Source organism: Urocitellus parryii, unplaced genomic scaffold, assembly GCF_045843805.1.
Source record: "Urocitellus parryii isolate mUroPar1 unplaced genomic scaffold, mUroPar1.hap1 Scaffold_45, whole genome shotgun sequence".
Classification (NCBI taxonomy): domain Eukaryota; kingdom Metazoa; phylum Chordata; class Mammalia; order Rodentia; family Sciuridae; genus Urocitellus; species Urocitellus parryii.
In genome coordinates, this window is record NW_027554016.1 from 1,293,136 (window position 1) to 1,351,772 (window position 58,637).

The 58,637-nt window shown below is 44.7% G+C and overlaps 1 long non-coding RNA gene across 1 annotated transcript; it reads left to right on the top strand.

Annotated features, from left to right (window-relative positions):
* Nucleotides 1–623: 623 nt before the first annotated feature.
* Nucleotides 624–56,620, top strand: LOC144252528 (uncharacterized). The gene is made up of 3 exons (XR_013343019.1): nt 624–1,092; nt 54,023–54,127; nt 56,394–56,620. It is a non-coding gene; the product is annotated as an uncharacterized LOC144252528 (long non-coding RNA).
* The last annotated feature ends 2,017 nt before the right edge of the window (nt 56,621–58,637 follow it).

A 58,637-nucleotide genomic window follows, 5' to 3' on the forward strand; every position in this document is an offset into this window, starting at 1 on the left:
TGTAACCAGGGTAACCGGAGGGGAACTCCGGATACTCGCCCGCGTTCTGGGAAGTGCGGCAAGAACGCTCCCAGAGGCTTGGCCCGCCGGCCATGCCATAGACTGCGGTGCACGCCGGGCCTTGGCAACATGGCGTCCTCCTTGATGTGCTGATGAGAGGAGTTTCACTGTAGCTCCAAGCCAGAGGGCAAAACTCCTCTAGCGCAGCAAGCCCAGGTTGCCCGTTCTCTCCGCAGGTCGGTGTCGCCCGCTTCTAGGGACTCGTCCTCCGGCAGGAGAAAGCCACGGGGCCGAAGGCCAGCGCCAGTCAGGCCGCGGGGACCCGGGGCTGAGGAGCCGGCCGCAGGCGAGCACGATGGGCTGGTCCTGGCTCCTGCCGCAGCAGCTCCGGCGAGTGCGGGACCCGCAGGGCTGAGACTGCTCGCGCGAGACCCGAGGCGCGCCGAACCTGTTCCCCTCGGCCGGAGGCCTCCCCGGTTGGCGCAGTCGGCGAACCCGCACCAAGGGCGGGCGGCCTGCCCGTCCCTGTCCTTGGGTCTGCCGAGGTGTTGGAGGCCGAGAGCGGGGTCGTCGCGAGGCCTGGAGGCCCTCGGCCCTTGACAGCTGGGCTCGCAGCGCCTCCGGGAGCTGAGAGCCTCGGACAGCCGGCGCCGCCTGGGACCCCGGTGTGCGTGTGTCTGTGCGGAGCTCCTTGGGCTGCCCCACTTGCCACCGGCTCTTCCCTCCCCACTTCGACTTCCCGCGCAGAGTTAAGAGAAAGGGTCCCGGACTTTTTGCTGAATAAGGATCTCCGCAAACTCTCCATCCATTTCTTTTCCGACCCCTCCTGTTTCTGTATCTTATTTCAGTGATCCTGGTACACACTAGTTTTTAAGGCTGGAGGTTCTCCAGCGCTTGCTGCCAAGGACTCCCCCACCCCCTCCCCCCCTGATGGAGTCCGAGATGCTGCAGTCGCCCCTTCTGGGACTCGGGGAGGAAGACGAGGCCGATCTTACAGATTGGAACCTGCCTCTGGCTTTTATGAAAAAGAGGCACTGCGAGAAAATCGAAGGCTCCAAATCCTTAGCTCAGAGTTGGACGATGAAGGATCAGGTAAGTGGATTCTCACGGCACCCCTTGCACTTGGTAGTTTTTCCAGGGAAGAAAGTTCAGACTTAGAATGAGTGTCCCTGAGAAAGTGTCAGTATTATTCCCCCAGCCCCCCCCCACTCGTGTTGCAAACCAACCAAAGAGCAAAAACTATTTGATTCCAGTTTTTGGTTGAAAATGGGAAAGGCTATTTTGATTAGCTGTTATTCACTGGATGAAAACGAAATTTTAATTCAGACAATAAAAATTAAGCAAATTAAAAAATACAGCTTTGCAAGTATTACATGTTCTTGGATATACTTATTGCTGTTAATACTTAGAAGAAAGATAACTTGGAAAAAAAATTTTCTCACCCATGTAGTGTTAAGTGGGGTGAAGTGCAGAAGTTTGTTACAGTTACGCCAGGAAACTGGGAGACTACTGGAAAAGGTTTAACTGGTAACAAATTAATGCAAACTTCTTTTAAAGTTGCAGTGAGCTTCATCCTAGTCTTCTAAACTTTACTCCCTATATGTGCTTTCTTGTTGCTATAACTTGGACACATTTTCTCCAGTGGAAATTAGGGAGTCTGGGGTGTGGTGGGTTAGCGTTTGGGTCTAGGTCTTAGGAGTTCTCATGGTGTTGGATTGTGGACAGTGATTACAAGTAGGTGGTAGGTAGGAAAGAAACAGTCAATTTTGTTGAATCTGCCTTTCACCAACCCTTACCTATTCCCTTGTCTCCAAAGCAAAAGAGTGCTAATATATCTCACCTATGTACACTTATAATATGTCTTTTTATGGTTTGTTTTCTTTTAAGTTGCTTTTATTTGTGTGAACATTTCAGTGGTATAAAAGGAAAAGCTAGTCTGACAGTGTGTGACTTGCTCTAGGCTTATGTATATTTTTATAGAGGATTTTTTTTTTTTTAGTATATGATGTTGAAAATTTTCAGGGGCACTTGACCACTGAGCCACAACCCCACCCTTATTTTATATTTTATTTAGAGACAGGGTTTCACCGAGTTGCTTAGCACCTTGCTTTTGCTGAGGCTGGTTTTGAACTCGCAATCCTCCTGCCTTCGCCTCCCGAGATGCTGGGATTACAGGTGTGCGCCACTGAGCCTGGCTCAGTCACTCACTGTTAACCAGTGCTTCATTTGTTGTTTTGGCTTACTTTTGAAAGGTTAGGAAAATTTGTTTCATCCAAAAGCAGTTTAAAGAGTAAAGTTGTCATTGTGAAAGGCTGTATAAGTCTATCTTATGGACATCTTTAGTACTAATTATATAGTTAAAAACATTTGTGGTTGCTATGCATAGATGGAAAGAAATTTATTTTAAAGCAACTCTTTAATTTTTTCCTGTTCTACTCAAAGAGCCTTCTTATGTCATTCTTTTGAAATGTTGTTCCTTTTGCTACATTAAACCTATGCTCAAAACTTTTTTCAAAACTGATTAATGGATATATTTTCGATCTTTTAGTTTAAACATTAATTTATAAATGGTCAACATCCCCTCAGAAGCTCTTATTAAGAAAAATAAGGATTCTGTGAATCTTAGTAACTACCAAGATTGCTATTTAGAAAAGAGCAGGTGAGAAGGTTTGCTGTTTGTGACCTTTGCAATGAAGCAGAAAATCAACAGCTAACATTTTTAGCTACGTGAGAGTTTGGTGTCTTAAAGAGTTCTTGTAGTCTCTTTCCTCAGGTAGACCATGAGAACTTTTCAGCATGCCCTGCTAGGACAAAGGTTGCAAATCCAAATGATACTAAGAGTTTGAAGGAAGGTAGCATGAATGAATGAAACAAGCCAGATTTAAGAAGAATAATAGCACAGATTCAAAGGTAAATGGCTGCAGATGTCTGATGTGGTATATGATCATTTTTTGGAAGGTGGGAACATTGCAGCTCTGGAGCTTATGTGTCATAGCTAAAGGGGCAGCTGGGCCTTGGTTAGCCTTTTTTTTTTTAAATAATGTGAAGTTTTCCAGTTTTGAAATCTTAGCTACTAATTCAGATATTATAAAACAAAAGCAGTTGTACACTACAGGCAGAACAAACCCTATTTGTGGGGCAGTTTTTGTCCAGTGGGTTACCCATGTATGACTTCTGCTCTATCATTGCAATGATTAGCAGCTGGTCTAACTCTGGCCGTTGTGAGCAGCCCGCCTCTTGGCCAACCTGTGCTGGGGCTCCTTCAACTTGATGGAGCAGGGCCTTTGTAAAGCAGCACCTGTGGATCTGCTTGTGCTGTATGAGGAGCTGCAGGTACCACTTCCTGGTGACTGTTCACTGCCCTGTGTGCAAGCTCAGTTTCTGCTTCCTGAGACTGATGTGGATTCTATATAGTTTTTATATATGTGTTAGTGCTTAGATACTGTGTCCTGGTTAGTGTCCTTGTTACAGATTCCTAAATTTATAGCTTCACCAAAGTTGACTAATGACCCCAAGAGACTTTCCTGCCCCTCAGCATCTGCCATCCTTCCAGCTATGGCACATGTTCATTCTCAACTAGGATTGCTTGTCTTTGTTTTTAGTCAGTCTGGTTTTCAGATACTTCTATTATCACATTTTAATTGCTAAGTTACTATTAGTTTGATATTGTCATTGTCAAATTAGTTTGTTGTTTGGTTAATTCTGTGTATAGTGAATGATGCATACATGTATTAACAGTGTTTTGGCTTGTAATTTATAAATAACTAGACGTACATAAATTACAGTTCAAAATGAATCATTTATAAACTCGTGGCTAAACAGGTACATAAATATATGTATCTCCCCCATGTGTGTTTTGCTACAGTAATTTATAGTTATTACAGTTTGTTTACCTACTGGAAAGTGGGCATGGGGATAATTGGTTTCAGATGGATCTTGTGCCTGGAAGATGTGGGATGGAATCAGGGAGGCCTGAAAACTGTTGCTCTGAAATAAACCATTGACACACTCTGCATGTGTGTGGGACTGTTGATAAACATGCCCTTTACATGCATGTTGGGCCGTTCACAAATGTGTGTGCATGTGGGCAGGATCACAGGCCCACGTGTTCTGTCTGCATGTGTCTAGGCTCAGGGGCGCTGCTTTGTGGCCATCCTGTGAGCATAAACCTTGCTTGGAGGAGGCAGAGAGGACACATTCAAGAAACAGCAGATGGGCAGTCCCGAGGTAGACCCTCTTCTGAGTGGTATTGCATCTCCCTGCCTCTCTCCTTCGCCCTGCACCCTCCCCTCAGCTGCTCTGGGAGGCTCTGTCGTATGCCCCTGGGACTGCTCTTTATGTGGTCATTGTTTGTTGCTGAATCAAGGTCCCTTTTCTGTCTTTTTAATTTTTTAAAATTTTTTAAAAATATTTATTTTTTAGTTGTAGTTGGACACAATATCTTTATTTCATTTATTTATATGTGGTGCTGAGGATTGAACCCAGAGCCTCACACATGCTAGGTGAGCGCTCTACCACTGAGCCACAATCCCAGCCCCCTTCTCTGTCTTAACCTATGTGACCTCTCAGCAGCCTTCCACGCAGTTGACCACTCTGTCCCTCGTACAGTTCTTTACTCACTTGGTCTCAGTGTCTCCCTGAAACTCTGGATTCTTCCTCAGTTTCCTTTATTGTTTGACACCTAATTGGCTAGTTCTGATGAGTGGCAGCCTCATCAGGCCCGTGATTTCAATGCCATCTGCATGCCCATGATGCTCTGACTCCATCACCATCTCGGATCCCCTTCATAACATGCCACACTGCTATTCATTCAGTTATTCAAGCTGTAAATCTAGAGTTTATCATTGATGCTTTCTCCTCATCACCCTCCATTTTCATTTGTAGATCCTATCACCTTTACCCCCAAAACATATTCCTTCATTTTGTGTCCTTGCTGTGTTCCCAGCCTAAGCTCCACCATCTCTTGTCTGGATGACTGCAGGTACATTCTGATTCTTGCACTGCACATAGTGGTCTTCTAAAGGTTTAAATCAGATTCTTCCTGGTGTTTTCCTGGCTTCCTAAGAGTTTGAGGCAGAGAGCACACTCTTCTCCTGGCTCACAAAGTCTTCCGGTCTGGCGGCAGACTTTGTGTCTGGCGCCTACTTGCCTTTTCTGTTTCCTGGATAGTGACACCTGAGATGCTCTTCCCTCTGGATCTTTGCACACCTGACTCCTCCTCCCTGGTTGCCCCATCTGAAGCAGCTACCCAGACACTTATGGCCATTTGTGATCACTAAATTTCCCTGACATCCTCCATGCTCCTTACTCTGTTAGTCTACAGTACAGTGCTTGGTGCATAGTAGGGATGCAGCAAAAATATACTGAAGGGTCCAGACATGGTGGCCACCCTGTAATCCCAGTGACTCAGGAGATAGAGGCAAGGGTTGCAAGTTTGAGACCAGCCTGGCAACTTAATAAGTTCCTGACTCAAAATAAAAAAATAAAAAGGGATGTGGCTCAGTGATAGAGCCCTTGCCCTGATGTGCGAGGCCCTGGGTTCAATTTCCAGTACTACCAAAAAATAAAAAAGTACTGATGGAAAAGTGAACAGTGTACAAACGACTTCCACACAGATTACATCTCTTAAGGCTCAACATTATTATAGTTAGTTACTTAGGGATCCTGATCTCTGTTACTGATGAGGAAACTAAGGCTTTGATTTAAATGGCTTGCCTAAAGTCACTAGGTTATATGGCTGGCACTGAGAAGAAGCAGAACTTGAGAAACAAAGCCTAGTTGGAAAAAAGCAAAATACAAAATGGTCAAAATCTCTCTTTTTTTTTTTAGTTGTAGATGGACACAATACCTTATTTATTTATTTTTATGTGGTACTGAGGATCTAACCCAGTGCCTCACATATGCGAGGCAAGTGCTCTGCCACTGAGCCACAATCTAACCCCCCAAATGGTTGTAATCTTCAACTAAAAGGCTGAGAGCTTATGGGCTCTCAAACAGGATATATTAGGAGAATAATTTAGGTGGTGAGGGTTACCTGGAAGTAAATGGGAGACCAGTGTTAAGCAGACTGGGAATGATGCTGGAGTCCAAGCTTAGCCCAGTGTACTTGCAGAGTGTTCCCTGTGCTCCCAGGGCTCCTGTGTCAGGACTGTCTCATGGTAACAGAAGACATTATTGGTCTTTACACCCTGCCCATTCTGGCACTGATGGTGCAAAAGTGACAGTGAATCAGACTGTGGTGTCTTAGCACGACTCCAGGCAGCAGTGCAAACTGTAGCCGTGGTTCCTGTCTTCTTTGCCATGCACTCACAGTGAAGAAAATTCTAGTTTCATGTGAGAATATCATTAATAAAGCAGTGAAAATAATTAGTTTTACTGAATCTCGACTCTGGAGCCCACAACCTTTCAATTCTTGGTATAATGACCTTTCTGCTACATGTGAGCCCAGTGGCTGTCTGGAGGAGGAGCCGAGGCTGCAGGCCAGCTCCTGCTTCCCTGGATACCAGGTGCCCCAAAGGAGTGCTGACAGGCCTGCTCTGGACATCAATGTTGGCAGTTGACAGGCACATGTTCAGATATGAGCAAGTGAACTGTCACTTTAAGAAAAACAACTGGCAATATTTGTTGCCAATGAGAAAATTTGAGCTTTCAAATGACAATTAGAGTTTTGGAAAACTTGTATCTCTTCCTGTGAGCCCCCCAACTCCCTGATACTTAAAGACTCTTATGATGACAACATGGTGATATTAATACATGTAACTTTTAAAATATCTTTATTTTCTTTGTTTTTATTTTATTTTTTATGTGGTGCTGAGGATCGAACCCAGTGCCTCACATGTGAGAGGCAAGCACTCTGCCACTGAGCCACAACCCCAGCCCATGCATGTGATTTTTTGACTGGTGTATAATGAATTATGTCTACATTTGAAAACATCTGCATGATTCAGCAAACCAGTATTTCAAAATGACCAATCCATGAAAATGCAAAATCATTCATAGGCAAGTAATCCATTCAAAGTTAGACCAGTGGATTTTACTATTCACTGATAGGCTTTCACATTGATAGATGTTGCAACAAAAGTCTAAGAAACTCTCACTCAGTGTTGATAAAAATCAAAGGAGAATGCTCTTAGTTGTTTGGACACTCTGATACTCTTGCCCTTTCTAACCATGTGTCTTTCTTTGTGAGGTCAGATTTTCTTCCTATACTTCAACCAAAATAGCATATCATAACAAAATGAATGTGGAAACAAATGTTAGAATTCAGTTGTATTTTCTTTCTTTCTTTTAATTTTTTTTTTTTTTAGTTATTGACGGACCTTTATTTAATTTATTTATTTATATGTGGTACTGAGAATTGAACCCAGTGCCTCATACATGCAAGGCAAGTGCTCTACCACTGAGCTACAACCCCAGCCACCCCAGCTGTATTTTCTGAAGTTACATAGTAAAAAGATTTGGAAGAATGTAGCAGTGCCACTTATCTCACTAGCACCAAAAAACCCCCCAAAACAAAAAAACATTGGTGATTGAACCTATAGCCTTGTGTGTGCTAGTCAAGTGTTCTACTGCTGAGCCATGTCCCCAGCCCACACTAGCACTTTCTGAAGATATTTTTTGCATAGAAATATTGTTTGATACATAATGAGTTTATAGAGTTACTTTTAAGTGAATTAATTAATATTTTTTTTTTGTTTTAACCTCTAACATGGAAAATGATGATAAATATTAACTCATGAAAAAAAGGTCTTCAGGGGTCTCCAGAAATATTTTTTTTTTATGTTGATGGATCTTTATTTTATTCAATTATTTGTATGTGGTGCTGAGAATAGATCCTAGTGCCTTGCACATGCTAGGCAAGCACTCTACCACTGAGCCACAACCTCAGCCCCTCCAGGAATCTTTTTTTTTTTTAGAGAGAGAGAGAGAGAGAGAGAGAGAGAGAGAGAGGGGGGGGGAGAATTTTAATATTTTATTTCTTAGTTTTCAGCAGACACAACACCTTTGTTTGTATGTTGTGCTGAGGATCGAACCCAGGCCGCATGCATGCCAGACGGGCGTGCTACCGCTTAAGCCACATCCCCAGACCCCCTCCAGGAATCTTTAAGAGTGTAAAGGGGCCGCTGGCAAAAGTTTGAGAGTTGTAAGCATGGTTAAAAGAGTGGGCATCAGATGTAAACCAAGTGGTAGGGTTTGAGGAGATGAGGTGGTTGGCCAAAATGTCAGACAGTGACTGAAACTGACATTAGATTGGAGCCCAGAAGACCTAATAATTTGCACTCTTTCCATTCTCTCTTTGCCTGTGTAACTGTTGGGGGCTTCAGACTTGGAGCTGGGAGTGCTTTTCCGAAGAGTCAGTGTCTTGGAGAGGCATTGCCTGCCATGTAGCCTTACAGTGCAGGCAGGGCCTCCAGACTTCCACTGTGTCCAAATGGGGTATCACTGCTTGCTACCCAGTAGGATCTTTGAGTGGAGGAGAATCGACCCAATCTGGTGTGGAGGCAGACAGAAGTCTTTACTTCACTTGCAGCATGCTGTGCCCAGGAGGACAGAGACAAGCCAGCAGCTAATTATAGTACACTGATGCATGTGTTGGTTATGATGTCTGCAGGGAGAATGACGCTATTACCAGGAGCACCTTGGTTTTATGTTAAGTAGGAAATCATCTGAGTTGTACTTTTGTGAAACATAAGCTTTCATACTGACCAGTAGTAAACTCAGTAACCAATGACTTAATGTGCTTGTGGTTGGGGAGCTGCTTCTAGGTGTAAGCTGGGGAATGCCAAATATGATTTTTGTCCTCAGGGGCTATGGGTAGAGTGGAGGCTTTGGGGAGAGGTGATCCCAAGAGGAGAGGGAGCTGTGGTGTTCAAGGTGAGAGGTCACTGAACCCGAAAAGAGGCAATCACAGTAAGGCCGGAGGACAGGACATGGAGAAGGTAGAATCACTGGAGTCTGGTCAGAATGTGGGGCTTAAAGAGTGCACAGAGCTTGGGAGCGGGACATTGACCATCTGGTGGTCTTGTCACTCTCTTCATTGTACTTGAAATGTGAACTTTTCTTAGTGTGTCTCGGGTGAGTCTCAGGAGTGAAAGAAAACCATCCACCTAGATTATAAAAAAACCCTGCTTTACGAAAATGTGCCATTTTCCATTTTGAGCAATGTGCTGTAGAAGAGTCCTGAAATGGATATGAATGCTTCCTCCTCATTATCGCCATGTAGGATGCTAAAGCTACAGTCTTAACAAGGTGGTGTGTGGATTACGTGTGGGTGGTGACTCCAGGTTGCTGACTCTCCACCTTTACTCCAAACACACCAGAAGGGTACAGGGGTCTCTCTGTTTCAGCGGAGTGAAGTTTGAACCTTTTTCTTTTAATTAAATACATAGAAAAATGCCATTCTTGGTAAATTATTGGATTATGCATTGATGTCATAACAAGTTGTTAAACCTTGAACTTGTCAGGCACTGGAAGGTGTGACTCTGCAGAGAATTTTTGTACCTTTAGAGGCAGAACAGGAAACAGCTGGTGAGAAGACAGTCATTGATAACAGGTTTTAATTTTACCCAGCCATCATACTTTGTTCAGATGATTTTTGTTCTTGACTAGTACCATTTTGTATTTTTAAATTTTGGTGTAATTTTTAAATTTTTTTTAACATTTATTTTTTAGTTATAGGTGTATACAATATATTTTATTTTTATGTGGTGCTGAGGATCGAACCCTGTGCCTCACGCATGCTAGGCACTTTACCTCTGAGCTACAACCTCAGCAAATTTTGGTGTAATTTTAAGTTTATAGAAAATTTATTGGGCCGGACGCCGTGGTACAGCCTGTAGTCCCAGGAAGCTGAGTCAGCAGGATAGTGAGTTCAAAGCCAGCCTCAGCTACTAAGTGAGGCACTAAGCAAGTCAGTGAGACCTTGTCTCTAAATAAAATACAAAATAGGGCTGTGGGTGTGGCTCAGTGGTTGAGTACCCTGAGTTCAATTTCCAGTACCCCCCCAAAAAAAACAAGTTTGTTGAATAGCATAATGAACTTCCTTATACTCTTTTTTTTTTAAAGAGAGAGGGAGAGAGGGAGAGAGAGAGAGAGAGATTTTTTTTTTGTAATATTTATTTTTCGGTTATCGGCGGACACAACATCTTTGTTTGTATGTGGTGCTGAGGATCGAACCCGGGCCGCACACATGCCAGGCGAGCACGCTACCACTTGAGCCACATCCCCAGCCCTCCTTATACTCTTAAGGCAGATTCACCAGTTGATTACATCTTATCTTGCTTGATTTATGAGTCTCCATTTTCATATGTGAAAACATATTTTTTCCCTGAATCATTGAAGAGTTCGTTGGAGACATTGTCTCTTTTTACTCCTAAATATGGATGTCTCCTAGGAACATGTCATTCTCTTATGTAACCCCAGTGCAGTTATAAAAACCAAGACATTTGTCATTTTTTTAAATTAATATATTTTTTTTAAGTTGAGATGGACACAATATCTTTATTTATTTTTAGGTGGTGCTAAGGATAGAACCCAGTGCCTCACACTTTCAAGGCAAGCACTCTCCACCACTGAGCTCCAGTTCCAGCCCTGTCATTGATATTTTTTAAAAAATAAAAAAATTTTAATTTGTTATATATGACAGCAGAATGCATTACAATTCATATTACACATATAAAGCACAATTTTTCATGTCTCTGGTTGTATATAAAGTATATTCACAGCATTTGTGTCTTTATACATGTTCTTAGGGTAATTATATCCATCTCCTTTCACCATCTTTTTTTACCCCATGCCCCCTACCATCTCTCCCTCCCCTTTGCCCTATCTAGAGTTCATCTGATCCTCCCAATCCCCGCTCCCCACCACAGTATGAATCAGCATCCTTAAATCAGAGAAAACATTTGGCATTTGTTTTTTTTGGGATTGGCTAACTTAACTTAGCATTATATTCTCTAACTCCATCCATGTTCCTGCAAATGCCATGATTTTATTCTCTTTTAATGCTGAATAATATTTCATTGTTTGTATATAACACATTTTCTTTATCGATTCATCTACTGAAGGGCATCTAGGTTGGTTCCACAATTTAGCTATTGTGAATTGTGCTTCTATAAACATTGATGTGGCTATGTCCCTATAGTATGCTGTTTTTAAGTCCTTTGGGTATAGACTGAGGAGAGGGATAGCTGGGTCAAATGGTGGTTCCATTCCCAGTTTTCCAAGGATTCTCCATATTGCTTTCCATATTGGCTGCACCAATTTTCAGTCCCACCAGCAATGTATGAGTGTGCCTTTTCCCCCACATCCTCGCCAGCACTTATTGTTGTTTGTACTCTTAATAGCTGCCCTTCTGACTGAAGTGAAATGAAATCTTAGAGTAGTTTTGATTTGCATTTCTCTAATTGTTAGAGATGAACATTTTTTCATATATTTGTTGGTTGATTGTATATCACCTTCTGAGAAGTATCTGTTCAGTTCCTTGACCCATTTATTGATTGGGTTATTTGTTTTTTTGAGTTCTATATATACACTAGAGATTAGTGCTCTATCTGATGTGCATGTGGTAAAAATTTGCTCCCAAAATGTAAGCTCTGTATTTACCTCACTGATTGTTTCTTTTGCTGAGAAGAAGCTTTTCAGTTTGAATCCATCCCATTTATTAATTCTTGATTTTAATTCTTGTACTATAGGAGTCTTATTAAGGAAGTTGGGGCCTAATCCAATATGATGGAGATTTAGGCCTATTTTTTCTTGTATTAGATGCAGGGTCTCTGGTTTAATTCCTAGGTCCTTGATTCACTTTGAGTTGAGTTTTGTGCATGGTGAGAGATAGGGGTTTAATTTCATTTTGTTGCATATGGATTTCCAGTTTTCCCAGCACCATTTGTTGAAGAGGCTATCTTTTCTCCAGTGTATGTTTTTGGTGCCTTTGTCTAATCAATATGCATTAATGTCATAACAAGTTGTTAAACCTTGAACTTGTCAGGCACTGGAAGGTGTGACTCTGCAGAGAATTTTTGTACCTTTAGAGGCAGAACAGGAAACAGCTGGTGAGGAGACAGTCATTGATAACAGGTTTTAATTTTACCCAGCCATCATACTGTGTCCTCTATTCTGTACCATCGGTCTACCAGTCTATTTTGGTGCCAATACCATGATGTTTTTGTTACTATTGCTCTGTGGTATGGTTTAAATATAGCGATGTTACCTGCTTCACTCTTCTTGCTAAGGATTGCTTTAGCTATTCTGGGTCTCTTATTTTTCCAGTTGAATTTCATGACTGCTTTTTCTATTTCTATGAGGAATGTCAATGGGATTTTGACTGGAATTGCATTAAATCTGTATAGTGCTTTTGGTAGAATGGTCATTTTGACAATATTAATTCTGCCTATCTAGAACAAGGTAGTTCTTTCCATCTTCTAAGGTTTTATTTAATTTCTTTCTTTAGTGTTCTGTAATTTTCGCTGTGGAGGCCTTTCACCTCCTTTGTTAAGTTGATTCCCAGGTATTTTATTTTTTATTTTTTTGAGGCCATTGTAAGTGGGGTAGTTTTCCTTGTTTCCCTTTCCTGTCATTGATATTTAATACTATTAGTAACTTGCAGTTCACGTTAAAATGTTGCTGTTTGACCAATAATGTCCTTTTATTACCAATTCTGTCCTCTTCCAGGCTTAGTCTTAGTATATAGAATCTTTTAAATTGAAATGTAACCTGTTTGAATCTACAGTTTCTTAAAAATTTTCTGACTTTGATTTTCCCTACTGTGGCAAGGGGTGCCATTTAGCTTTTTCTTGTGCAGTTCAGTGTCACTGGGTGCATTCAGGATGCTGTGTGTGGTGGGCCAGCTTTCTGTCCTGTAGTGAACACCTGAGATAATCCAGTCCACAGTCAGCTGGCTCCATGCTTTTACGACTGAGGCAAGGCAGCACACCATGGCTGCAGCCGTCAGAGGAGCAAAGCTGCTTCACCAGAACTGCTGGGCAGTGAAAAGAAGGAGCTGGGGCCCAGTGTCCCTGTTGAGGGCACCCCCCAGTTCAGTGTCACTGGGTGCATTTATGATGCTGGGTGTGGTGGGCCAGCTTTCTGTCCTGTAGTGAACACCTGAGATAATCCAGTCCATCCTTTGGATGTAGAGCATTGTATAGTTACTGTCTCTGGAACTTTCCACCTATAATAAATTCCAGCCCCTTATTCTGTCCTCTCCCATCCTCAGACCCACCGAGGTGCCCTGCTTTTCTTTTCCTCTTCCTTTCCAGATGTGATTTCGCTGTGCTGCCCAGGCTGGTCTCCGACTTTCGTGCTTTAGCAAACCTCCTGCCATTGCCTCTCAAGTAGCTCCCAAGTCTAGGTGTGTGCCAGGCACCTGACTTCACTGCTATACTTTCTGTCTTATGAATTTGTAGACTTTGATGCTTCTAAAGGGTTCATTTTGTAGAATGTCCCCAATTCCTCATCTTCAGATTGAGGTTCGCATTTTGGGTAGCAGTGTGTAGTAGTTTTCAGAGCATTGTACCAGAAAACATGTTGCTTGGTCTCAATAGTCTCTCACCTTTGGTCTTTTGATTCATTACTGTCATTACTGACTTTTCTTGCTTAGTGGGGACCTCCTTTGCCCTTATGTCATGCCAGTGTTGAACACGTACTTACTTCTGCACAGCTGGAAGTTCCAGGCTCACCTTGTGCATTTTCTGCTCAGTCCTGGAATCTGCCTTTTCCCCAAGGAGGCCAGTTCCTGTTAGTGGAGAGTGGAATCTGGCAGCCGTGATCTGGGCGTTGGGTTTGTGCCTTGTTCCTGGCAGGGCGCATTGTTGGCAGAACCTCAGCAGAAGAGGTCTCATGGAGAGGTCTGCGTTTGTGGATGCTCACTCCATGCTGGGAACCTTGACCACAGAGATAGCTTTAGTGCAGCCTTTCCCACAAGGCACGCTCTGCTCTTCCCCTTTTGTGCTTGCCTTGTCCTTCCTTGCCAGTGAGAAGCCACTCTAAGGTCCTCATCTACTCACTTGCTCAAGCTGGCGTGCACAGAAGTCTCTGAATCATAACCCATGCCTCTTGGGAAATGAAACCACTAAGGAGTTGATATTTATTTGTATTGATGTTTGAGGTAAATGTATGTACAGTGAAGTGCACACACCTGTACTATTAGAGGGTGAGGATTGGGGTTTGTCAGTGTTTTGTGGGAAGATCACTTTTTTTAAAATATACATATTTTTAGTTGAGGATGAACCTTTATTTAATAATATTTATTTACTTATATACAGCATTGAGAATTAAACCCAGTCCCTCACACATCGTAGGCAAGTGCTCTCCTACCACTGAGCCACCACCCCAGTCCTAAGATCACTGCTTTTGTGAACATCATAGGACCATTACATATAAAGTCTGGGACAGAACCTGGGGCGGTGTGGGACATAAAAGGATATAAGATATGGTTATGGCCTTGAGGAATTTTTATTAGAGAAAAATCATATCCTTATAAAAAGTCAAGTGGAAGCACAAGGCAGCAATTATCCATAGGCCGTTTATTGACAAGGTGATGATTAAGGAGTTCTGCTTATTGGACTTCATTGGTATCTGTTGTGCACAGGGCACCTGCCTGAGCCCCCTGCTGGTGTAGTGGGTAGTGCATGGTGGGGGAGATGAAAATCTCTGTACTTAGGAGGAGTAACACAGGAAAAGGTCAGTTAATTTTCAAACAATTGACTTGTGGAATTTAGTTTAACTACTATTTATTGAGAACCTGCTGTGTGCCAAGCACCATGGTAGATACATTGGTGAATACTTACTGATTTGTGCGTGTGTGCTAGGATTTGTGTGGATGAGGCACATGCTATACCACTGAGCTGTACCCCCAACCAACAGCTCCTGCTCTTTAGGCAGTACCAGTTTCCTGGGGAAGATGTGGACACACATCAGGAGGCAGGGTGTTAGTGGCCCTGGCAGCTGAGTGTGAGGGTGGACAGAGGAGCTCTGAGGCAGTACGTGGAAGAGAGTAGAATGAACAGAGGCAGGGGGTGAGAGCCAGAGCCAGGCCTCACCTTCTCTCCCAAGGCCTCCTAGGAGATGCTGCTTCTGGCGCTTCTCTTCTCCCACAGCTCCTGTTACTGTGTGGCTTGACCTGGCTTTGTTTCTTATCATCAGCACTGCTACCACCCCAGCACTCAGTTATGTATTCCATATAACAAATGGATGTTGTTAGAGAACCAGGACTTTCCACTCCCCAAGATCAGGGTCATACTGTGTGGGCAATTTTGAATGTAGTTGGATCATGGGGGATTGATTCCAGGACCACCCCCTGCTGTGTGGGTACCAAACTCTAAGGAAGCTCAGTCTACATAGAATGGTGTAGTATTTGCAAATCACCCACACATATACTCCCGTGTACTTCGAATCACCTCTGTGTTACTTATGATGCTTAATACAATGTAAGGGCTATGTAAATAATTATTCAGCTGCATTGTTTAGGGTATAATGATTGGAGAAATGTCTGTACATGTTCAGTAGAGATGTTTCTTTTGAATATATTCTTTTTTCTTTTTTTTGTGGTGCTGGGGATTGAACCCAGGCCCTTGAGCGTGGAAGGCAAGCACTCTACCAACTGAGCTATATCCCCAGCCCTCTTTTGAATATTTTGATCCTGGAAGGTTGAGTCTATGGATGCAGAATTTTAGGATATGAAAAGTTGACTGTATATATTTTTAGTAGTTTCTTCTTTGTTTTTTGGGTACTGTGGATTGAATCAAGGGGTGTTTAACCACTGAGCCCATCCAGCCCTTTTTTATTTTTTATTTTGAGACAGGTTCTTGCTAAGTTGCTAGTCTGGCTTTGAACTTGTGATCCTCCTGCCTCAGCTTCCTGAATTGCCAGGATTATAGGTGTGTACCTCTGTGCCTGGCTTCCTTTTTCTTCTTTTGTGGTGCTAAGGATTAAATCCAGTGCCTTGGGTATATTAGGCAAATACTGCACACTAGGCAAATATTCTACCACTGAACTACATCCCTAGACCTTTTTCTTTTCTTTTTTTTGTGTGGGCTATGGGAGATTGAACTCAGGGGCACTCGACCACCGAGCCACATCCCCAGCCCTATTTTGTATTTTATTTAGTGACAGGGTCTCAGTGAGTTGCTTAGTGACTCTCTTTTGCTAAGGCTGGCTTTGATCCTCCTGCCTCAGCCTCCCCAGCTGCTAGGATTACAGGCGTGCGCCACCTCGCCTGGCTTCCGTTTTCTTTTGAGACAGAGTTTTATTGCTAAGTAGTTGAGTCTGGCCTGGACCTTGCCATCCTCTTGCCTCAGCCTCTGGAGTAGCTGGGATTACATGCATGGCCACTGCACCTGACCTCACCCCCAGCTCTTCTGACTATACCTTTTTGATATCCTTGCCCTCGTAAGAGCTGAGACATTACAATAAGATGTACGCTAGGAAGAGAACTGGATTGTCCCCCACACTAGCTAGCTCTTACCATCTTTCCTGCTTCTGGAGGGTCCTAGTAAGCTTGGTGTAGTTTGAGGTAGTACATCCTTGGTCAGGCATCGTTTAGGCTTTCCATACAACAGTCCCTTTAGCTGCTATAGCAGTCCTATCAGCTACTTTTACACTGAGGACACTGAGGCAAGGAGGTTAAATTATTTGCTAAGGGTCACCTACCTGGTGGAGGGTGGAGCACAGGTTTGGAGCCAGGCAGTCTCCTGGGTCCTGCATTCTTGCCTGTGGAAGAATGCAGGTGCCAGTAAATGCTAGGCCATTGCCGGCACTCCAACTGTTTTGTCGTGCAGCTGGGTATTGACCTCTTCTTGTTTTACTTATTGACTTCTTTGTAAGTGCCTCTGCTGTACCATTTCCTCTGAGGGAATGTGAAGGTATAGACCCAGTTCATAACCCTGAAAGGAATTATAAACTACGCTGCAGATCAGCCTAGTGAATCTGCCACAGGGTTCTGATCCTGAGACGCTTTCGGAGTTGTGTAGGGTTGTTACATCACTCAGCCCTGCAGGGCACAGCAGCAGCTGAACCAGGTTTCAGAAGAGGAATCCCTGCTCACAGGGCTTCCCTGAAGGAGGGAGAACCTGGCTGCACCCCGAGGGAGGAGGGGTTGGCTGGTTGGAGTGTAGAGGGGGCGCCGGGGTGCATGGGATCCTGGGTAAGACGGGAAGCGTTTGTGGGAGACGATGATCATATTCACTTCAATGAGATTTACTAAAACATGTAAACATTTTAAGGAAGGGGCTTATCTTCTGATTTTTCTTGAGATCCTGATATTTGTTAGACTTGGTTTTATGCTTTTTTTAAAGAGAGTCTACCTTAAGGGACCTGGGTTTGGCAAGAACACCTCCCGCATGGCAAGTGCTTTATGAATTGCTACAGAGGGAGCACACTGGGAACCAGCCGCCAGGCCGAGGCACAGCCTGCAGCCTCCTGGCTTTTCTGTGCCTTCCCCAGTCACCATCCATCCTGGGAAGCCACCCTCTTGGCCTAGATTGCCAGTCCGGTCCTTTCCCCTGAACCTCGTGACTCACTTGCTGCACTATGTAAGATGCTCACTCTCAGCTCAGTGTGCCGTCCACCGTCTACAGCTCCGGCTGGCTTCTCCTGTGCATCTAGCATGTATGCTGTTAGGACTGTACTGCAGTGACCCTTCTTCTATGCATCCTTTGGGAACCTGCACACTGATTTCTCCTAGGTAAAAGTGTAGGAGCAGAAGGCTGGGTGCTGGGACATGCACTCAGCCTCAGTGGACTCCACTGATCTGTTTCAAGGTAGTTGCACTCATCTGCATTTTTCCCATCGTGGCGTGGAGTTGGGTTCTGCAAGGCCAGCGCTGGAAGCAGCCGGGTAGAAAAAGCATGAAGGCTCTCTCCCAGGTGTGTAGCACTTCTGGGAAGTGTCTGCCGCATGGTAGACACTTTGTAACCATTTGTTGCATGACTTAACCACGTGCTTTTGGTGATTTTGCTACATATGTTTTTATGGAGTATGTAGTTTAGTAGAAGCTGATTGCTGGGAAATAACTAGTTGTTTAGGAGGCAAGGGGAGGGCAGCTTTGGCACAGCCCCCTCCCAACAGTGGTGAGTATCTGTGGAGGCAACAGTAAACAAATGCTTCCTTGTGAAGGAGCCAGCAGAGGGGAAAGATTAAAGACACAGGAAGGCAGGAGAAGCTGCGCTGAGGGTGGAGGTGGGCAAGGGGCTCAGTTCTCAGAGCCATCTCACTCTGCACTCTGTGTCCCTTTCATATCTGCAAACATTTCTCGGCATGGATCCATCTATCTAGTCCAGCACTAGCAGGGTTTTGTTAGAGTCGAGTAACCCGAGGTTATTTAGAGAGGTCAGCCAACCTTAGGAATTCTTTTACTATTAAGTAACAGAGCCAGGAGTCCCAGCCTAGTGCCCTACAACTTGGACTCCTAGTGCCCACACTGCTCCCTGTTAATTCTCAGGGTGCAGCTTTTGTGGTTTCTAACGGCTCTCCTGATGTAGAGGTGGATTGTCTTGAACTTTTTCCGAGGATTGCAGAGTTTTTTAATCTAAGAGATGTACTTTGGCGTGTGGCTGACCTTGGTCCAGGCTGTCTCTGTGGCCCTCTAGCTGTCTGCTCTAGCCTTAGTGTTCACATGTGCAAACTGGGTCTTAGACTGCCTGCCTTATGGTGCAGTGTTGGGATTTAGTGGGGGTAATACTTGTGAAGGACCTGGGATTGCAGGGAAACAAGGGACCAGTAAATGACCTTCCTTATAGTTCTGAGGGCACTGGCTTGAGCCTCTTTGTATTTTTGTCCACATGCTCAATGTGGCAAAGCTAATAATCCACCCCATTCTATTTGTGTATGGTGGCTTAGATATTGTAAGTGATTGAATATTTGGAAGATAAAAGAGTAGAAACTGTAGCCTCTTGAGGCAGCTAGCCATACCTAGGATTTCTTTCAGTTGGTGGGGGGCAAAAGTTTCAACAAACACCATCCTAGTGGGTGTCCCAAGCTGGATGGCTTAGATTTCTCTCTCCATCTTTTCCCTTTTTTGGCCTAGGGCAGGAGCTCTCCTAAGATCCTTGTTCTATTTGCTCATGTTGAATGAAGGGAAAGTATTGCAGATTCATCAAAAACTATAGACTTTATGGGCTGGGGCTGTAGCTCAGTGGCGGATGCTTGCCTGGCATGTGTGAGGTACTGGGTTCAATCCTTAGCACCACATAAAAATAAAGGTATTGTCCATCAACAACTACAAAAAAAATTTAAAAAAAACTAGACTTTATGACATATTTCTTTAGGTTAGTGTTTGTGAATGCTCTACGGAAAATGAATCTGTTCTTATAAGCCATCACTCCAGATACTAGGTATCCAGTAATAGCTTTCACACTTTCTTTAGTGGTCAGATTAATTTCATTCAGAATGAGTATTCTTGTTCAAACAGTTCTGGGAATTTTCAGGATCTAACTGGGGTGGAATTTTCAGGATCTGATAGTTATTATTGTAGCCCTATTTCTAATGAAGGTGCTACCAACGTGAGCATTTTCATTGCTCTACTTCGTGGTCTGTGAGGTGAACTGCTTGAGTTTAACAGGGAATTTTTTGGACATGTCCTAAAAACCCTTATTTGCTGCTGTATGTGCCTCTCTGGTTCTTCTACTCTGCATTTGTCACTTCCCCATTTGAACATTGACATTCCCTTGACCCAGCACTGTTCCAGGTAAAGTGCGCTTCAGGTAGGAAATTCTTCCATTCTCACCTGGAGGCAGATGTGGGGCTGACCTTTGGAATTTGGAAGTGGGTCTGAAACCACACTTCCTGCCGCCTGGATTTGGGTCTTTTGTTTCCTCATCTTGTTTGCAGGGCTTCTTCTTTATTCTGTCCAGGGATTCCCTTCTCTGAAAGCAAAGCCTAGGAACTTGTTGCTAAGATCTAGAACTTGAATTTCACCTGTGAGTTTTGGTTTGATTCACATTCTTCTGTGTTTGTGTTTGGGGTACCTTCTTACCCTTGCCTGGGTTCTGTGATGAAAGGGATCAAGCGATGACCACAGAGTGGCCTGGGGCTTCACGTGCTGTGTCTGCTGCAGGTGCCCTCAAGGAGCTCAGGTGCCAAAAGTGTGTCCGAAGGTTACAGTAGTCTTGGAGCTGGCTTTGTTCCCTTGTCCTCAATCCCTGACACTCTTGGTCCTGCTGAGTAGGGCTGAGCCCTGGCCCTTGCTTATTTATTGCCTTAACATTGTGTTGATGATCAGATGTCCTGGTGCTGTGTCAGTGCTTTATATTGCTGTTCTTAATTTTCGGCAGGAACTCCTAATTTGTAATCTATTTTATTACCATATTAGAGGTTTTTTTTTTTTTTGTGTGGTTTTCACTTAACTATATGTATTTGAGAAGGAGTGGTCCGATTGTCCCTTATGCAAAAGAATTTTCTTCCAGAGGCATTTTATGCTAAGGAGATTCTATATATTATTTTTTCTTTCATTTGGTGACTTCCATAGAAATGCATTCTGAAAGTAGTGTGAATATTTTAAAAAATGAATGACTCTGCCTTTATCTTTACACAATTGTAAGCCTATTTTAAAATCTAGTTATAATAAATCCAAGCAAATATGAAAAACTGGCTTTTATCCTAATTTTCCATAGAATGTTTATTGCAGCACTCATCCACTTGCTTACTTAGTATTTATTGAATGCAAATAAACTGCAAATAACTCTGCCATCAGTAGAGAGGGGATCATGTAAATGTGGTACATCAGTCAATAGATTTCAGTGCTGCTGGTAAAGACAGCGGAGTTACACTCTATATGTGCTGGTATGGGAAGTTTCCAAGATATTTTATTAAATAAAAACAAATGAGACATAGAACAGACTATATGATATGTTTCTATTTATTTTTATTATTTTAAAATTATTATTATTATCTTAAGAAAATGGAAAAAGAAGTTTTATTGCTTTGCTAGCAAAGGAGAAGCACAGGGGACTCCTGTTCCAGAGTCTGTGAGTCTGCCCATCAGAGGGTTTTTAAAGAGGTGTTTGAAAGACCACATTCCAGGTGTCCTCTGACAGGGTTGTCATTCACTTGTTAATTTGGAAGATTTCTTAGTGATCCTGTTTTTTTTTTTTTTTGTTTGTTTGTTTTTTTTTAGGCGCATATACTTATAAAACAATTGTTCATCTATGTAAAAATGTATGCAAAGATACAGACGGACAGGAGTGGGAGGTAGGATAGATAGACTTATACTTAAAAAAGTTTGCATTTTCCTATACTGTAATCCCCCCCCTCCCCTAGGCTGGAGTTCTTGTGCATGCTAGGCAAGCACTGAGCTACATTAGCTTCTGTGCTATAATACTTAAAACCTGCAAGATGATTTTAATGTTAGTTAAAAAAATTGCCCTATTATAAGTCCTCTGTTGTGTATTAGATGTGTTTCTCTTGTTTTAATATTTTGGTGGTTTATAGCAAATCAGATTTATAGCATTACATCCTTAACTTAAATGTTATCAGAGTTTGTCTGCTAAGATGTCACACCCCGTTCCATGTGACATGAGAACTCTGAGATGACAGACTTCTGCATCCTTCTTCTTCTTCTTCTTTTTTTTTAGAGAGAGAGAATTTTTGAATATTTTTTGGTTCTCGGCTGACACAACATCTTTGTTTGTATGTGGTGCTGAGGATCGAACCCGGGCCGCATGCATGCCAGGCGAGCGCGCTACCGCTTGAGCCACATCCCCAGCCCATCCTTCTTTTTTTAAAAAATATTTTTATTAGTTATAGATGGAGACAGTACCTTTATTTGTTTATTTTTTATGTGGTGCTTAGACTCACACCCAGTGCCTCACACATGGCTAGGCAAGCGCTCTACCACTGAGCCCCAGCCCTCTGTGTCTCTCTTTTTGGTATGGATATCTGATTTACTTGTATGTTATAAACCCCATGCTACAGTGTTATCTTTGTATAAAATAGTTATCTTTGAAAGAAATTACAAAATCAGAAAATGTATCACACTTCCCATGTTTCCATTTCCAGTCTGTACTCCTTTGTGAGTTTGGCGTCTTCTTCAGCCTGGAGGATGCCAACATTCTCATAGTCTTGGTATACTGGCAGCATGTTCTCTCAGCTCTTGCCTTTCTGGGGATGTCTTCATGTCACCTTCATTTTTGAAGGGTATTTTCCCTGGATGTGGAATTTGTGGTTGGCAGCTCTCCTTCTAGCATGGCTCTTTTGTCCCTGGTTTGTACCATCCTGGGGAGGGTTCTCACTGGGGAGTTTTTTGTTTTTTTGGTACTGGGGATTGAATCCAGGGGAGCTTAACCACTTAACCACTTAACCAACATTTCCAGCCTCCGACTTTATTCATATATATATTATTCTGAGACAGGGTCTCACTGAGTTGCTTAGGGCTTTGCTAAGTTGCTGAAGCTAGCCTCAAATTTTTGATCTTCTTGCCTCAGCCTCCGAGTTGCTGGGATGATGTGTGTGTACCACCATACCTGGCCTCTCATTGTTGTTTTTTTTTTCCCTCCAGAATGTAAAGAGTCTTTTTTTTCCTCAGTTACTTTTAGGAGTTTTCTCTTTATTATTGGAATTTGGTTGTTGGATTATGATGTGCCTATTCTGATTCTTAGATCTGTAGGAGTACAGTTTTTTACCAAGAGTTTGTAAAATGTACTGCCATTGTTTCTTCCATTTTTTCTATTCCTCTTCCTGCTCCTCTTCAGTTTCTGGTTATGCTTATTTTAGATGCTTGATGTTGTTCTGCTGAGGACCCCTTTCTTTGCTCAGTTTGGATTGTTTCTGTTGTGCTGTCTTCAAGCTTGCCTCTGTTCTCCTATGGCATCTGGTAGTTGTTCTTGTCAGGTCTTTTGGTCACAGTGATGCAAAGCTGACTAACAGCTATGGGCCACATTTTCCTGCTTTTGCTTACATCTAGTGATTTTGGTTGCATGATGGACCATAGTGATAGTCTAAAGAATGTTACGTTTTGAGGATCCACATTTTATTGTCTTTTTAAAATGGTAGCATTGAGTTTTATTCTGGCAGGAAGTTCATTTACTTGTGAATCAGTTTCATTCTTTCAAGGATCGTTTTCTTTCTTTTTAAAAACAGATCTAGGTTAGGGATTGGCACATTGTGGCCTGCAGACCAAATGTGGCCCCTGCTTAAGTCTTTGGGAACCCGGCCACATCATTCATGTGTTGTTTGCTGCTTTCATTCTGCAGTGGCCAAGGTGGATAGACTGTGTAGCCTCTGAAGTCTGGAATCTTGATTCTGGCACTTGCATAAAAAGTCTGAAGACCTCTGCCTGGAGGAGCCTTCACTCTGGGTCTAGGTTAGCCCTGTGCCCAGTGGCTTTGCTGTGTCTGCTGGTGTCCTCCCAGCTCTCTTCTTTCCGTATGTTGGAACCTGGTTTTCCTGGCCTTTTCTAGCCTCCTCTTCCCCAGTAGTTGTTCTTTGCTTGGTTTCCTGGAGTCTCACCAGGAGCGCACATAGCCTGTCATTCAGCCAGGAACTCCAAGTGACTCTGTGTGGGAATCTGGAGTCCAGTCCCTTCTCGGTGAGCATTCTTTTCTTGGGTACTTTGCCCCACCAATTCCAGGGTCTTGATAAGTTGCTGAGGCTGACCTTGAACGTGGAATTCCCCCTCAGCCTCCCAAGGCACTGGGATTACACATGTGTGCCACAGTGTAGTTGATTTCTTGATAGTTGATTTTTTGTAATTAATAAATTGTTCATTATTGGGTTCATTTTTTGTTGGACCTAATTTTCTCACAGTGGAGTATTCTTCTAACTTAAATATGCCATTAAAGTTTAAGATGACTTGGTGTATCCAAAAAATAGTGCAGATGAATGTCTGGAGGAGCGCCCCTGCCCCATCCAGGTGAGAAGCCTGCCAGTGCTCTGAGAGCCCCTCCCTGCTGGAAGGGAGAGAGGTATTTGCATCTCATTTGAGCTTTGGAAAGCTAGGAAGGTCAGAGGAGAAACTGAAATAGTTGTTAAACATGCAGCAGGATTTAAGCTCTGAGAATCAAATCCTCTCCTGGTTGGTGTTACAGATCTAAACTGGGCACTTTGTCACGCAGTCTCAGGGCTCTGGATTTGACTTGCTACCTTGAAGGCTTAGTTAATTATACAAAATCCTCTTTGGTGCTAACAGCCATTGGAGCCCTGCAAGGAATAGTCCAACAGCTCTTTTCATTTACCTGGTTTATTTAAGAAGATCCATCCTATTCCTACTTGATTTTCTTTCCTTTTTAAGATAATGAAACATCTATTTACAGTTCAATCAATATTTTAAAAAATCATTTGTGAACTTCTGGTCAGGAAAGGGAACATTTCAGCACCCTGAAAGCCCTTGATGTGCCCTTTTATCTTCACTACTTTCTCACTCTAAGCGGCAAATCTTGCTCTTACTTTTTTTTTTTTTGGATATCTTTTTAGTTGTAGTTGAACACAACACCTTTATTTTATTTTTATGTGGTGTTGAGAATCGAACCCAGTGCCTCGCACCCCTGAGCCACAACCCCAGCCCCTGCTCTTACTTTTTTAATGGTTCTTAATGGTTTCCTATCCACGCATGCATTTCTAGAAACTGCACTTCAGTTTTACCTACATTGAGATTTATCTAAGTGATAGGCTGCATTTATTTATTTTTTTTTGTGTTGCTCATTTCCTCAGTGGATTCTCCCAGGTGTTGAGTATGTGGTGTGTGTGCTTAACTCACCTTTGCCCTCTGTGAGGCTGCGATACGTGAGCACAACCCAGCTGGCTTACCCTTCCTGCTACCAAATCACAATGGAGTGAATTTTCTTGCTTGTCCTTGTGCCTGCAAGCACGTGTAGGGCACAAGGAAACTGCATTGTTTCTTTAAAAAAAAAATGCCTATTTGGGTATTTTGTCTATTTTCTGTTGAGTTATCTTTTTATTATCGATTCTAGGAGCTTTTATATATTTTGTACTATGAATACATTTCCACTGTGAAGCTTGTTTGTTCATGATCTTTGTAGGGTCTTTTGACACTCTCAGATTTAATGTCAGATTTTGCAGTCTTTCCCTTTAGAGTTAGTGCTTCTTTATATTTTGTTTATAAGTTTTTCTTTCCTGAGTGTGAAGGTAATTTCTGTGTTCTCTGCAGCAGCTCTGTGTCTTGCCTTCCCTCTTGGGGGCAATTCAGGGCTCCAGTCTCTCTTTTCCCGGGTGGATCCAGAGTTCTTAGTTACTTAACACTGCTGAGGAGCATGTCCTTTCCCTTCTTGCACTGCTCTGTCATGTACAAAGCTGCAGTGTACTTGAGGTCTGCCTGAGGCTGTGTGCTTGTTCTGCTGGTCTCTCTTAATTGCTGGGGCTTTATAGAAAATCGTGTGAAGGCAGATCTCACACTAGTTTTCTTTGAGAATGTCTTAGCCATCTTGTTCTTTTGTGCTTCATATAAGTTTAAGTAGCAGCTTGCAAAGCTCAACTATACATTATCTGTTGGATGTTTGATTGAGACTGCATTGAGCCTGAACATCAATTTGGGGAGAATTGACATCTTTACAACATTGAGGCTTCCAGCCATGAGCATGGCATATCTCTTATATTTAGATATGTAGGTCCCCTGAATGAAATCATACTTTTCCCTATAGAGAGCTTGCCTGTCTTCTGTGGAAATTCTTTTAGGCATTCAATATTATCTTGATGCTTAAAAAAAAAAAAAAAGGAACAAAAAGCATTTTTAGCTGTTTGTTTTTGTTGGCAGGTGAGAATACGATTTATTTTTGCATCTTGTTTTAGATGCAGCATTCATAGTGTCCCCATCTCATGGAGACCCCCAGCAGCAGTGCATGCAGCTTCTCGCCCTCTCCCCGCTGCACCGACCTGCAGTACCCCCAGGGATGCCAGGCAGTGTATAAGTGTGTGCAGTGGGCACTGAAGAATTCTGCCTTCCTGTCTTCCATTCTAGAACCACAGAGCCGGGTGGATCAAGGGCTCCTGGCACCAGCTTCTCCAGCTGTCTTAGGGGCATTTCCAGGAAGTCAGGGCCATGAGAAGTCAGCCCTAGGTCATCTTCTCCTTGGCTGGGGAGGGTTCCACTTCATGATAGCTCTTGAGCTCAATGGGTTGGTGCTCAGGATTGGAATGATCAGGTCTGTGAATGCTCAGGAGAACTGCCAATGAAACCATTGAATCCTAAAGTGGTCTGTGCAAAAAAAAATTTAAAGTTCAGATTTAGGTTTTTATTAGCTTTCTGCATTTGTTTTTCTTTTTAAGTTAGTTTTGGTAAGTTACATTTTTAGAGGACTTTGTCTATTTCATCTAGGTTTTAAGTTTATGGGAATAAAGTTGTTCATGATATTCTGTCTCCATGATTATAATAATGTTCCTTTTTCAGTTGTGACATTCTGTATTTGCACATCCGCCCTTTTAATCTCCATTATTGCCAGAGGATTGTCTATTTTATTAACCTTTCAAGTAATTAGCATTCTTGACTCTCTGTGTTTGTTATATTTTATTACTTTACTTTTTAATATATTATTTCTTTCCTCTACCCTCCATGGCTTCATTTTATCCCCCTCAATTTTTTTTCTTTTTTAAAAAAAATATTTATTTTTTAGTTTTCGGTGGACACAACATCTTTATTTTATTTTTATGTGGTGCTGAGGATCAACCCAGCGCCCCGTACATGCCAGGCAAGCTCGTTACCACTTGAGCCACATCCCCAGCCCTCCTCCTCAATTTTTTGAGGGGGACATCTATGATACTTATCAGTCTTGAGCCATCTGCCTGTCCTAAGATATATGTATTTAGTTCTGGGAATTAAATGCTATGCTGCATTCAACAAGTTTTGAAGTATTTGTGTTAATATTCACTTTGAATTATTTTGTTTTTCATTTGACTTCATTAATTTGCTGCTTAAAAGTGTTTTGGAATTTTGAAACATAGTTTTCCAGGATGTACTTTTGGCTTTGTTGCATCTGATGAGAGTGTCTCTGATTTCAGCAGGGTAGCCTGTGTGCATGCCTGGCTAGGGGGAGCCATTGACATTATTGTCACATGCGGATGGCGCCCCCTAGTGTTGTGGGTCATACAACTTGCACAATTCTTATGCGTTTACATTTTGAAATTTGTTGAGATTTACTCTGTGGACCTGCATATGGCCAATTTTTGTAGTGTCCACTATGTACTGGAAATAATGGGTATCCACAGTTGGTGCCACCTTCTTTATGTGTCCATTAAGTCAGATACTGTGGATCTGTCTTTACTGATTTTGACTACTTCTGTCAATAACTGGGGGAGCTGTGTTAAAACTTCACCCTAGGGATGGGGAGGTAGTTCAGTGGTAGAGTGTTTGTCTAGAATGCACAAGGCCCTGGGTTCCATCCCAGGACCTTCAAAAAGAAAAAAGAAACAACAACAACAGCCCCACCCTGTGATAGTACGCATTGCTGCTAACTTTGCCCTGTGATTGCCCTGTGATCTTGCATGTCTGCTCTGGGCAGTGCAGTGATGGTCTGCATTTGCTGCTCTGTGCAGTCCTGGGCCCTGGTGTTGTGCTTCGCATTTGAGGCTCTGTTCCTCATTTGAAGTTATGCTCTTGCATTGCGTCAGCTCAGAATGCCTAGGTATTCTTGGAGTCTGAGCCTGCTGTTGGAGGGGCCCTCTCCCGAATGGTGCTTTTGCTCTGTGTCTCTTTGGTATCAGGAATGTGCTTACACCAGTTTTCTCCTGGTGGCTGTTTAAACCTGTTTACACTGTTTACTTTTCCCTCTCTTTAGGTTGGCTCCTGTGTTTCTTATGTCTCTTGTAAACAGCTTACAGTTGGATTAAAAATATGCAGACTGGTGTTTTTTCTATTTTAATTGGACCACTTAGTCTATTTACTCTTATTTGGACCAAAACCTGCCATCTTATTTTGTGTTTTTTGTCCTGCCTGTACTTTTTGTTTGTTTGGAGTATTGGGAATTGAACCAGGGGTGCTCTACCAGTTACAACCCTAGTCCTTTTTATTTTGAGGCAGGGTCTTGATAAGTTGCCCAGGATGACCTGGAACTCCCGTCTACCTGCCTCAGTCTCCCAAGTAGCTGAGATTACAGGTGTTTGTCACCACACCCGGCTTTCCTTTTTTTTATGGATTGAAAATATTTATCTAGTTTCTTCCCCTTTACTATGATTTTTGGAAATCATGCACTGTTTCTCTTTCTCATAACAGTTCCCTAGAAATTGTGGTAGGAATGCTAAAAAAAAAAATCAAGTAGATCAAGACCTTTGGTCCTTTTCCTGGACAATTCAAAATTTTGGAAATCACTAACTGCTTTGATTCTCATATGATAGTATTGTTGGTATTTCTATTTTTAGCACCACAAGGCTGGGTCTCTCTTACTTTATCTAGTCAGTGTCTTTTCAGGTCAACATAAAATTTATGCCTCTCTTTGCTCTTCACCTTTTTTGGACCTCAGGAAATCACTTATTTTGATATTTTAGAATTTCCTCTCCTGAGGGCCTGCTGATGCCCAGTTCTCTTTGTTAGTCTGAAAATGTCTTCCTTCAGTTCTCATTCTCCTGGGTGTGGGCTGTTGTCTGGTATTTCCTTGCAGCCCTGGAAGCTGCCAGCCACCTGCCCAGTGCTTCAGCTGTCTTGGTGTGCCTGCTCTCCACATTGGCTCCTCTCCTCAGCTTTGATTTTTGCTCATTTTCTCTTTAAATTTGTTGGGTTTCTTGAGTCTGAATTAGAGCCTTTCATCAGGTAAAATTCACAGCTGTTGTCACTTTGGATGTTGCCTATTTCATTCTACACTGTTTTTGAAACTAATTAGATGTATGTTCTCTCTCTTTTATGTTTTTCTTCATATTTTTGGCCTTTTTGGCTTTCTGTGCTTCATTGTGGACATTTTCTTCTGTTTTTCATTATTGAGTTCACAGATTCTCTCTTGATCAGGTTTAAGCTGCTGTTAGAAGGCTCTGGGTCCCCCCATCCCATTCTATATTCTGTTTAGTTCTCTCAATCTACTGAGTTTAATAATATATATATATATATATATATATATATATATATATATATATATATATATATATATATATATATATAGTTGTATTCTAATAGGTTACTTAAAAGAATTTTTCAAATGGAGTTACTTTTTGCATTGCATTTTTTTTTTTACTCTAGGCTTTCCACTTATTCTGACATATTCACGTCCCTATGTGAAAAAAGGTTACTGTAGTGTGCCTGCTTCCCAGCTGCAGCAAATTTTCAATTTGCCATTTTTACTTCACTTGAATAAATAGATATAGCATTGTATTATTTGGTAATTCCAATTTTGAATTTTTGGATCTTCTGTTTGTTGCTTAGTTATTCATTACCCCCTGCAGTGTGTTTGTTTATATGCTGTTATTTCTTACTATTCACTGTTTTCATCCTTGGAAAATTATTTGTTGGAATTAGGTGAATAATCATAAGGGATGAAGGTATCTCTGACCAGAGCGGATTCTTGTTGGCTTTTGTCAGGTGTTTGGTTCCAGTCTTTTGTTGGCTTTTGTCAGTTGTTTGGTTCCAGTCTGGGATCACTTTAAACAAGTTCATGGCTCAGAGTTGCTTGGGCTATCTGGACATGGGAACCCAACTTGCAAAAGTGCATGAAGCTGACAGGAAATCACCTAGTGTGATTCCCCGTGATGTGTCAGGATGACTCTTGGGGTGTGTGTGGAGTGAAGAATGGTTTCAGAAAAAGCTTGACAGCTTCTTTTTGGATGATGAAAATGTTCTAATATTAGATCGTGTGGTTAGATTTAGCAAAACTCTAAATATTCTAAAATCAGTGTACAGTTGTATACTTATTACAGGTGACTTTTATGATATATAAAGTATAACTCTGTGGGGCGCCACAGTGCATGACTGCACTCTTCCCGTCCTGATGCCTCAGATTCTGACCAACCACTGCATTTGCTCTGGTTAGGGCAGAGTCTAGCTCCGATAGTAAGATGGTCTTCTTGTGGGATGTGTCCCCAGGGTTGAGTTACAGTCACCTGTCCGTGGTAACCCTGCTCCTTCTGACCTTTTTTGGATGGTAAAAGCCCACTTCCGAATGTGCTCGCTCTCGTCAGCCTCTCGGGACTTTCTCTTGCTCTCCCTCTTGGGGGGGCCTGAGGCCGAGAATAGAGAAGCCGCCCTGAAGCTTGTGTAAAGATAAAGTGTGTCTCTTTTATTTGGTGTCCCTGCAAATTCACAGAGGGACCTTAAGTTCAGCTGCCCACACAGGTTGGGGGCGGCATAACTCAATAAACTGTTAAAAATGCATGAGGCTGCTTGTGATTCTGTGTCCTCAGGGCCATGATTTTGTGTCTTTTCTCTAATGCTCTTGTCACTGCCAGGTTCCCTGGGGTGTGGGTATGGAGGTGGCGCTTGGTCTGTGAGGATGGCCTTGTGCCTGGATTCTGGGACTCTCATCCTGGTTCCTGCTTTCGGCTGCTTTCTCCCTGAATCTTCCCCTCATCAGAAGATTCTCTAGGTCTGCGGAGGCCCACTCTTCTCCTTGGATTTTGACCTTCTAGTTTCATAGTCTCTGGACAGCTCCTCTGTGTTTTTATTGAGATTATAAATCAAAGAAAGGAAAACATTTGGTATTTGGTCTAGTTTACTCCTCCTCTGCACTGTCCCCACCTCCCCATGTGGAAAGGCAGGCCCCAGCAGCTGGCCCTCATCCCTGGATCTTGAGGTCTTTTCCTTTGCTCCCTCATTTCCTACAGTCTCTCGTGACTCATCACACACTTTCTGTGGAGTGGGGCTACTTTCTCTATTATATGTTAATGTCATCTCTAATCATACAGGTGACATTAAACAAGCGGTCTGGTGAATGGGGTGAGGCTGGGACTGGGTAGAAACAGCCTGTCTGATCCTATACTTCAAGGAAGTCTGCATCTTGGTTTTACCAGAATAGTTTTAGAAATGGAGCTAATTTTAGCTAGGTGTGGTGGCCCACGCCTATAATCCTAGCCTCTTGGGAGGCTGAGGCAAGAGGATTGAGAGTTTGAAGCCAGCCTCAGCAATAGAGAGGCACTAAAAAAAAAAGTAAAAAGAAACTGGTTTGATTTTTATGTGTAAGGTGTAAGTGGTGTTTGAAATAAAATAGTTGCATTGGTATGTTAGAATTTTTAATAAGGAAAATATTTTTTTGCAGTAATTATTACTATAGAAACATAGTTTTTATTCTTTTTGTTTCCTAGTGTTTCTGCTTAAGTATATTAAGCATTGGTTTTTGTGAATCACCCTTAGCTGTTTGCCTTTCTTAGTAAGGACAGAAAAGGAAAGGATGTGGCTTAGGAAAGACACCAGATGTACACAAAGAGAGGAGGGGTGAGATCTCAGTATAGGCACCAGCAATAAAATGCATGAAACAGCACTTTTGCTACATTAAAAATAAAAAAGCCACATTTACTGAGCTAACAGCAAATGAAAATGAGGTTAATAATATATTTCTAAGTTCAAAATTTATAGTGTATTTACTTGCATAGAAAGAGCCACACGTTTTTCAAATGGAGTTACTTTTTGCATTGCATTTTTTTTTTTACTCTAGGCTTTCCACTTATTCTGACATATTCACGTCCCTATGTGAAAAAAGGTTACTGTAGTGTGCCTGCTTCCCAGCCGCAGCAAACTGTGACACCTGTGTGGTTTATTTCAGATCCAGCCTCTTCCTGCTTCCTGTCCTAACCTCCTGTTTTAAGCCCCATAGCATTTTGTACTGCTTTGTACCCTGGAACACAAGTTACCTTTGTTTTATAGTTTTCCACTTGCAAGAAAGCAATATCATAGATTTGAAAAACCAAAGCATATAGTATTAAAATAGTGATAATGAAATAATGCTAGGAACCACTTAAATGAGCTTTGGCATTGCTTTTCCTGCCATTTCCCCAGTGCATTACCTTGCTCTCAGGGAGCCACAAACTCTATGTCGCACTCTTTTTTGTTTGCTTATGCAATTCTTCCATGTTACTCAATGTTATTTTTGCCAATTTTTAAACATCTTCTTGTTATTCTACACTTCCACACTTGCTTCTTGTTGGATATTCAGGTTTCTTCCTGTATAGCCCCTGTCCCTCCTGTGCTTGGACTGTCTCATTATCTTAGAGTCCGGGGAGTCAGCTCATAGGGTGAGAGGATGATGGAACCCCTGTGGGAGGTGGGAGTGAAGCTGGAGGACCAGCCTGGAGCCTCTACCTGCCTGGAGCGCTTGTTGCCTTTCTCTCTTTCTTCACTTCCCACAGCTGTTCCCCCTGGTATACTTTAAAATGTTTTTGCAGTGCTGGGATGGAACCTCAGTGGACTCCCATGGCCCTCCAACTTCCTACCTCCAGAGTGGACGGTGGTAGGGGGTCACTTCCATCATCTGAGTTCTGGGTGCAGACTGCTGGCTAAAAGTGGCCTGAGTCTGTTCCCTTGCCTGGGGGCTTGTCCTGCTGCTGTGCTTTCTTAGAAATTCCTTGAGCCTCCTTTTATACATGCTCAGCCACTGCTTCCCATTCTCTGCTTTGTGGTTGGTTTCTGCTGGTGCAGAACCTGAGATTTTGTCTTAGGTTTCATTTGGCCTTTGCCAGATCTTTCTGGATTCCTGATTACTTCCTGGAGCTTATTTGCAATCTTCTCTGCTTAAGTCATTCAAGAATCAGGTAAGTGTTCTTGCTGTGCCCTCCATTTTCAGGTAATTCATAAAGGTGCAACAGGGTGGTCAGGGTGCAGTGATTGGAGACTAGCATTCATCTGTAGAATACGTTCTCCTGTGTCCTGCTTCAGCAACATGCCTGTCTCCATCACTATTTTCTCAGAAGGGCTTTGAATCTACAGCCTTCCTGGAGGGAGAGGGTGAATAGCTAAGAAGCAGAAAGGGTTTCCTTCGTTATTTGAGGATTTACATATAATGAAGACATGGTAGGCTCAGACACCTTCCTGTCAGTGAAAACACATTTAGGTGTTTCAGTTGATTAAAGGCAAAATGTGGCCCAGCACTGTGAAATGCTGCCAGAATAGATGGATCAGATCCTGGTTATCAACTTCTGGCTGTGCTAACAGGTTCCAGCATCCAGATAAGGAGGAGAGAGCTTTCCAGCTTATGAACTGTTTTTTTTAAAACATCATTATTTTTAAAAAGAGTGTATATGAAATTAGAATTCTTCAGGGTGCATGGCTCAGGAAGTGAGGGGTTCAAAACCCTGTCTTCCAAGGAGATTCGGCCAAGCAGTTGGATTGGTTCAACTTAGAACACAGAGTATTCTTGGGCAAGTGAGACGGGTGAATGGCTTCCTAGATGTCAACAGTCACGAGGAGTTGGCTCTGCTCTTACACATACTTAACAAGAGAAAATTGAAGGTTTTAGAGGTGAAGTAATTTGAACTCGGAACTGGCTGTCTGCAAGGTGGCAGGGTGGGCTGGGGAACGAGGGGAGACATTCTCTGGTGGGAGTTTCTGATCAGCACAATCTGACTGGTGTCCCAGCATTGTCAAGCAACAGGGCAGACATTATTGCTCTAAGTGCTCTGAACAGCTTTAGATCATGTGTGTATTTTTTTCTCTTTTTTTTTGACAGCATGGGAGATTGAACTCAGGGGCACTCTATCACTGAGCTACATTTCCAGACTTTTAAATTTTTTTTGGTCTTAAGACAGAATCTTGCCAAGTCACCTAGCTGGCCTCAAACTTGCAGATCCTCCTTTCTTCAACCTCCTGAGTCTGGGTTACAGATGTGCACCAACATGCTCAATTGTGTCTTTTCCCTTTGAGTTGAAGCATAAGGAAATATCCCAGTCAGGATCTGGTAAAGGAGATAGGAAACCTTCTGGGTACTTCAGTAGAGGGCATTAGTTAGGGAATTGATTTCATGGGAGTTGGAGGCTAGAAAGACAGACAAGAAAGCTTAAGATGGCAGAATGTAGCTAGAGGAGGCAGCTCGCACCTCTAGGACCAGGAGACAAAGTGAAGCAATAGAGAAGACCTGGGGAACTAGAGCTGGGACTGCAGAGGTTGGGAAACAGCCAGGTGGTGCTGTGTATGTGCCTGGGTGTGAGGTGGGTCCTGGGGGCACCAAGGAGCTGGGAGTGCAGGGGGCACGGTTCTTTTGTCGGCAGTCTTCCTCTGGTGTTCCTGATGGCAGAATCCAATAGAAGATTCTCTGGAATAGAGGTAGGAGTTGCACTCTCCTTGTGTCTGCATCTCCAGCAGAGGTTAGGAGGGCATCTGGAGAGTGGGCTCCTTGATCCCCATTGCAGGCTGCTCCTTGGGACAAGTAGCATCAGTTTGTCCGTTCTGTGTATTCTTTTTTTTTTTTTTTTTTATTCTTTTGGTTGTAGTTGGACACAATGCCTTTATTTTATTTATTTTTATGTGGTGCTGAGGATCGAACACAGCACCTCGCACATGCTAGGCGAATGCTGTACGGCTCAGCTACAACACCCCCCCACCTGTTCTGTGTATTCTTGAACCTTTCATGCAGCAGTGGTGGTTCTACTTGCTGTGCCTCTGTAACCATCTGATACACAGAGCCTCCACCGAGGGAGGGTGAATAGCTGAGACACACAGTGAGTTTCTGCTGGCTTGTCCACCTAATGAGCCTCTTTGCTTGCCCACAAGGGCCTCATGGACTCTGTGGACTCCTTTATGGCCAGAGGTTTTTGTAATGAAGCATGTCTTGGTTCATGCCTAGGGAAGCACATACATGGTCATCATGGACCACATGTGGATCTCACATTTCTCCCTCCAAGAGGCAGGGGTCAGAGCCCCACTTAATTCTCTTCAGTGATGACTACACATCTGGGCCTGCTGGCAGTGCACTAGAATTTTTTTAAAAATCAAGAATGAATTTCATTCAGAATTCAGAAACATTCAAGAATGTTTCAGAGATGTCCATGATCCATGTGGTTGAGAAATGTGCAACCTTCTTAGGAACCATACTCTTCACAAAAATCTGGATGTGGAGTAGTGAAGTTCCATTTGTAGAATCAAGAAGGTTCCAGTTCAGTTTCTTCTTAGCTTCTTTGATGAGCGTTTGTTCTCTTCGTAATAGATTATGACTGTGAGATTATTCTTGATGTAGTGCTGTGCAGGAAGAGAAGCCACAGCATCGAATCTGTGATGCTTTGCTTCTGTATTCAGAAGGAGAACCAGAATATTAGAATAGTTGCTTATTGCTCTTCAAAACAGCCAGGGCTGCCCTCCATATGCAAGCCTGCTTCTCTGTGGTCGGGCTGCTTCCCGACTGTAGTTTCTCTGGAATTACATATTTACTGTTGGGATATACCTGTAATTTATATAACAATTTTTCTACTGTTAGATATTTAGTCTGCTTCTGATGTTTCAGTATTATAAATAATGATATATATATATTAAACCTTTGGTCCAGATTTCTGGCTATTTTCTTACTGTAGTTTTTAGAAGTGATGTAAAAAACTGGAGATGAAGCTTGTAAGGGGTGTTGCTGTGATTTTCAAAATTGCTTTTCAGGAAGGTTGGGCTACTTTCCATGCCCACTAATGGGATCAGAGAGTTTCCTTCTTTGTACCATGGGCAGTGTCATTTAAAAAAGTCTTTGCAGTTATGTAGATTTGATCATTTAATTGTTTTAATTATTAGTGTTACCATAAGTGCACTGAACTCTTTTGCATATGTTTATGAGTCACTATGATTGCTTCTTTTATTATTCTTTCATCTCTTTTGCTTATTTCCAAACACAGAAGTTGAAGGTGAGCTGCACCATATTAATACTCTGGGATTCTGCAGCCGCCTGGTTCTGAGAATTATTTTGTAACTCTTAGGACCTAGAGGGAGGCCCCTTGGGAAGTGCGGACTGGGGCTCAGGTCCCAACCCTTTCTGATCAGTGTGTGTCAGTGCCTTGGGTAAAGATTTGGTGTGCTTACCAAGTTTTCTAAGCCCAGGTAGTACCGTGGATGAGAAAATCACCATGATCATGCTGTTGAAGGACAGACTGCTGGAGGTGCTCAGATACTAAAGGGAGGTGTAGGAAGTCTTACCTGTAGTGTTCTCCCCGCTTCCTCCCCTTCTGCACTCTCCCTCTCTTCCTTCTTTACCACCATTCCCTCTTTCCTTCCTCCCCTTATTTCCTGCCAATTGCCTAAGTGCTGATGGACATTCAGAGTCCCTGTGACCACCCTGGGGAGTACAGAGCTGAGTGTGCAGCCCCTGATGGGTCTCCACCTGGGCTCAGACTCCTCTGTGCTCTGTGCAGTTGAGGCTGCAGGTGAAATATCTTATTTTGTTCTGGATCTTCTTTTTTGAGCGGTATTCGCAGAACTGACCTGATAGGGGGTGGTCCTGAGAGGTCTCTAAGTGACCCTGTGCCCCTCTGTGAGTTGCAGAGAGTGGGGGATATTGAGTAAGGGAGATAGGCTCTGGAAGAATGGATGACCCTCACCCAGGCTGAAAAGGGTGACCATTGGTCACTTGGGGACTGACTTGTACTTGCTGATAGTCATTGCACATAAACTCCTCCACAGGACAGACCTCACAGTTACTGGAGACCTGTCAGGAGGAATTGGAGGCCACTCCTAGGTGATTGAGGATTACTGTGTTGCTAGAAGGGTGCTTGCTGTCATGGAAGGAAGGATACCAGGTAGACCTGATTCAGGGAATAAGGGAATAGTTCAGCTCATTCCTAGACTTGTGGCCTTAGTGATTTTTTTGGGGGTGCTGGGGATTGAACCCAGGGTGCTCTACCACTGAGCCACATTTCTAGCCCTTTTTCTTTTTTTATTTTGAAACATGGCCTTGTTAAGTTGCTGAGTCTGGACTCAAACATGTGATCCTTGTGCCTCAGCCTCGTGAGTCACTGAGATTGCAGGTGTGTGCCATGGTACCTGGCTCCTGACTTAGTGGTTCTGAAATCACTTAGAACATTAATTTCCTGCAAAACAGGTATTGATGTGTGCTTCCCACAATTGATGTGTGTATCTAAAGAGGTGATGTTGCTGGAGCCACCTGTTTCCCTTTCCTTAAAGGTTGCCTGTGTAGACCTGGTCTTGCAGCTGACTCTGGGACTCTCTTCATGCCTTTGGGTGAAGGTGACAGAAGGCTGATGGGTTGGTTTTTAAAGCATATCAGAATTTTTAGCCTCAGATAAACATTCAGTACTTGTAGAGCAACTGCCCACCAAGTTGCAAATTAGCAGATGGTGCCTGTCATCCATGTTCAGGGCATCTTTCTGCCCTGCATGCCATGCTGTAAGCCCAGAGGCTCGGGGTAGCATCTGAGGCCATTGCTCATGCTGTTTCTGCTCCTCTGTCCCTCGTTCTTACTACATAAGATGGGAATGATGGTATTGGTCTCCTGATCCTGGTGGTGAGATGGAGGGGTAACTAGGCACTCTGAAACAGTTACATGTTCTCTCATGATTGGCTCACCATGTGGCACAGGTGACTTGGACCTTCCAGCCTGTCATTGGCCGTGGGCAAACAGGGGATTTCGATTTTTCTTTTTTGGACTCTGTTGAGCAGAGAGTAAGACCCTTGCTTAGGAATCTGTGTTACTGAAAGGAAAGACTGGGGGGTGGGGTCTCCCTAATTCACTCTATCTCCTCTTCCAGTCCAGGGCCTGCTCTGCAGCTGGGGTTGATGGGAGAATGAGCCAGGCAGTGTCAGGCTAGGCCAGGCCCAAGGGGATCCTATCTTTAGTTTTTTGTTGTTGTTGCTGCTGCTGCTGTTCTGAATGCTTGGTTCCTTGAGTTCTTTCTCTGTCGGGAAGGGAACCAATTAGCATCCTGAATTGCACTTTGATGAAGTTTACTTTTGTTCATTGAGATTCTACTGAGAACTACAGAAAAACTATTCATCTGGGGGTTTCAGAGGAGGGTTGTGTCATGCAAAGTTTTTCTTTGAACTTATAAGGTTAGAACTCAGGGGAGCTAAAAAAAAATTTAAACTTTATAGTGTGGCTCATAAATAACTTACTGCCTTTCAAGATGAGTGAATTCATTTGGGGGAAAGCCCTGTGGAGGTTTTCCTGCCCACATAGAAGAAAGAGGCCACTAGGATGAAGACTTCTGCAGTCCGGTCTGTGGGTGGATCGGATCCTGTGGGAGCCTGCCGTCCGGGGAGTGCGACTCTACTCTGATGACAGAGGAGGTCTTTTTCCAGGTGTGCTCTTTCTTCCTGACCCTTTCTATTTCACCACCATTTGCCCTTTACCGACGGTGGTGCACTGTGTAACCAGTCATATCCCTTCTCTGTCATTTGGAAAATGGATGCCATCAGTGTGTTACTGCTTTGATCTATTATTTATTTAGAAAAATTTTGTATCATGAGAAAATGGGAATTGTGTTTTGAACTTTGAATTCAATCAAGGCTTTGGTAGCTGGTGAGTCATGAAACTTTATTAAAACAAATGATCTCAGACATGTTAGATGTTTACTGACACTGTGTTACCAGAGTTGAGACATTTAAAGTGAGCCACACATTATTTATATGAACTCATAAAATACAGAGAGAGCATGAGCTGGTTGGGGCTGGATTCTGCATCCTTCTCCAATTCTGCCTCACTTCAAAAGACTGAGTATGTGCTTTTATGTGAACAGGTGTAGAAAGCTGGAGAAGGGTGTCAGCTGGAAATGGAATTAAGCCTGAGTTATGGAAGAATGTTCTTAGTTTTACAGCCTCCTATTACTGTTCTGTTGCTCCAGTTTATTTTTTCCCTTAGCATTCTGAAGCACATGGGGCTGCTCTGTCCGCCAGGGGCAGTTGGGGCACTGTGTGCATAGTCTGCAGCAGGGTGGTCCTGAGTGTGCACACTGCCCTGGGCACTCAGGTGGGCGTGCCTTAAAACATTGCATAGTTTAGGGGCAATTGTCTTTGTGAAGGTGAATTGTACTTGCAATCATTTGCATATGGCTCAGAAGTAAGACACTTATTTTATAATGTATAATATAATTTTTGGTTTAGGTTTTAAAGAATTGGAATGCTTGTGAAACAAATAAATTCCATAGTGATGAAAAGTTCAAAATTTGCAGTATTTCTGAAAAATATTCATCCTGAATCTACTTCCCTTTATAGTCCAGGTATATGTGCAGTTTGCTCAAAATTCCTCACATAGGGCCTTCAGCATTGCTTTGAGGCTGCTGAGCTGGTCCGTGGTGGTGGCGGCTGTGAGCTACGTTTCCAGCATAGATCATAATGCTTTTTGCAGTTTGTCAGAAGGCACTCTGTGCTCAGGCAGATGGAGGGGCTGAGGCAGGATGTTGAGAATCTGTGAGGACATCAATCCTCCGTTTCTGGCACAGATTTAATTGTTTGGTTCGCCTGGGAAGCCATACGTTAACTTCTGCTTCAACCCTGCCCGATCTCGCCACAGATGCTAGCTTTACACAGGTCTATTTTTCTCTGAAATTGAACCTGAGAGACAAAAATCCACACTGGAGTTGTCATAGATTTTGCTAGATTGAGACTCATTGAGCTGATTGGATGCTTTCTATCTGCCCAGGTGATCCCTTATGTAGCAGTCAAATCGTCATCCCGGGGAACATGTCAGGAGAGCTGCCTTCTAAGATGGGAGTTTCTGTTTTTCATTTCCCCTAATATATGACCAAAATCCAGCACTTAACTCCCTGCCTCTCTTAGGTACTGGGGATTGAACCCAGAGGTGCTCTGTCATTGACTCCTTTTTTATTTTGAGACAGGGCCTTACTAAGTTGCTGAGGCTGGCTTTGAACTTGAAACCCTCCTGCCTCAGCCTCTGGAGTTGCTGGGATTAAAGGTGTGCACCACAGTGCCAGGCCTAAATTTTCTTCCTGAGAAAGTAATGATGAATTCACTTTGCTCTGGTCTAATGGAATCTGTGTTGGGTCAGCTCTCTCCTTTGGCCTCAGGGCCTGTGGTTTCCATCCCCAGAGGGGAGCCAGAGAGCAGCCTTCAGGTGACTCTTTACTTGTCCCACCTGGTCCCTTCTACTGCAAGGTCATTCCTGAGTAGGAGTATTCAGATGCTTCCAGCTCCTTGGGGTCTGGCCCAGGAGCTGAAGATTCTGCTGGGTTGGGTTTATGTCTCTGTGGTCTTCCTCACTTGCTCTGTGTGCCCTGGTTGTCCTTGTTCTGCAGACCAGATTTCAACAATCTCAAGGGTGAGAATGTCCTCGGAAATCATCTGTGGAATGAAAACATGAGCCTATTGTGGACCACTTCTTCTGTTTTTGTAACCTTTGTCAGTATTTCTAAATGTGCCATAAGGGCACAAAGATACATAACACAAATACATGTTGAAATGAGTCCCTGGAAGGCAGTGTTGGCGGCTGCAGGCAGGCCCTAGGCCACAGCTTCCCTCCCAATGCTGTACTTACCAGCCTTGCCCCCTGGCTTTCCTTTCTCAGTCTTACCTGAATATCTGTAAACTGCACGTGTTCCCGTGTGCCTCCCGCACCTGCAGAAGATCTGTCTGGTGCAGCTGGGGTCTTTTACAGTCACTGTTGTGCACCACCTGCCAGTATATGCATTTGTTGAATATTTGGGTTGCCCTTGCATATTGTAAATAATGCTGCTTTAGGCATTTTTATATAGGATTTCTGCTTCACAAGTGGAATTTTGGGGTGGTTGCTTAAGGATAGAATTGCAGGGTGACAGGGCTCAGTTTTAGAAGATAACTGCCAGTGACTTTTCAGAAGGTTGTGAGCTCCCACCAGCAGCACACAGGCCTGCCGTTGTGCTCTCTGCCAGCACACTGGTCTTTATTTCAGTCGTTTCATGGGTATGGTATTTTGGTTTTAATTTTCCTTAAATTTAAATTTTTTTCTTTTTCGAAATTGTTATTTACTAGTGGGGTGAATGTGATAATGTTTTGGTATATATACACATTGTGCAATGATTAAATCTAGCAAATTAGCATATCCATCACAGGGTGAGAACATTTAAAATGTACTTTTTGGGGAACTGGGGTTACACTCAGTGAGTAGAAGAGCACTTGTCTTGCATGTGTGAAGCCCTGGGTTCCATCCCCAGCACTACTAAACAAAACCAAAAACAACAAAAAGAACCCACAACTGTTTTTTTTTAATATTTTAGTTGGACATAATATCTTTACTTATTTTATTTTATTTTGTGGTGCTGGGGATTGAACCCAGGGTCTTGTGTATGAAAGGCAAGCACTCTACCAACTGAGATATATCCCCAGCCCTATTTGTTTATTTTTATGTGGTGCTGAGGATTGAACCCAGCGCCTTGCACGTGCTAGGTGAGTGCTCTACTGCTGAGCCACAACCCCAGTCCCCCTCCCCCAACTATGTTTTTAGCAAACATCTTTTTAGGCTTTCTTTTGGTAAATAGGAACAGGTGAGATTTGCTACTGCAGTGCATGTGTGTGCATATCTTCCCTGAGGCTTGTGCTTGTGTTGAAATCTTCTCACCTTAAGGTCAAGATTTGTCCCAGAATGTGTCCTAAAGCTTTACAGTTTGGTGCGATTTGCTTAGGTCTGGTAACTAGGGTGCAATAACTCCTGGTATGGCCTGGAAGTTCTGTGTCATGCCTGCTCTCTTGGCATAATTATTCGTATCATCCTTTTTCATTCAACAGTGCCCCACGTGGATGGCAAGTTGCACCGACTACTACTTACTGGTATTGGGCTTTGCATATGGAGTGAAGGAGGAGTCCAGTTTCACTTTGTTCCATATAACTATTCATTTGTCCGATACCTTTTATTTCCATGGACTGAGGTTATTCCTCTACAGTGGTCTCTGGCATTGGCTTGGGCGTGCCACTGGCCCTGCCTCTGGCACTCTGTGCTGCCCTGGGTGTGTCTTTCTGTGTCAGCACCACACTCTTAATCTCTGTGGCTTCATATGATCTGAAAAGCAAGCTGTGGCATCTGGTGTTCAGGAGGACCTCTCTGCTTCTTCCCTTTGCCTTGCATACACATCTTGGGATCAGCAGCTCTGATTTCCCTGCTGAAGCTCTGACGGAGTCCGCATAGATGATTCAGCCAGAGACTTGATCTCAATAATAAGTTTTCTAATTTTCTGTGTGGAGGTCTTTCACATCTTTTATTAGAATTATTCCTAGTTATTTAAAGTTTTAAATGCTATTTTGATGATGTCTTAGAAATGTTTTCTCATTTGCTCTGGTGCACACAGGAACATAGTTGGTTTTTATGAACTGATTTGCATGCAGCAGCCTTGCCGAATGTTATAATTTGGATATTTATCCTCATATTTGTTTGGATCTAAAAACACAGCCATCGTCTTTTGCAAATGGTGCCAGTTTCTCTCTTCCATCTTTACATTTTCTCTTTTTAAAACTATGTCACACCATCTAGGATTAGTGTTGAATAGAAGGGGATATCCTTGACTTTCTTCTTACCTCATAGGGAAAGGTTTTAGCCTTTTACTACTAAATGACAATTTTTGCAGAGTTTTTATAGATAGGCTTGATCAGAATAAGGGAGTTCCCTTTCCTTGCTGTGAGAGTTGTTTTGATAAGGAGTGTGTGGTTGGTTAAGAGCCTTTCCTGCCTGGGTGGGTTGGTCAGCAGCCTTCCCTGCTTGGATTTGTTGCAGTGGAGGAGCATGCTCTCAGGTGCAGAGCTGCTCTGCAGGTTGAGCCTGGCTGTATCCACTTTGGGACACAGGTCTTGAGCTCTTTCTGTATAATGAAGTTATTTAAGATTTTTGCCCATTGTTATTGATGAGAATGACTCACTGATTTTGTTTAGTTTTGTCTTTTTGGTACAGTTTTTATACCAACATTATTCTAGTCCAGAATTATGATTTTGGGAGTGATTTCTTATTTTTCCTATTCTCTGCCTTTTAGCAGGATTTGTAGAACTTGTTGTCCAGATCTTGATTTTTTTTTTTTTTTGGTTACTGGGATTGAACTGAAGGGTGCTTTATCATAGCTACATCTCCAGCCCTTTATATTTTGAGACAGGGTCTTGAGATCATGGCTGGCCTCAAACTTGGGATCCTCTTGCCTTAGCCTCCCAAGTAGCTGGGATTATACAAGGTACACAAGCAGACGCATAGCCTGTTCTGTTGTGAACACCTCACAGGTGAGATGCTGGGGGTGGTCCTGAGTTGAGGTTGAGGGAAGAGTGGATCTGGGGTTCTGTTGTGGTAGAGGTGATGAACATTAGTATAAGTTGAGTACAGTTGTTGGACAGCCTGTCCACTGACTGTTGTCTTTTGTTGTTTAGCAGTTCACAGTAAACCGGAGCTTTATAATTTTTCACTTACTTCCATGATCATTCAGTGTCTTACAGAACAGGAGGTTTAGTTAGGCAAACAGGTCCTAGGAACATTAACTTTGAGTATTCCTGAGATGCTTATCAGAAACATAGAAAGCCCGGTTCAAGGGGTTTCAGGTCATACAAACTCAGTGTAGTCCAGTGCTCAAGGTCTGCTGGCCGTCCTCAGGGGTTCTTTAGGACGCTTTCAGGGTTTGTGAGGGGGGTTTGCATTTCCCCTGTCGGTGTTTCTGCTGGGTGCAAAAGCATGATGGGCAAAGATGTTGGTGTCTCAGTGGCTCCAATGGCACCATCCATGCATTCTTGCTAGCCTGTTACCAGCACCCCAGGCCAGAGGTACTGCTGGGGTCCCCACCGACTGGATTCAGTTGCCTGACTGCATCAGAAATGAGAGAAAGGGCTGGGGATGTGGCTCAAGCGGTGGCACACTCGCCTGGCATGTGTGTGGCCCAGGTTTGATCCTCAGCACCACATACCAACAAAGATGTTGTGTCCACCGAAAAATAAAAAATAAATATTGAAAAAAATTCTCTCTCTCTCTCAAAAAAAAAAAAGAAAAAAGAAAACAGCACAAACATAAGAAATTAATCACAGTTTGGACCAAACTGGGGTGACAGCTAATCTGCCTCTGTCCATCCTGCAGGAACATTGCAATTCATAGGTATAAAAGCCAGGAGTTATGTGGATTTAGCAAGCTGTGGTCCAGTTTTTCAGCCTTGCTGTCAACTCCCAGTCTTTGGAGTCAGTTCCTCTGTTCCCATTCTCAGCGTGGGAAAGTTTAGTTGCAGAAAAACAATGGATCAGGAAATTTGGGAGGTGGGGGCTCTGTTACAGCCTTGCACTTGCGATAACAAGTTTTATTTTGTTAAATCTTGCGCTTTTGTTACATGTGTTTTTAATATGTTCAAGCACTTCTGCCACACGTGGAGGAATCTGGGTGTCTGAAGGGCTTCCCTTGGGTGCTTGGTACTGCAGTGGGCTTGCGTTTTCTTCCCCACGGAGCACTGCTTTTCCTGAAAGAATGACTGACATAATGTTTTCAAAAAATGGGTGAAGTGAGGGCTGTGGCTGTGGCTCAGTGGTGGAGCGCTTTCCTAGCATGTGTGAGGCACTGGGTTCGATTCTCAGAGCCACAAGAAAATAAATAAGTAAATAAAATAAGATATTGTGCCCCATCTATAACTTAAAAAACAAAAAACAAACAAAAAGAAATCCACCCAAAACCTAAAAAACCATGTCTTCTGGTTTGAGTATAAGGTGTCCTCCTGAAAAGCTCATGTGGCCATGCAGGAATGTTTAATGATGAGATTATGAAAGATGTGACCTCATTAGTGGATTAATCCATTTGATGGATTCATAATTTGATTGAATTACTGGGTGGCAACTAGGTTAAGCTGGAGGAAGCAGGTCACTGGGTGGGCCCTTAGGGATTATGTTTTGTCCCAGGTCCCTTGCCTGCTTCCTCTCTGTATCCTGGCTGCCATGAGCAGAGCTGATCTCCTCCAGCAGCACTTCTGCCATGATGTTCTGCCTCATCGTAGGCCCAGAGCAGTGGAGCTTGCTGACTGTGGACTGAACCTTTGAAACTGAACCAAAATAAACTTGTCCTTCTTAGAGTTGTTCTTGTCAGATATTTTAGTCACAGTGATGAAAAGCGACCAACACACCATGCCATGTGTGGGTCAAAGAATCACTTAAAGTATGAGGTAGAATAATAGATTTTAATGTAACAGTGTGAAAAAGTTATTGAAATGGTTTCAGATTCTGTACTGTAGATGACCTTTAAGAAGCTACCCCTAGGGGCTGGGGATGTGGCTCAAGTGGTTGCACGCTTGCCTGGTATGCATGAGGCACTGGGTTCGATTCTCAGCACCACATAAAAATGAAATAAAGATATTGTGTCCACCTAAAACTGAAAAATATATATTAAAAAAAAAGAAGCTACCCCTACTTGAGGTTTGGCGCAGTAGCAGAGTATTGGGGTTAGGGATTTAGCTCACTGGTGGAGTGCTTGTCTATATGTGCAAGGGACCCTGAGTTTGGTCCTCAGTCCTGAAAAGAAAAGTATTGACATTTATTTGAAAAGACTGCATTTAGTATGTAAGGCTGGATTTTCTTTGTCTTCAGCTGAAGCAACACATTGTGCAGATTGCATTTTTTCTTATTTTTTGGTTCTGGGGATTGAACCCATGGGTGCTCTGCACTAAGTTACGTCCTTAGCCGCCTTATTCTTTATTTTCAGACAGGGTCTTGTGAAGTTCCCAGACTGGCCTTGAATTTATGCACTTTCTGCCTCAGCTAGAATTACAGGTGTGCATCACTGTGTCCAGCTCACTAAAATGTTTTGTTTGGGAAAATAATCTTTTTTTTTCTCCCCCTGTGGTGCTGGGGATCAAACCCAGGGCCTAGTGCATGCAAGGCAAGCACTCTACCAACTGAGCTATATTCCCAGCCTGAAAATAGTCATTTTTAAAAAAATATTAAAATGCCAAGTTGGGTGTGGTGGGCACACCTACAATCCCAGTGATACTGGAGGCCAAGGCAGGTGGATGGCAAGTTTGAGGCCAGCCTGGGCAATCTAGCAAGATCCCATCTCAAAATTTTATAAAATTAAAAATAAAAATATCATTTATGTTAACATGTAACTTTTTTGGGGGGGTGTACTGGGGATTGAACCAAGGGGTGCTTAACTACAAAGCACATCCTCAGCCCTTTTTATTTTTTATTTTGAGATAGGGTATTGCTAAGTTGCTTAGGGTCTCACTAAGTTGTTGAGGATGTCCTTGAACTTATGATCTCCTATCTTAGCTTTCCCAGATACTGGGATTATAGGCATGCCTGGCTGTGATTAATTTTTTATTGTTAATTTAAAATAAATCAATAAAAATGAAAAAACCCTCATTTTAATTTTCAAAATGATAAAAGCTGATAATTATAGCTGGCAAAAGCTTTTACAGATCTTCCATAATTGTTAGGAGTATAAAAGTGTCTGGAAAATGAAAGTTTGAGAATGGCTGGTTTGTAGAAAAGAAAATACTTAGTGATCTTGTAGTTCTTGGGATGCGGGAGGTGAGGCCGGGCGTTTCAGGTTGATACTAGCCCCTCCTGCCAGCAGAGGCGGATGTCTCTGTCAGTGCTCCGCAGCAGGCTGTGAGGGAATGTGAACACGACCACCCCCTTGGCCTCCGGGTCTCTCTGAGCAGTGAGTGCAGTGCAGTATATTTCTTCTCTTCATCAACCTCGAACGCCCCTCTGTGGGAGGAGAGCTTGTTGGAGGACTGTGGGGCCTGCAGAAGAGCAAAGCCCTAAGCACCACACAGGGAAGCAGCCGGTGCTGAAAAGTGAGTGTTTTAATTAAAAATATCCATCACCCAGTGGCTCTTCTTTTTCCTTTATTTCTCAAGTGTGGCAAACGCTAATAAACAGTGGTTGCACTCTGGTTCTGTCGTAATTGTTGGTTGGCGAGTAGGGCTTTTTCCTCTTAGTGCTTTCAGATAAAACCCTGCAACGTCTGTCCTCATGACAACTCTCCCTTTTTATTTTTATTTTTTTGTTACCTAATAGCAGTTTTTAAAATCATCATTATCATTATTATTTGTTCTTTCTATATACATGGCAGTAGAGTATATTTGACATATCATGCAGACATGGAGTATGACTTCCCATTCTTGTGTTTGAACACGATGTGGCGTGTGAACATAGGAAATTTATGTCCGATTCATTCTACTTTCTTTCCTATTCCCGTCCCTCCCTTTTAAATTTTGGCTTATGTGTATTTCAGAAGTTAGAGATAAAAGGTTATAAGAACCTTCAGGAAATGCCTGCACTGTTGTGTGTGACTGAGAGCCAGAGATGGGGAGAGTTGGGGTGGGGAGAAAACAGCGCCTGCATCATGGGCACCCTTCCCCACTCAACCGTGCTTTGCTCCTGGGCTGATTGTTGGGTGGATTGACCACTGAATTGATCTGGAGGGAGAGGAATCCCAGAGTTGCCTGGAGACAGGGTTCCATTGTGTAATCTCGGGAAATCTCCATCAAGAGCATGTCAACTTTCTCTGCCAACACTGTTTTACTGAAATAGGCAAAAGTATTCCAGGTAATGAATGATCCCTTGTTCTTCCTTGTGTATATGCCCTTTTTGCCTTTGAAGTGGTGGTAGTGAAAAAGTTATTCAGATCAGGGGAAGGGTGTTGGAATTTATGAACATTTTTGTGTTTATTGAGTGGGTTGATTTTGGGGGGGTGCCTACTGCAATGTAGTAGAGGGGATGTATATTGGTTTTTTGATCTTGTGGAAATTGACCTTTATATCAGTCCCCAAGTTTTATTTTAAAACATCTTGTTTTATTAGGTAGAAGAAAAGTCAAAGCACAAGAAATAGAAGTCCAATCTTTTAGTATAACCCCAGGGCTCCCCACTGAGAGCACAGACTGCTGCTTCTGAGGTGGTGGGTGGTGCGTTGGGCAGCAGCAGCTGGGCAGGGGTATTCCGAAGTGTGAGTACACCCTTTGTTGCTAAGAGGTGTTGGGTTTGGTTTGGTTTTACCCTTCTCACCAGTGTTGCCAAGCTCTTTTGATTTGTCATACATGAGTTCTGGCCATTGTAGGGCAAAGAAGGATCCCCTCTATTCCCCTTGGTTTTTATGTGGGCTCTTTGGCTGAATATAGGAACCAGATTAATACAAGAGGTGATTAACAAGAGAAAAGCATAGAAATTTTATTTATTTTATATGTACCTGGGGATCTTCACAGGATTGAGGTTGGAAGAAATGACCAAAGCATGATGCTTATATACTTTTACACCCAGAACAGTAAATGTGTGAAGGATTGACTGGTAGGCAGATGGCTACCTAGACTGGGGTGGTAAACTCTGGGAATGTCACTGTATGAGGGAGGTAGAAGCTTGTGGAAATGAGCATTGCTTCAGAGTTTAATTTAGATTTGCTACAGCCCAGTGGCTAGTCTCTGGTGATCTCTTTTCCAGTGTTGGTATGGGAGGGACATTGCTTCTGAAAGGGTCTTCATGGCTTGCTGCATGGAGGGAAAGGCATACCCAGGGTCCTTCCTGCAGTTACATGTCCTGATGAGCTGGTTTAGCTTAACATAATCAATACTGCATGGGTCTGCTTTGCCTTCATGCCTTCACCATCAGACAGCTGCCCTGTGTTCAGGGTACAGGGTTTTGGGGAGATCTTGCTGGGGACTTTGTAAAATGTGATGGAATTTATCCCTACCTTTTGGACCCATGCAAGTTGAGTCTTGTTAGCTTTTCCATTGCTATAGTTTTCATCTTACCAGGTGGAACTAGGGTGGTTAGTTTCCTGCAAGTACTACTTAGGTGGAAATGTTGGGCAGACATGCACACTGGAGTGTGCTGGGAGCAGGTCATCTGGGGCAGGTATGGTGTTCGCATTTTTTCTCATTAGTATTTCCATTTTATTTTAAGGAAACCAGTTTATTCCTGCTGTGTTCTCATGCTCAAAATTTCCTATTGAAATTGGAATCAATAAGTAGGGGATTGACCTATCAGCATCTTTGAATGTTAAAAACTTAAGAAAAGTCTGCTTGTTTTCTTAGTTAAATCTATTATAGTATTCTGTTCTTGAGTTTTCCTTCTCTGCTCTTCAGAGGTGCCTCAGAAGTTGGCAGGTGCCCTGAGGCTCCATTTCCCCTGGTTCTTCAGGCAGGCATCATAGAGCTCCAACTTCTTGTTGTTTCAGATGTCTTAGTAGCTATTTATCCAGGATTGTGGGCGTGGGTGAGCACGTTATGTATGCATGAGGTCATGGCTGATGCTAGGGCCATTTGAGCAATTCTCTGTTGTGATGAGAAGGATGTCCATCTGACATTTTAAAATTTCTAAAGTTGTGTAACTGTTTCCTTTTATTATTTTATCCTTTAGGATGGTGTTATGGTGTCTGTATTTGGGATCTCTGGCTGAGTGAGGAAGCATTTTGGAGGAAAGCCCCATGCTATTTTAATCCTAATGGTGCTGATTCTGTTATGTAATTTACATGAACTCAGAGGTTGGCCTGAGAGTTATGGAGTACAACAGAGATCTGGCCCATGTCACAGGTTTACCAAAGCAAAGGGAAGTTTACTTTTTTTTTTTAACTTGAAAATGTTGTGGTTGTTTCTTGGGTTGTCCATCCAGCGACTATGCCAGGCTTATGCTTTGCACCTGCTCCTTTCCCCACTTGTATGGGTTTCCCTGATGTGCAGTGAAAAGTAGGAACCACTGTGGAGGTTGGATTTGTGGTCTGCCTCCCTCATCACGCTGTTTTTGTGATGAAAATACTTCATTCAACAAGAATAATTTCACTTTTATTTACACAATATGACCTATGAACTTTCTTGAGTAAAATTGAAAATAATTTAAAATCTAATTTTTCTTAGAATCTATAAGGGATGGCAAAAGAGCTAGAGCTCAGGACGAGGAGCATTCGGCATAGATAGTTGTTAGCCTGAGAGCATCAGCTCTAGTGGAAGGCTCAGCCTGTAATCAAGTACTAACAGGCACTGAGTGTTGGGACTGGTGGAAAGGTATGTTTTTGACCCAGTGCTGTCTGTCAGGCAGCCTGTAATTGGTGGTGGCTGGTGCATCCCCTGGGTTAAAAAGGGAGAAAGTTGGTTACCATCTGGCTGTGCAGATGTGGAGCTGTGTTGAATCCCTCAGGCTCCCCCTGCTTTGATGATTCAGCAGAGGCTGTGCTAGACTCACCATGGGTACTCATGGCTGAGGTGTACTGCAGTGAAAGAACACGGAAGCAAACAAGTCAAGGGAACAGGGGTGTGGGCTGAGGTCTGTAGGATGCCAGGCACAAAGTTCCAAGTGCCCTCTCCTAGGGAGTTCCACCAGACAGGCTTAATTCCTCTGGAACAAGTTAGGGCAGCATATATGACGTGTTGCCAACCAAGTGGTTCTTTAGAGAATTAGTCCCCAGTGTTTCTGTTGGGTGTTGGTCTTGGGGGCACTCTCTATCTGGCAGATACCAAAACACTAGGCTCCCAGAAGGCATGATCATATTATTTGTACAGATGGTTGAGGCCCAGTGAGCCACTCTTATCACCAGGTGGTCGGAGCTCCCAGAAGTCCAGGCTGCCAGCACCCAGCCCCCAGCCGAGGGTCCACTCTGCATGCAGTCTTTTCCTGGGGACAGTTTAGGTGTGCTGTGTTAGGTCCTCTCTGGGCAGGCACCCAGTTACCTTTTTCTTTTGGATTGACATCTCTTTCTAAAATACAGAGAATGGGAAAACTAAAGGGTAAAAGACAAAAGAGCAAATACTGACACATATATCACTGCTTGAAGTTTCCAACTGACCTGTGACACGTGATGTAGGTGTAGTCACCAAGGGTGAGTGGAAGGTAAGTGGGGAGATGAAAAGACTTACTTCTTTAGAATTGTATGGTAATTATGGGTAGAAACTGAACTTTCCTGAGCTTTGCTGTATACATACTAAATGCTGGTAGAGTTGCTTTTGTGAGAACATCCTTGAAGTACCTATAAAATGTATTTGTATTGCAAAAGTGGTTAAAGTAGTTTTCTTAGTCTTCATAAATTTGGATAATATTATTAAGCAAAATAATAGGCTAGTCTTTAGATGGAAGAGACAAAGAAGGAGAAATTTGTCTCTGGAGCAGAGTAGCTAATGACACTGTTCCCTGTTATTCTGGAAGGTAAACTCCTGTGGTGTTGGCTGCATTCCTCATGGCCATCTGTGTAGCGCATGGTCCATTGCAAACAGGAACATCTGCACGACTAGGTGAATGCAGGTGGTGGGTGACGTCATCGAGAGCTCCTTAGGTGTCAATTATCCCTAGGTCCAGCTGGGCTTCAGTCAGCTTCTGAAGGCAGATGGGCCCATTCCTAGGGTGGGGCAAAGAGAAACATGAATTTAGTGGACTTTTAAAAAAATGAACTTGAGTACAACATTGTAAGTAATAGTTAATCCATGTGTTGTGGTCCGTATTTCATCCAGGCTCTCAGATACCTGGAGCTAAGGATTTAAGGGTAGGTTTTCAGTTAGGCAAGACTGAGTACTCTTCTGTTTTAAATGAACTGTTTAAGATGATTGCAGATTTTACAGTATGCAAAATGATGGAGACCCCATATACCTTTACCCCGTTTCCTCTAGTGCTGATATCTTGAAAAACTCTGCTGTAGCATCACAGCTCAGATTTTGGCATCCATGCAGAATGTTCTACCAACACAGATCCCTCCTTGCCCTCTGATAGATGCCGCTCCCAGCCCCCCAAATCACTAGAAGTCCTCTGTTGCTATAGCTTTGTCATATCAAGAGTGTCTTATAAATGGAATCATATCATACATATGGGACTGGCTCTGTTCCCACTCAGCATGATTCTCTGGATAGCCGTCTAAATTGTGAGTGGAAGTTACTTGTCCCATTTTGTTGCTGGGTGCCCAGAAGTAGATCTGCACAGACATGTTCAGTTGACTCTCAAGGAATGTGTGAAAACAGTGCCGTTCAATGAAGTTTTCAGCAAGCAGTGCTATGTCCCAAGAAAGGGCTTCGCTCAACACTTCACCCCTGCACACCAGCTACACAAAGTGAACACCCCAACTGCAAGACTCCTGACCTTAGAACCTCTAGAAGGAACAAGAGAACCTTCCTGACTTTGCATTAAGATACAGGAGGCATAAGCCACACGATCTAGTGGCACATTGAACTCCATCAAAATCAAACACTAGCTTTGAAACATACCATTGAGAAAAGGAAAGACAGGCAATGACTGAAAACTGCCAAGCATACGTCTGACACAGACTTGCATGTGGTATGCATAAGAACTCTCAGAATCCCACAACTGGGAAAATGCAGCCCAGTTAAAGAATGGTGGCGAAAGACTTGCATGGTCCTTGCCCAGGTGAGACACACAAGTGGCAGATGATCACACGGAGGACCACCGCAGAACCGACCTGCACTCAAGGCAAGATTGGACTAGCCAGGGATGGGAAGCCACTGGCGTGCCCCTTCTTGGCTAACACGGGTGTGTAGGCACTTGGGGGACATTTGGCTGCTTCTCATAAAGTTAGGAGCACACCCCAGCAACCCACAGAGGAACCTAAGAAGTTCATGCAGAAACCTATACATCCCACCACCAGCCTCTGCCCCCTGGCCTTCCTGGGAGACGCAGTGGGCGGCAGCTCACTGCCTGGCTATGATGGCCCAGGGCTGCATGCCCCCTTCCTTTGCAAGTTAGGCTTCTCTGGAAGGGTGCCCATCAGGTAGCGGTGGCCGTGGATCTCACACTGGAGATTTTCTTGGTTTTTATTTTGGCCTGAAACATCATCATCCTACTCTTACTGTAGAGCAGTAGTTCTCCAAGCTAGTCACCCTAGGCTGGTGCCATTTCTTTTTTTTTTAATATTTATTTTATAGGTATAGTTGGACACATGCCTTTATTTTATTTATTATTGTTATGTGCTGCTGGGGATCAACCCAGGGCCTCACACGTGCTAGGCAAACACTCCACTGCTGAGCCACAACCCCAGTCCCCTGGCTGTCATTTCATTTGGCACTTTAAATTTGACTCCATGGGGGCTAGCGTTAGAGCTCAGTGGTAGAATGCTTACCTAGCACGTCTGAGGCACTGGGTTTGATCCCCAGCACCACAAAAATACATAAATAAGTAAAATGAAAGTATTGTGTCCATCTACAACTAAAAAAAAAAAAGAAAAGAAAAATTTGACTCCGTGATGCCTTCTTGCTAACGAGAAGCCAAGGTCAAGCTGTGTGGGTAGGAAGGTGTCAGTAGCGGAGGGAGGAGACAGGCATCTAGGCTCACCCGCCCTGGGCTGCTCCGCCCTGTCTTGTCCTGGTCCCGGACCTGAGCATCTGAGCTCCCGAGGCTGCTGCTTGTCAGTGACATCTCTTTTGAAGTGTTTATGGGTTCCCTGTGACTGACCTGACCATGAGGAAATGTCCCTTAGCAGCTGCTCCTCCAAGAAGAGCCATCTCAGCCTGGTAGAAGGAAGCCCATGTCCAAAGCCAGTCCTTCCCTGTAGGCGTCGGCACCGTGGGCAGGGCCCAGCAAGGCCCAGCCGAGGGGCTGCACAATTCAGACATGAGCATCTCTTATCACCAAAGGCAAGAAGGCTGGAGGGCTCCTTAAGAGTGGACCCCTGTGGGGAGTCACAGAGCAGGGCACTCACTGCAAGGTGGCCTTGAGAGCCAGGCACACAGGTGGAGGAGGCCAACCTTCAGTACTGAGGCCAAAGAGTGGGTCCTGGGGAGGGAGGCTCACCACACACAGCTGACCCCCTGCCTGTCTGCTGGAGGATGCTGAGGGCACCTGCAAGGCAGAGGGCCTTCTGTGTCTGTGTGAGAGCCCCTTGGGACACCCTCCCTTCCAACTTCAGGCTGGTGTGTGCGCAGAGCACCGAGGCAGGTGGGGACAAGGTGCAGGCCTAAAGGTTTTGGAGAGAATGGGTCTGAACAAGATGAGCAACTGAAGTACTCAAGGGGAAGAACAGAGAAGGTGAGGCCCGACCCATCTCCCAGCTTCCACCAAGTCCTCCTTCCCACCCCGGGGACAAGCTGGAGGCCACAGAGCTCCCCTGCAGGGATCCCAAGCCGGCTCCAGAGAAGCTCTGTGGCTTCCAGATGCCCAAAGACCACAGGTCCCATTGCCCTGCTGCCAGCTTCCCCAGTTGCCCGACAGGAAGTGAGCACGGAGTCCCACACTGCGAGAGCATGGGGACAGGTGTCCAGAGCGCCTGGCTGCCCTGTGCAGGGCCCACTGTTGGGCATGGTGGAGCATGATGTCCAGGACAGGGATCTGACCCCCATGTGGGGTGCAGGCGAGGCCAGCACAGGGCAGAGGATCATGTCCCCCTCTCTCCTTCTCAGATGATGGCGCCATCAGGGTGTGGAAGAACTTTGCTGACTTGGAGAAGAACCCAGAGATGGTGACTGCATGGCAGGGGCTCTCAGACATGCTGCCCACCACACGAGGTGGGTCTGGGCTCTTTGGGGAGGAAGTCCAGAGCTGCAGGGGTCACTGTTCCAAGGCCTCTGGACCAGCTCCCTACCAGCCACCCATTCACATCAGAGTCCCCAGTTCATTAGTAGGTGGCCTCTCCTGATAGCCATGAGGCTTACAGGCCCAGGGTTATGAGTGCCTTTGAGTCTTGGGTATGGCCCTGAGCTCTGGTCACACCTGTCCTGGTGTGAAGCTGAATGTGGCTTGGAAACACACTGTGGTTAACTGGCCCTGAGCAGCAAATGTCACATGTTCTTGAGGACCAGTGTGGTGGGCTGCCCAGGCTGGTGAGATCGGCAGCCACCAAAGCAGCTCTGGGCGTGGCTTTGCACCATCCAGCAGTTTGGGAGGACCACCAGGTCAGCCTTTCCAGGCCTGAGTTTCCAGAGCCCTCTGTGCATCTTGGAATGGCCACCTGTGAGCACAGCCCTCTGACCCTGGTGACACCAGGTGAGGTTACTGTGGCCCACCACTGGCTGCTCCTCCTCCTGCCTGTGATTTCCACAGCCCCATCTGAGTCCTCTTCCCAGCCCCTGTCTGTGTGGGGCCTCTCCTGGTTCTCTCAGTTCTGTCCCTGCCCTTCTCTCCTGCAGAGAACATCAAAATGAGCCCCTTCTCTCTGGACCTTGCTATTGAGACAAATTATAAGCAAGTAGAACCTCACTCCTCCCATAGCCAGTGTGTTTCTGGGTCGTCAGCTGCAGAATCTAGGTTCACAGGGAGACCTGCCTTCCAGAGCTCTCTGTCCTTGCCCATCTTTAATGTGGAGTCACAGCTGCCTGTCCTCGGGCCACAGGGCCTACAGGGTGTTGGAGGGATGTGCCAGGGAACCTTCTGGACTCACATCTTAGTGTTTTGTAAGAATTCTTACATTAAAAGTTCAAGATAAAGGGAAGATGAGTGAGAAAACTCAAGATGGTTGAGAAAACTCAACCTTGACCTCTGTAAAAGTTTTATATGGAGACTCAGTGTCCGATCTCCCCAGAGAAAACTAAACTAGACCACAGGGCTGGGGCAGGTGTCAGGGAAAGAGCAACACAACTACCGTCTCTGAAACCCTAAAGAAAGACCAGAGGCCCTCCTCTGTGTGGGGCCGGGGGTGTCCTCGCTACATTGTCCCAGTGGTTGGTTACACCCTCCCACGTACATGAGAAGCTGTGCCACAGGACAGCAGTGGTCTCTGAGAAGACACAGGCAGAACCAGACCATCCTCCACACCCTGTCAGTCAGGGAGGGCCCCGGTCCGTTCCCAGGGTGGAGCGTGAGGCTGCCAGGGCGAGACTGTCCCACCACCTTGGCCCCGAGAGCAGTGTGATGGTCCAGCCTCGGCCTGTGAACGTTGACCTGAGCCTTTGGTCAGTGGTTACTATTCATTAACTGGAGCAACCAAGGAGGTATACAGAGCAGCATCCCCAAGGCTGGGGCAGGTGGCCAGGCAGAGGCACAAGCCAGAGGCAGAGCTCCCCAAGTCGCAGAGGTCAGTTCTGGGCTGGCCACAAAGCTGGGCGCCTAGCCACTGGCTGGCAGGCACCAAATCTACAGCTGTGCTCCAGGGCAACGCAGGGCGAGGCTTGGCTCTCCACTACCAGGCCTGGGATGCGGGTGGCTGGTCTGACTTCCACGCTCTGCTCTGTCCTGCCTTGTCTCCCTGTTTTAAGGAAAGAATTAGCTCTTTGGTCAGGCTGTGTATCAGGACACACATCCAAGGCCTGTGTCCAGGATTCGTCAAGCAGGGATCGGACCTCTGCCTTCTGGGGAGTGCAGTGTCTCCCAGTCCAGTACTCAGGGTGAGCAGGGCACAAGCACACTTTGAACTGGCGCATGGTGCCCCCATGGCTCCTGCTCAGCGAGCTACACACACCTGGGCACAGCAGCCTCCCCTCCAGAATCCCTTCCTCTGCTCCACCAAGACCTCCACGCTGCAGGCTTGGCTGCCCAGGACCTAGGGCTTGCTTCCCTCTGTAGGGCAGATGGACAGACATCAGCACTGTCCTAGAGGACTTCCACATCTCTACTCAGCTGGGTCTCTCAAGTTGCAAACTGGCTGTCCAAGTGTACCTAGACGTGGGGCTCTGGCCTTGCACAAGGTGCCATCAAGCCCACCTTCCCCCACCCCATGCTATGTGGTTGGTACCTTGTCACATGACTTCCACGTGGGGACAGGTATGCCCTCCCTCCAGGGACATCCAGGTCCCAGCAATGTTGTGGCTCTCCTACCTGTGTTCTCCTTTTCCACAGAGGCTATTTGAAGAAAAGAGGACAGTGGCCAGAGGGTGGGGCCCAGGCTGCACGAGGCTATGGTGCCTTGGTTGGAAGCAGGCGGTAGGAGCAGCTGGAAGGCCCAGGGCACAGGAGGATGAGGTGGTGGCACCACAGGACAGCCGGGACCCAGGCTGAGCTGCGTCCTGGGAGAAGTCTCTGGTCCAAAGAGGGTGACTCATGTGCTCTGGGTTCCTTGCTTCTCTCAGCATTCACCAGGTGCCAGTCCCCACAGACCCTCATCCTGGACCTTAGCCTGCCTGGTGCCCAGGCAGCCGACCACACCGGCCAGATTGCATGGACACTTCCTCTTCAGTTTCCCTCCCTTTTGTTATAAGGCGACCACAGCTGGAGAAAGTATGTGGTGCAGAGCACGTGGCCCCACAGCTCCCCTCCGGGGCTGCTTACTGCGCGAGAGGACACACTTAGATGTGGCCTGAGATGTGGTTTCCACCAGGGAATAGCTAATATGACTGTCGGTGGAGTGCCTCACAGACGTCTGAATGGCAGCTGCCTCTCTGGACCGGGTTGGAAGACCCTCAGAGGGAAGAGCAAGTGGGGGAGGTCAGACTCCCGTGCAGCGCTGTGCTGCTCCGTGTGGAGGAGGCAGGTTTTGCAGCCCAGGGGCACGCGCACATGTGGCCGCAGTGCAACTCCTGGGGCAGGCGCGCAGCTGGGCAGTCAGGTGCAGGGAGAAGTGGGGGGGCTCTTGCAAAGGCCTGCCCCTCACACAGAGTCCACATGTGCAGATTTCCCGCAGCGTCCCCACTGGGGTTGGAAAGCACGCGTCCCTCCCTGCCCCCACAGGCCCATCTGCTGCCTGCAGCTCCCCCTGCTGGCGTTCACCAGTCCTCCTGCTGTGTGCAGCCACCAGGGGAAGCAGGGTCCACGCTTCCGCTCTTCCCTCGACTGATCAGGAGTCCTCAGGGGTAGCTAATAGGAGTTCTCCTTGCCAAAGTGTACTCTGTCTCTCTTCAGGAAAGAGGGAGATGGTGTTGGGAAGTTTAATTGGCCAATAGCCAGGTGGCCCTGGGTGCCTCCAGGATGCTGCCGGAGCTCAGCCTGCCCTGGCCAGTGCGCAGGTGCAGGGCAGGTGTTCAGGCAGATCTGGCTGCACCGAGTCCCATGTGCCCCTGCCCTTCCCTCCCATCTGAGCTCCTCAGCCTGCGATGGCCTCTGGCAGGTGGAGGCAAAGGCCGCAGTCCCCAGGGAGGGAGGTGAGGCCCATGTGGGCTTGGGGTAGCGGTGCCCCATCTCAGCCCTCTCTGTCTGGGCCAGGACATCCCCACGGGCGCCGACAGCTGCGTGACAAGTCTGTCCTGCGACTCCCACCGCTCGCTCATTGTGGCTGGCCTTGGTGACGGTTCCATCCGTGTCTACGACAGGAGGATGGCGCTCAGCGAATGGTAACTCACCCCCACCCCCGTTTTTGCGGCCCCTGCCCCTCCACACAGCAGCAGTCACCTCACTGCCCACCGAGGAGTCCCAGCTGCTCAGTGGGACATGATGCTTTCCCCAGGAGCCCACAGCAGGTTTCCAGCCAGGCATGTTCCACGCAGGCCAGTCCCCGTGGCCGTGGAAGTGGGTGGACGGCCTTGGGCATGCTGGAGGTTGTTCCTGGAGAGAACGGCAGTGGGGGGGTCCTGGAAAGGCCCCACCATCTCAGCCTCCATCTCACATGGGTTGTGGGCCGGGTGTCCCCGTGGTCCTGTTCCTGGTGTCTCTTGTACACCCACTGCTTTCTGAGAAGTAGGCTTGGTGCCAACAGGACAGTCCAGGAGTCACAGCAGTGGTCACCAGAGATGAAATATCCTCATGGCCAGGACAGTGGGACAGGATTGAGATGGGTGTTGACTCAGGCACCCAGGAGACACCAGCTCCTGGGGACAGGGGGAAGCCAGGGCACCACAGGCTCTCATGTTCCCTGGTGGGAGGTCCCTGCCAGAACGGGCAACCTGTCCCCAGAGGCACCACTGTAGGCAGCTGGTAGACTGCTCCCAGGGGTGCAGGTCAACAGCAGGAGTCCACTGGAGCCAGCTGAATCTTGCACTTCAGAGTGGATCTCATGGGACATCCATTGTCTCCAGACAATTAAGCCATCTTTGTCCCCTCAAAAACACCCATCTGGGCAGGCAGGCATTGAACTTGGGAGTTGGCTCCACAGAGGGCCAGAGGATCCCAGGAAGCCCCCAGCCCCAGGCAGGGTCCCCCTCAGTACTCACC